This window comes from Scyliorhinus torazame, chromosome 1 (genome assembly GCF_047496885.1).
Source record: "Scyliorhinus torazame isolate Kashiwa2021f chromosome 1, sScyTor2.1, whole genome shotgun sequence".
NCBI lineage: Eukaryota > Metazoa > Chordata > Chondrichthyes > Carcharhiniformes > Scyliorhinidae > Scyliorhinus > Scyliorhinus torazame.
The window spans coordinates 5,889,313-5,959,808 of record NC_092707.1 but is presented as its reverse complement, the minus strand read 5'-3'; the positions used below and the strand labels follow the sequence as shown (position 1 = coordinate 5,959,808).

General features: G+C 53.3%; 1 protein-coding gene across 2 annotated transcripts; it reads right to left on the bottom strand.

The window, feature by feature from the left end:
- Positions 1 to 21,840: 21,840 nt before the first annotated feature.
- Positions 21,841 to 52,192, bottom strand: LOC140429408 (gypsy retrotransposon integrase-like protein 1). 2 transcript variants are annotated; one of them, XM_072516390.1, is made up of 8 exons: positions 51,822 to 52,192; positions 42,924 to 43,117; positions 41,980 to 42,091; positions 41,765 to 41,903; positions 27,921 to 27,975; positions 25,979 to 26,170; positions 23,544 to 23,660; positions 21,841 to 22,439 (listed from the first exon to the last, which is right to left on the bottom strand). In XM_072516390.1, exons 1-8 carry the CDS (start codon positions 51,946 to 51,948, stop codon positions 22,230 to 22,232), a joined length of 1,146 nt encoding a protein of 381 aa, XP_072372491.1. In that variant the 5' UTR covers positions 51,949 to 52,192; the 3' UTR covers positions 21,841 to 22,229. The 2 variants fall into 2 exon arrangements, with proteins under 2 accessions (XP_072372491.1, XP_072372577.1); XM_072516476.1 differs by having other exon boundaries at positions 25,979 to 26,236; positions 51,822 to 52,189.
- Between the last annotated feature and the right edge of the window lie 18,304 nt (positions 52,193 to 70,496).

Here is a 70,496-nt window from a genome sequence, read left to right as displayed (position 1 = left end):
GCCATGGCGGACTCGGACAGCAGCGGGGAGCGCCATGGCGGACTCAGACAGCAGCGGCGAGCGCCATGGCGGACTCGGACAGCAGCGGGGAGCGCCATGGCGGACTCAGACAGCAGCGGCGAGCGCCATGGCGGACCCGGACGGCAGCGGGGAGCGCCATGGCGGACTCAGACTGCAGCGGCGAGCGCCATGGCGGACTCGGACAGCAGCGGGGAGCGCCATGGCGGACTCGGACAGCAGCGGCGAGCGTCATGGCGGACCCGGAAACCAGCGGCGAGCGTCATGGCGGACCCGGACAGCAGCGGGGAGCGAGCGCCATGGCGGACTCGGACAGCAGCGGCGAGCGTCATGGCGGACTCGGACAGCAGCGGGGAGCGCCATGGCGGACTCGGACAGCAGCGGCGAGCGCCATGGCGGACCCGGACAGCAGCGGCGAGCGAGCGCCATGGCGGACTCGGACAGCAGCGGCGAGCGCCATGGCAGACCCGGACAGCAGCGGCGAGCGTCATGGCGGACTCGGACAGCAGCGGGGAGCGCCATGGCGGACTCAGACTGCAGCGGCGAGCGCCATGCGGACCCGGACAGCAGCGGCGAGCGTCATGGCGGACTCGGACAGCAGCGGCGAGCGCCATGGCGGACCCGGACAGCAGCGGCGAGCGTCATGGCGGACTCGGACAGCAGCGGCGAGCGCCATGGCGGACACGGACAGCAGCGGCGAGCGTCATGGCGGACTCAGACTGCAGCGGCGAGCGCCATGGCGGACTCGGACAGCAGCGGCGAGCGTCATGGCGAACTCGGACAGCAGCGGGGAGCGCCATGGCGGACTCAGACTGCAGCGGCGAGCGTCATGGCGGACTCGGACAGCAGCGGGGAGCGTCATGGCGGACTCAGACTGCAGCGGCGAGCGCCATGGCGGACTCGGACAGCAGCGGCGAGCGTCATGGCGGACTCGGACAGCAGCGGGGAGCGCCATGGCGGACTCGGACAGCAGCGGCGAGCGTCATGGCGGACACGGACAGCAGCGGCGAGCGTCATGGCGGACTCAGACTGCAGCGGCGAGCGCCATGGCGGACTCGGACAGCAGCGGGGAGCGCCATGGCGGACTCGGACAGCAGCGGCGAGCGTCATGGCGGACCCGGACAGCAGCGGGGAGCGAGCGCCATGGCGGACTCGGACAGCAGCGGCGAGCGTCATGGCGGACTCGGACAGCAGCGGGGAGCGCCATGGCGGACTCGGACAGCAGCGGCGAGCGTCATGGCGGACCCGGACAGCAGCGGGGAGCGAGCGCCATGGCGGACTCGGACAGCAGCGGCGAGCGTCATGGCGGACTCGGACAGCAGCGGGGAGCGCCATGGCGGACTCGGACAGCAGCGGCGAGCGCCATGGCGGACCCGGACAGCAGCGGCGAGCGAGCGCCATGGCGGACTCGGACAGCAGCGGCGAGCGCCATGGCAGACCCGGACAGCAGCGGCGAGCGTCATGGCGGACTCGGACAGCAGCGGGGAGCGCCATGGCGGACTCAGACTGCAGCGGCGAGCGCCATGCGGACCCGGACAGCAGCGGCGAGCGTCATGGCGGACTCGGACAGCAGCGGCGAGCGCCATGGCGGACCCGGACAGCAGCGGCGAGCGTCATGGCGGACTCGGACAGCAGCGGCGAGCGCCATGGCGGACACGGACAGCAGCGGCGAGCGTCATGGCGGACTCAGACTGCAGCGGCGAGCGCCATGGCGGACTCGGACAGCAGCGGCGAGCGTCATGGCGAACTCGGACAGCAGCGGGGAGCGCCATGGCGGACTCAGACTGCAGCGGCGAGCGTCATGGCGGACTCGGACAGCAGCAGGGAGCGTCATGGCGGACTCAGACTGCAGCGGCGAGCGCCATGGCGGACTCGGACAGCAGCGGCGAGCGTCATGGCGGACTCGGACAGCAGCGGGGAGCGCCATGGCGGACTCGGACAGCAGCGGCGAGCGTCATGGCGGACACGGACAGCAGCGGCGAGCGTCATGGCGGACTTAGACTGCAGCGGCGAGCGCCATGGCGGACTCGGACAGCAGCGGGGAGCGCCATGGCTGACTCGGACAGCAGCGGCGAGCGTCATGGCGGACCCGGACAGCAGCGGGGAGCGAGCGCCATGGCGGACTCGGACAGCAGCGGCGAGCGTCATGGCGGACTCGGACAGCAGCGGCGAGCGTCATGGCGGACTCAGACAGCAGCGGGGAGCGAGCGCCATGGTGGACTCAGACAGCAGCGGGGAGCGCCATGGCGGACTCGGACAGCAGCGGCGAGCGCCATGGCGGACTCGGACAGCAGCGGCGAGCGTCATGGCGGACTCGGACAGCAGCGGCGAGCGTCATGGCGGACTCGGACAGCAGCGGGGAGTGAGCGTCATGGCGGACTCGGACAGCAGCGGCGAGCGCCATGGCGGACTCGGACAGCAGCGGCGAGCGTCATGGCGGACTCGGACATCAGCGGCGAGCGCCATGGCGGACTCGGACAGCAGCGGGGAGCGCCATGGCGGACTCGGACAGCAGCGGGGAGCGCCATGGCGGACTCAGACTGCAGCGGCGAGCGCCATGGCGGACCCGGACAGCAGCGGCGAGCGTCATGGCGGACTCGGACAGCAGCGGGGAGCGCCATGGCGGACTCGGACAGCAAGCGGGAGCGCCATGGCGGCCTCGGACAGCAGCGGCGAGCGTCATGGCGGACTCGGACAGCAGCGGCGAGCGCCATGGCGGACTCGGACAGCAGCGGGGAGCGCCATGGCGGACTCGGACAGCATCGGCGAGCGTCATGGCGGACTCGGACAGCAGCGGCGAGCGTCATGGCGGACTCGGACAGCAGCGGGGAGCGCCATGGCGGACTCGGACAGCAGCGGCGAGCGCCATGGCGGACCCGGACAGCAGCGGCGAGCGTCATGGCGGACTCGGACAGCAGCGGGGAGCGCCATGGCGGACTCGGACAGCAGCGGGGAGCGCCATGGCGGACTCGGACAGCAGCGGCGAGCGCCATGGCGGACTCAGACTGCAGCGGCGAGCGCCATGGCGGACTCGGACAGCAGCGGGGAGCGCCATGGCGGACTCGGACAGCAGCGGCGAGCGTCATGGCGGACCCGTACAGCAGCGGGGAGCGAGCGCCATGGCGGACTCGGACAGCAGCGGCGAGCGTCATGGCGGACTCGGACAGCAGCGGGGAGCGCCATGGCGGACTCGGACAGCAGCGGCGAGCGCCATGGCGGACTCAGACTGCAGCGGCGAGCGTCATGGCGGACTCAGACAGCAGCGGCGAGCGTCATGGCGGACTCAGACTGCAGCGGCGAGCGCCATGGCGGACCCGGACAGCAGCGGCGAGCGCCATGACGGACTCGGACAGCAGCGGCGAGCGCCATGGCGGACTCGGACAGCAGCGGCAAGCGTCATGGCGGACTCGGACAGCAGCGGCGAGCGTCATGGCGGACTCAGACAGCAGCGGGGAGCGAGCGCCATGGTGGACTCAGACAGCAGCGGGGAGCGCCATGGCGGACTCGGACAGCAGCGGCGAGCGCCATGGCGGACTCGGACAGCAGCGGCGAGCGTCATGGCGGACTCGGACAGCAGCGGCGAGCGTCATGGCGGACTCGGACAGCAGCGGGGAGTGAGCGTCATGGCGGACTCGGACAGCAGCGGCGAGCGCCATGGCGGACTCGGACAGCAGCGGCGAGCGTCATGGCGGACTCGGACAGCAGCGGCGAGCGCCATGGCGGACTCGGACAGCAGCGGGGAGCGCCATGGCGGACTCGGACAGCAGCGGGGAGCGCCATGGCGGACTCAGACTGCAGCGGCGAGCGCCATGGCGGACCCGGACAGCAGCGGCGAGCGTCATGGCGGACTCGGACAGCAGCGGGGAGCGCCATGGCGGACTCGGACAGCAAGCGGGAGCGCCATGGCGGCCTCGGACAGCAGCGGCGAGCGCATGGCGGACTCGGACAGCAGCGGCGAGCGCCATGGCGGACTCGGACAGCAGCGGGGAGCGCCATGGCGGACTCGGACAGCAGCGGCGAGCGTCATGGCGGACTCGGACAGCAGCGGCGAGCGTCATGGCGGACTCGGACAGCAGCGGGGAGCGCCATGGCGGACTCGGACAGCAGCGGGGAGCGCCATGGCGGACTCGGACAGCAGCGGCGAGCGCCATGGCGGACCCGGAGAGCAGCGGCGAGCGTCATGGCGGACTCGGACAGCAGCGGGGAGCGCCATGGCGGACTCGGACAGCAGCGGGGAGCGCCATGGCGGACTCGGACAGCAGCGGCGAGCGCCATGGCGGACTCAGACTGCAGCGGCGAGCGCCATGGCGGACCCGGACAGCAGCGGCGAGCGTCATGGCGGACTCGGACAGCAGCGGGGAGTGCCATGGCGGACTCGGACAGCAGCGGGGAGCGCCATGGCGGACTCGGACAGCAGCGGCGAGCGCCATGGCGGACTCAGACTGCAGCGGCGAGCGCCATGGCGGACCCGGACAGCAGCGGCGAGCGTCATGGCGGACTCGGACAGCAGCGGGGAGCGCCATGGCGGACTCGGACAGCAGCGTGGAGCGCCATGGCGGACTCGGACAGCAGCGGCGAGCGTCATGGCGGACTCAGACTGCAGCGGCGAGCGCCATGGCGGACCCGGACAGCAGCGGCGAGCGTCATGGCCGACTCGGACAGCAGCGGCGAGCGCCATGGCGGACTCGGACAGCAGCGGGGAGCGCCATGGCGGACTCGGACAGCAGCGGGGAGCGCCATGGCGGACTCGGACAGCAGCGGGGAGCGCCATGGCGGACTCGGACAGCAGCGGGGAGCGCCATGGCGGACTCGGACAGCAGCGGGGAGCGCCATGGCGGACTCGGACAGCAGCGGCGAGCGCCATGGCGGACTCGGACAGCAGCGGCGAGCTCCATGGCGGACTCCGACTGCAGCGGCGAGCGCCATGGCGGACTCGGACAGCAGTGGGGAGCGCCATGGCGGACTCGGACAGCAGCGGCGAGCGCCATGGCGGACTCGGACAGCAGTGGGGAGCGCCATGGCGGATTCGGCAGCAGCGGGGAGCGAGCGCCATGACGGACTCGGACAGCAGCGGCGAGCGCCATGGCGGATTCGGACAGCAGCGGCGAGCGCCATGGCGGACTCGGACAGCAGCGGCGAGCGCCATGGCGGACTCGGACACCAGCGGGGAGCGTCATGGCGGACTCAGACAGCAGCGGCGAGCGCCATGGCGGACTCGGACAGCAGCGGCGAGCGCCATGGCGGACTCGGACAGCAGCGGCGAGCGCCATGGCGGACTCGGACAGCAGCGGGGAGCGAGCGCCATGGCGGACTCGGACAGCAGCGGGGAGCGCCATGGCCGACTCGGACAGCAGCGGCGAGCGCCATGGCGGACTCGGACAGCAGCGGCGAGCGCCATGGCGGACCCGGACAGCAGCTGGGAGCGAGCGCCATGGCGGACTCGGACAGCAGCGGGGAGCACCATGGCGGACTCGGACAGCAGCGGGGAGCGCCATGGCGGACTCGGACAGCAGCGGTGAGCGCCATGGTGGACCCGGACAGCAGCGGCGAGCGCCATGGCGGACTCGGACAGCATCTGAGATTAAGCTGCATCTTTCCAAATGGTCATTAATCCTATCCTTCAGGACCCTTCCCATTAACTTACCAACCACCAAAGTAAGACTAACCGGCCTATAATTACCAGGATCATTCCTATTCCCTTTCTTGAACAGAGGAACAACATTCGCCACTCTCCAGTCCTCGGGCAGTATCCCCGTGGACAGTGAGGACCCAAAGATCAAAGCCAAAGGCTCTGCAATCTCATCCCTCGCCTTCCAAAGAATCCTTGGATATATCCCATCTGACCCTTTTTTTAGCTCATTCCTTGCTACCTTGTAACCCTCAAGCGACCCAACTGAACCTTGTTTTCTCATCCTTACATACGCTTCCTTTTTCCTCTTGACAAGACATTCAACCTCTTTTGTGAACCATGGTTCCCTCACACGACCATTTCCTCCCTGCCTGACAGGGACATACCTATCAAGGACACGCAGTATTTGTTCCTTGAACAAGCTCCACTTTTCATTTGTGCCTTTCCCTGACAGTTTCTGTTCCCATCTTATGCTCCCTAATTCTTGCCTAATCGCATCATAATTACCCCTCCCCCAATTATAAACCTTGCCCTTCCGTATGGCCCTATCCCTCTCCATTGCAATAGTGAAAGACATCGAATTGTGGTCACTATCTCCAAAGTGCTCTCCCACAAACAAATCTAATACTTGGCCCGGTTCATTACCCAGTACCAAATCCAATGTGGCCCCCCTCTTGTCGGTCTATCCACATATTGTGTCAGGAAACCCTCCTGCACACACTGTACAAAAACTGCCCCATCCGAACTGTTCGATCTATAGAGGTTCCAATCAATATTTGGAAAGTTAAAGTCACCCATGACAACTACCCTGAGACCTCGACAACTATCCATAATCTGTTTTGCAATTTCTTCCTCCACATCTCTATTACTATTTGGGGGCCTATAGAAAACTCCTAACAATGTGACCGCTCCTTTCCTATTTCTAACTTCAGCCCATATTGCCTCAGTAGGCAGATCCCCCTCTGCAGCCGTTAAACTATCTTTGATTAACAATGCTACTCCTCCACCTCTTTTACCACCTTCCCTACTCTTACTGAAACATCTACACCCCGGAACTTCCAACAACCATTCCTGTCCCTGTTCTAACCATGTCTCCGTAATGCCCACAACATCGTAGTCCCAAGTACCAATCCACGCTCCAAGTTCACCTACCTTATTCCGGATGCTCCTTGCATTGAAGTAGACACACTTCAACCCACCTTTCTGTCTGCCGGTACACTCCTGAGACCTTGATACCCTCCTCAGTACCTCACTACTCTCAACACTGGCTTCTGGACTACAGCTCGTTTTCCCATCCCCCTGACAAATTAGTTTAGATTTAATGAATACAGTTTCACATTCACTCTTAATGTGCCGGGCGATTACTATTGGGCCGCCAATGTGGCAATGATACATAAATGGATGATGGAGGGTGAGGGAGCTGCGTGGAAAAGACTGGAGAGAAAGTCCTGTAAAGGGACGAGTTTAGAGGCGCTGGTGACGGCGCCGCTACCGATCTCACCGAAAAGGTTTACCATGAACCCGGTGGTGGCAGCAACATTGAATATCTGGGGACAGTGGAGGCGACAGAGAGGGGTGCGGGGCGCCCTGGTGGGGTCCCCAATCAGGAACAACCATAGGTTCGCCCCAGGAAGAATGGATGGAGGATTTCAGAGCTGGTACCAGTTGGGAATTAGGAGGGTGGGAGATTTATTTATAGATGGGACTTTTGCGAGCTTGGGAGCATTGGAGGAAAAGTATAAGTTGCCCCGGGGAAATTTCTTGAGATATATGCAGGTGAGGGCGTTTACTAGACAACAGGTGAGGGAATTTCCGTTGCTCCCGACACAGGGGATACAGGACAGGGTGCTTTCAGGGGTGTGGGTCGGAGAGGGCAAGGTGTCAGAGATTTACCGAGAGATGAGGGAAGAGGGGGAGGAGTCGGTGGGCGAACTAAAAGGAAAGTGGGAAGAAGAACTAGGGGAGGAGATAGAGGAGGGTATGTGGGCTGATGCCCTAAGCAGGGTAAATTCCTCTTCCTCATGCGCCAGGCTGAGCCTGATTCAATTTAAGGTACTACATAGAGCACACATAACGGGAGCAAGATTGAGCAGGTTCTTTGGAGTGGAGGACAAATGTGGGAGGTGTGGCGGGAGCCCGGCAAACCACGCACATATGTTTTGGGCGTGTCCGGCACTGAAAGGGTATTGGAAGGGAGTGACGGGAGTGATTTCGCGAGTGGTGAAGGCCCGGGTCAAACCAGGCTGGGGGTTAGCTCTATTTGGAGTTGCGGAAGAGCCGGGAGTGCAGGAGGCGAAAGAGGCCGACGTTGTGGCCTTTGCGTCCATAGTAGCCCGGCGCAGGATCCTACTCATGTGGAAGGAGGCGAAACCCCCCGGACTGGAGGCCTGGGTAAACGACATGGCGGGGTTCATTAAACTGGAGCAGATAAAGTTTGCCCTGAGAGGATCGGCTCAAGGGTTCACCAGGCGGTGGCAGCCATTTCTCGACTACCATGGGGAACGTGAGAGGGAAGACAGATGACCAGCAGCAGCAACCCAGGGGGAAGGGGGGGGGTTTAGTTTAGTTTAGTTTAGGTCAAAGATAAAGGGGTTTTGTTACTTGTGTATTGTTAAAAATTTCTGTATTGTTATTGTTGCGTTTGCTTTGTAAGAGGGGAAAAATTGTTGTTGGGGAAAAAAATTTCAATAAAACATATTTTTTTTAAAAAAACTCTTAATGTGCCAGACATTACACATAATGTCACAATATTGAATGGTGGAGCAGGGTCCAAGGGCCTCATGGCCTGCTCCTGCTTTTATATTCCACAGTCCTATGAAAGGCGCTATATAAATATAGGTCTACTGTCATTATTATCAGTGTGAGTTCAACTTAGAAACTGATCTGCAATCTTCAACGTCCAAAAACGACTTTAATTTGTATTTGTGTAAATTGTATTTTGTGTGGAATACATTGAGTCTTACAGCATATCTCAGCTTCATGTGTCTGCTTATATTACATTTCATCATCCAGTGCACTCACTAGCTGGCTTTTAAAGCAGGCCAGCAGCGCGGGTTCAATTCCCGTACCAGCCTCCCCGAACAGGCGCCAGAATGTGGCGACTAGGGACTTTTCACAGTAACTTCATTGAAGCCTACTTGTGACAATACCTCTGACAGCTGTGCACCTTGCTTTCCAGCTTTGATAAGTTTGATAATTCACTGTATTACACGGGCAATGCAGTACGGCACAAAATAGAGAACTGATTATACTCCTGAGGTGGAGCTCCAGCCACAAGTCTATTTGTTGCAAAATAAACACAACCTGAATAGTCATTCGGAGTTTAATTGACAGCGAATTCTGAGATTATGGGCAGCACGGTGGTTAGCACTGCTGCCTCACAGCGCCAGGGACCTGGTTCAATTCCACCCTCGGGTGACTGCGGAGTCTGTACGTTTTCCCCGTGTCTGCGTGGGTTTCCTCCGGGTGCTCCGGTTTGCTCCAGCAGTCCAAAGACGTGCAGGTTAGGTGGATTGGCCATGCTAAATTGCTCCAAAAGTTAGGTTAGGTGGTGTTATAGGGTGGGGATTGGGCCTGGGCGGTGTACTCTTTCGGAGGGTCGGTGCAGACTTGATGGGCCGAATGACTTCCTTTTGCACTCGAGGGATTCTAGGATTAGACTTACTGAATAGTTTTAGTTTTGGCTCAGGTTCCACCCAACATTTTAAGATAATTTGCTCTCCAGGTTGTAGGTCAGAGCCCAGGTTGTAATTTCTAAATTGCTTAGTTTTTTTAAAGCAGTGTGATTGTTAAGATTATTTTTAAAGTTGTGGAGTACAGGCACCGAATAGAAACTACGCTATTAATAGTATTTGTGTTGATGGGGAACTTACTTTGTTCATTTCAAATGATTGCCCTTCTTTCCCTGTCTTGTAAGAAATGTTGGAAGAAATTTGAACAAGGAAGTCAATTGTTGCAGTCTGCCTGTGTTTGTGTGGCAGAACGCCTTTTTAAAATGTATTTACGGGATGTGGGCATCGCTGTTTAGACCAGCATTTATTGCCCATCAGAAGGTGCGTTGCCTTCTTGAACCGCTGCAGTCCTTGAGGTGTAGGTACACCCATTCTGCTGTTAGGGACGGAGTTCCAGGATGTTGCCCCAGCGACAATGAAGGAACAGCGATATATGTCCAAGTCGGGATGGTGAGTAACTTGGAGGGGAACCTCCAGGTGGTGGGGTTCCCAGGTATCTGCTGCTCTTGTCCTTCTAGATGGTAATGGTTGTTGGTTTGGAAGGTGCTGTCAAAGGAACCGTGGCGAGTTGCTGCAGTGCATCTTGTAGATGGTGCACACGACTGCCGCTGTGCGTCGGTGGTGGAGGGATTGAATGTTTGTGGAAGGGGGAGCAATCAAGCGGGGCTGCTTTGTCCTGGATGGTGTTGAGCTTCTTGAGTGTTGTGGGAGCTGCGCTCATCCAGGCAAGTGGAGAGTATTCCATCACATTCCTGACTTGTGTCTTATGGGTGGTGCAGGCTTTGGGGGATCAGGAGGTGAGTTACTCGCCGTACGATTCCTAGCCTTTGACCTGCTCTGGTAGCCACAATATTAATGTGGCTAGTCCAGTTCAGTTTCTGATCAGGATGTTGATTGTGGGGGATTCAGCGATGGTAATTGAATGTCAAGGGGCGGTGATTAGATCCTTTCTTGGAGGAGATGGTCATTGCCTGGCACTTGCGTGGTGCGAATATAACTTGCCACTTTTCAGCCCAAGCCTGGATATTGTCTATTGTCCAGGTCTTGCTTCATTTGGACACGGACTGCTTCATTATCTGAGGAGTCGCGAATGGTGCTGAACATTGTGCAGTCATCAGCGAACACTCCCAATTTTGACTTTATGCTGGAAGGGAGGTCATTGATGAAGCAGCTGAAGATAGTTGGGCCGAGGACACCTTCCTGAGGAACTCCTGCAGTGATGTCCTGGAGCTGAGATGATTGACCTCCAACCACCACAACCATCTTCCTTTGTGCCGGGTCTGACTCCAACCAGCGGAGAGTTTTCTCCCCAATTCATTGACTCCAGTTTAGCTCGGGCTCCTTGATGAAATACTCGGTCAAATGCTGCCTTGATGACAAGGGCAGTCACTCTCACCTCTGGCATTCAGCTCTTTTGTCCATGTTTGAACCAAGGCTGTAATGAGGTCAGGAGCTGAGTGACCCTGACAGAACCCAAACTGAACGTCCGTGAGCAGGTTATTGCTGAGTAAGTGTCGCTTGATAGCACTGTTGAGGACTCCTTCCATCACTTTGCTGATGATGGAGTAGTCTGATAGGGCGGTAATTGGCCCAGTTGGATTTGTCCTGTTTCTTGTGTACAGGACACACCTGGACAATTTGCCACATTTCTGGGTAGATGCCAGTGTTGTAGCTGTACCGGAACAGTTTGGCTAGGGGTGCAGCCAGTTCTGGAGCACATCTTCAGTACTATTGCCGGAATATTGTCAGGGCCCATAGCCTTTGCAGTATCCAGTGCCTTTCCAAATAATGTGTGTCGTGTTGGGTGCTCTGCTACACAGACAAACAAACACGGTTGCGGATGGTACAACTCAGTTTTTACGAACAATATTTACAATGGTAAACTGGTTACTGTGGTTCGTTCATTACCCTTGAATCTGTGGACCTATCCCTAACACGGTCTTGGAGTGGCACTTCGCACATGGTGGATGTCTGAGTGGCTTGCTGTGAGCTCTGTGCCCTGAGCTGCCTCCTGCTGGAATCAGCAGGAAGTGTTGTGTTCCCAGTTTTATAATGTGTATGCTCTTGCCTGTGGTGTTGTGTGTGTATTGATTGGTCCGTTGATCTGTCCATCAGTATGTATGTATGTTTGCACCATGATGTTTACCTGAATATCATGACATCCCCCTTTTTTTTTTTACAAGAACATGTGACTATGTGGTTATAAATAGAGATGTGTACTGAGTGCAGCTGAATGTGTGTGTGTGCAATATCAACAGCATGTACATGAGGCTAAACTATATACATGGGGTGATGTCAGGTGCAACATAGCAATGAGGTTGTACCATAAACAAAACACGTGGAAATGTTAAACGTCAAAACGAACTCCTGCAGCGACAAGGTAAAAGAGAAACATATTAACACTGTGGTGTGATACATCAGTGAGTTCAATGTTCAAACAGGCTCATAAGTCCAGCTTAGTAGGTGGGCGATGAATTCGGGTTGACCGTAAGGGTGGCACACCATTCATCACCCGGATTGACGCTGTTCACTAGAATCGGCTGGTGGGTCCTGCCTGGAGACATCCGGTTCCTATCAATGACCGCAACACGGAAGGCGTCCCGGTCGTCTGTGTCACTGGTTTGGATATCGTCTGGGCACGACTCGTAGTACGGAGGCTGAATGGTCCGCACGTCCCTGCGAGGTTGTCGGAATTGGGGAGCATTGGCAGGTTGAGCTACTCGACAGCAGGCAGCGTAGTGGCCACATCTTGCCACAGCGGAGGCATTGTTGTTTTTGTTTTTTTGATGGTACAATTCAGTTTTACTAACAATATTTACAATGGTAAACTGGTTACTGCGGTTCGTTCATTACCCTTGAATCTGCGGACCTATCCCTAACACTACCTTGGAGTGGCACTTCGCACATGGTGGATGTCTGAGTGGCTTGCTGTGAGCTCTGTGCCCTGAGCGGTGTCCTGCTGGAATCAGTGGGAAGTGTCGTGTTCCCCGTTTTATAGTGTGTATGCTCTTGCCTGTGATTGGCTGTGGTGTTGTGTGTGTATTGATTGGTCCATTGATCTGTCCATCAGTATGTATGTATGTTTGCACCATGATGTTTACTTGAATATCATGACAATGTGAGTGAATCGTATTGGCTAAAGACTGACATCTGTGATGCTGGGACTTCCGGAGGAGACCGAAATGGATCATCCACTCGGCACTTCTGGCTGAAGATTGTTGCGAATGCCTCAGCCTTTTGCACAGATGTGCTGGGCTCCTCCATCATTGAGGTTGGGGATATTTGTGGAGCCTCCTCCTCCAGCGAGTTGTTTAATTGTCCACCGCCATTCACGGCTGGATGTGGCAGGGCTGCAGAGCTTAGATCTGATCCATTGGTTGTGGAATTGCTTAGCTCTGTCTAATACTTGCTGCTTATCCTGTTTGGCATGCAAGTAGACTTGAAATCCAATGGGGTTTCCCCATGCAGGTACAGGCCCTGCTCACAGCAACGGTGATTCGAAATGTTTGCTCAGCTGCCCAGAGAGGCCGCAGACTGGAGAACTAATAGCATTTGCTTTTAATAATCTTTATTAATAATCTTTATTAGAGTCACAAGTAGGCTTACATTAACACTGCAATGAAGTTACTGTGAAAATCCCCTCGTCGCCACATTCCGGCGCCTGTTCGGGTACACAGAGGGACAATTCAGAATGTCCAATTCACCTAACAGCACATCTTTCGGGACTTGTGGGAGGAAACCGGAGCACCCGGAGGAAACCCACGCAGACATAGGGAGAACGTGCAGACTCTGCACAGACAGTGACTCAAGCCAGGAATCGAATCTGGGACCCTGGAGCTGTGAAGTAACAATGCTAACTACTACTGTGCTACCGGCTTTTATGGGCAGCATGGTATAAAAGTTATGGGTCTCTACAGGAGTCATAGCAGAATCCCATTGAAAAATGAATTGAATAAATCATTTGCAAAGGAGAAATTTAAAAGTGTACAGGGCTGGAGGGAGGAATGGGATTAGTGTGGAGACAATAGCACTCACAGGATGGGCTGATTGGCCGTCCTCTGTGCTGCGATATGATTCTAGAATGATTGGATTAGAGCAGCTCCAGTGTCACACGAGTATTTTGTTTTGGAAAGCGGTTTTATCTCACACACTCCAAGAGTAAAAGTTCTCATAGGTGAAACAGCGCTCCAAACAGCAGTCCAATCTCGGTGAAGCATTTGTGATCTGGAGAAGCACAGCTGTGTGAGCCTAACACAGCAATTCACCAAGCAAATAGCCTGCGTCTCCATCCATCTTACTGCTGCAATTGAAAGGGTTACCGTGGGAACAATAGACACATCTTCAAACTCTATCTGTCTCTCGGGTCTAACAATTTTTCTTTTACACTAACTGTAATTTGTTGCGTTAGACTCACGGCGGCACAGTGGTTAGCACTGTTGCCTCACAGTGCCAGGGACCTGGGTTCAAATCCAGCCTCGGGTGACTGTCAGTACAAAGAAGAACAAAGAACAAAGAAAAGTACAGCACAGGAACAGGCCCTACGGCCCTCCATGCCCGTGCCGACCATGCTGCCCTAAACTACAATCTTCTACACTTCCTGGGTCCGTATCCCTCTATTCCCATCCTATTCATGTATTTGTCAAGATGCCCCTTAAATGTCACTATCGTCCCTGCTTCCACCACCTCCTCCGGTAGTGAGTTCCAGGCACCCACTACCCTCTGCGTAAAAAACTTGCCTCGTACATCTACTCTAAACCTTGCCCCTCTCACCTTAAACCTATGCCCCCTAGTAATTGACCGTTCACCCCGTGCCTGCGTGGGTTTCCTCCGGGTGCTCCGGTTTCCTCCCACAGTCCAAAGATGGGTAGGTTAGGTGGATTGGCCATGCTAAATTGCCCCTTAGTGCCCAAAGTTTACGTGTGGTTATGGGGATAGGGTCGGTGCTTTGGTCTGGGTAGGGTGCTCTTTCCGTGGGGTCTGTGCAGTCACGACTGGCCGAATGGCCTCCTTCTGCATCTCTGTAGATTCTTCTGTGAACATACTCAAATGATATTTTCTGTGTACTTAACATTTTATTTGTTGTTTCATTTTAAATCAATAAAATGCTATGCATAGATATTAATTAATAATTGTATTAAAGAACAAAGAAGAAAAGTACAGCACAGAAACAGGCCCTTCGGCCCTCCAAGCCTGTGCCGACCATGCTGCCCGACTAAACTACAAACTTCTACACTCCCGGGTTCAGTATCCCTCTATTCCCATCCTATTCATGTATTTGTCAAGATGCCCCTTAAATGTCACTATCGTCCCTGCTTCCACCACCTCCTCCGGTAGCGAGTTCCAGGCACCCACTACCCTCTGTGGAAAAAACACTTGCCTCGTACATCTACTCTAAACCTTGCCCCTCTCACCTTAAACCTATGCCCCCTAGTAATTGACCCCTCTACCCTGGGGAAAAGCCTCTGACTATCCACTCTGTCTATGCCCCTCATAATTTTGTAGACCTCTATCAGGTCGCCCCTCAACCTCCGTCGTTCCAGTGAGAACAAACCGAGTTTATTCAACCGCTCCTCATAGCTAATGCCCTCCATACCAGGCAACATTCTGGTAAATCTCTTCTGCACCCTCTCTAAAGCCTCCACATCCTTCTGGTAGTGTGGCGACCAGAATTGAACACTATACTCCAAGTGTGGCCTAACTAAGGTTCTATACAGCTGCAACATGACTTGCCAATTCTTATACTCAATGCCCCGGCCAATGAAGGCAAGCATGCCGTATGCCTTCTTGACTACCTTCCCCACCTGTGTTGCCCCTTTCAGTGACCTGTGGACCTGTACTCCTAGATCTCTCTGACTGTCAATACTCTTGAGGGTTGTTTTTTAAAAATATATCTTTATTCAAATTTAACAGATTTTCACCAAACCACCCCCCCTACAGAAAAGAGAAACAAGAACATAAGAACACAACCCGCAAGAATTATACATAGAATTTCCCCAAACTACCATAACCCCCCATGTAACAATAAAAACACAATAGGGAAACACCCCACCCTAACCCAAACGTCACCCCAAAAGAGCCCCCCCCCGGGTTGCTGCTGCTGACCTCCTCCTAACGCTCCACGAGAAAGTCTCGGAACGGTTGCCACCGCCTGAAGAACCCTTGCACAGACCCTCGCAAGGCAAACTTTATCCTCTCTAGCTTGATGAACCCTGCCATGTCATTAATCCAGGCTTCCACCCTGGGGGGCTTCGCAACCTTCCACAGTAACAAAATCCTCCGCCGGGCTACCAGGGACGCAAAGGCCAGAATAACGGCCTCTTTCACCTCCTGCACTCCCGGCTCGTCCGATACCCCAAACTCTTGAGGGTTCTACCATTCACTGTATAGTCCCCACCTGTACTAGACCTTCCAAAATGCATTACCTCTTTGTCCGGATTAGACTCCATCTGCCACCTCTCCGCCCAAGTCTCCAAACGATCTAAATCCTGCTGTATCCTCTGACAGTCCTCATCGCTATCTGCAATTCCACCAACTTTTGTGCCGTCTGCAAACTTACTAATCAGACCAGTTACATTTTCCTCCAAGTCATTTATATATACTACAAACAGCAAAGGTCCCAGCACTGATCCCTGCGGAACACCACTAGTCACAGCCCTCCAATCAGGAAAGCACCCTCCCATTGCTACTCTCTGCCTTCTATGACCTAGCCAGTTCTGTATCCATCTTGCCAGCTCACCCTGATCCCGTGTGACTTCACTTTTTATACCAGTCTGCCATGAGGGACCTTGTCAAAGGCCTTACTGAAGTCCATATTGACAACATCCACTGCCCGACCTGCATCAATCATCTTTGTGACCTCCTCAAAAAACTCTATCAAGTTAGTGAGACATGACCTCCCCTTCACAAAACCGTGCTGCCTCTTGCTAATACGTCCATTTGCTTCCAAATGGGAGTAGATTCTGTCTCGAAGAATTCTCTCTGGTAATTCCTACCACTGACATAAGGCTCACCGGCCTGTAGTTCCCTGGATTATTCTTGCTACCCTTCTTAAACAAAGGAACAACATTGGCTATTCTTCAGTCCGCCGGGACATCACCTGAAGACAGTGAGGATCTAAAGATTTCTGTCAAGGCCTCAGCAATTTCCTCTCTAGCCTCCTTCAGTATTCTGGGGTAGATCCCATCAGCCCCTGGGGACTTATCTACCTTAATATTTTTTAAGACGCCCAACACCTCGTCTTTTTGGATCTCAATGTGACCCAGGCTATCTACACACCCTTGCTCAACATCTACCAATTCCTTCTCTTTGGTGAATACTGATGCAAAGTATTCATTTAGTACCTCGCCCATTTCCTCTGGCTCCACACATAGATTCCCTAGTTCTCCCTCAATTTTTTCACCTTCTGGCCTATTGCTCCGGTACCCACCCCCCTGCCATACTAGTTGAAACCCTCTTGTGTGGCACTAGCAAACCTCACGGCCAGGATATTTATGCCTCTCCAGTTTAGATGCAACTAAACTTCTTATACAGGTCACACTTGCCCCGGAAGAGCTCCCAGTGGTCCAGATAACTGAAACCATCCCTCCTACACCAGCTGTTTAGCCACTTGTTTAGCTGCTCTATCTTCCTATTTCTAGCCTCATTGGCACGTGCCACAGGGAGTAATCCCGAGATTACAACCCTAGAGGTCTTGTCTTTTAACTTTCTGCCTAGCTCCCTGCACTCCTGCTGCAGGACCTCATCCCCCTTCTTGCCTATGTCGTTAGTACCTAGATGTACCAGGACCTCTGCCTGTTTGCCCTCCCCCTTCAGGATTCCCGCTACCCGTTCTGAGATATCCTGGACCTTGACACCAGGGAGGCAACATACCATCCTGGAGTCTCTTTCACATCCACAGAAGCACCTATCTGTGCCCCTGACTATAGAGTCCCCTATGACTTTTGCTCTTCTGCGCTTTGACCCTTCCTGCTGAACATCAGAGCCAGCCGTGGTGCCACTGCTCTGACTGCTGCTGTTTTCCCAATAGGCTATTCCCCCCAACAGTATCCAAGGCAGTATACCTGTTCGAGAGGGGGACGACCACAGGGGATTCCTGCACTGACTGCCTGCCCCTTCTGGTGGTCACCCATCTCTCTGCGTGCACCTTGGGTGTGACCACATCTCTATAACTCCTATCTATGATGCTTTCCGTCACCTGCATGCTCCTCAGTGCATCCAATTGTTGCTCCAACCGAACCACGCAGTCTGTGAGGAGCTGTCACTGGTTACACTTGCTGCAGAGGTAGTCGACTGGAACGCTGGAAGCGTCGCAGATCTGCCACATCTCACAGTTGGAGCACTGCACCCCGCTGAGTGACAGTTAAGCACTAATTAATTAATTTAAAATATTGTTAGATTGAGTTACAATTAACTATACGGCCCTGACGCTAGATTTTTAGTGTAAAATTAAATGCTAAATGCCAATCTCTGCCCTCCGATTTAGTTACTCCACTATCTAGTTAATCAATTAGATTTTTTTTGCAATATTATTTTATTTTCTAAATTTAACAGATTCCCAACCAGCCAATCAGGTCACAGCTTTACTGTGAACACACAATTTGAAAAGGTAATAAAAATCACTTACCTTCCCAGGTAGCTCTCTGGTTCTCTCCCTGCAGATTAACAGTTACAGGCCAGAAGAAAGAGAACAAAACGGTAGGGACAAAACACCTTCTCCCACTCTGCACCGAATTACCTCACTGCACCAAATTACCAATACTATATTATTTTATGCAGATCCACCCCCTGGGGCAGCTCTGCACCCCCCACCCCCCCAAATCTACCACCTGGGGCAGCTCTGCACCCCTCACACCCCCAAATCCACCCCCTGGGCAGCTCTGCACCCCCCACACTGCCAAATCCACTGCCTGGGGCAGCTCTGCACCCCTCACCCCCCCAAATCCACCCCCTGAGCAGCTCTGCACCCCCCCCCCATTCACTCCCTGGAGCGGCTCTGCACCCCACCACCCCCAAATCCACCCCCTGGGCTTTTCCACTCCCCAGTGACAGATCTATCCCCTAACTCTAAGGCTAATCAATTAGCAAGTGGTGTGTAGTGCTAGGAACCTGCCGATAACAGTACCCCACCCCCCCCCCAAATGAGGACGCCCCGCTATTAATTCCCCCCTCTTCAGGCACCCCCCCCTAAGCTCCTATACAGCACACCCTCCCTTCTAGCACTCCCACCCATCACTCCCCTCAACCTCCTGGAGGCCCCTATTTACCTGCCCAGCACTCCCCCACCCTTCAAACCCCCCCACCCTTGTTTCATGGGCATGGCCCCCTCACCCTTGCACTGCCACCCTGGCAAAGCCCGGGTGCCCACATTCCAGGGGGAGGGCTAGGGTGCCATTCTGCTCTTACTCTGACCACCCAGGTGTCTCCGATGGCCCGGGAGACCCCCCGGGTGCCGTTCCACCTGCTCCATGTTTGTGTGGATCAGCACTGAACGGTGCCAGGCTGCACCATCCCTGGGGAGGCCAGTGGATCCTGGGCAGGTAGATTGTAAGTAGGTTTATGACCTACTTCTGATAGGGTTATTCAGTCCCACCCATTTGGAGCTGTGATCTGACTCTGACGTTTCGAGTGACTTCGGAAAATCCCGGGAGGCGTGGAGGCTGTCGGGAGGCTCGCTGCAGACCACTCCCGGGATTCTGCGGCCCTGATGTGCTCTCGCTGGAGGGAAAGGAGGGGGCAGGGCAGGACTGATGAAAGGATTTTCCTAGTTTGGTATTTTGCTTCTCCCTGCTGATTGGATGACTATGGGATGGGTGGGGTGGGGAGGTATGCTATGCCACGATGGGACAGGCTTCATGGACTTTGTCTTTCTCAGTCGTAGCTACAACTATGTAAAATATCCCGTCACAGAGGAACTGAATGGTGAAGCTGTTCAGAATACCGGCCTTTCCCCTCGGAGACAGCTTTTGGGCCCCCCCCCCCACCTAAGTTGGATGTATGGGTTCAATGTGAAATACCTTTAGGCGGTTCCCAGTGGACATCAGTTAGAAGCAGTTGAATAGAAAATGCTGACTAACCACAGGTGTGTTTCAGGAGACAACCGTCTTAGCCGCATCTACTAAATATTGTACAAACACCTCAAACAAACCGCAGGCAACATGTATTCCACAGACTGGTATTTACTGAAGAAAATCATCTATCATTCAGGATCCACGGAAATAAGACACTCAGGATACAAAAATCTTCTCACTCTGCTTTTCATCTCATCATTTTACATACAAACACACTAACAGCTGAAGGTTCACATACACACGCATGTGAGCAACACTGAAATCACATGACTAAATGACAGTCTGTCACTGAATCAGAAATACAATTAACGTGTGGTTGGTGGCTAAGGAATTGCACAATTCTGATTAAAACCCAGAACTGCAGCAAATTCGATGGTAATTGTCAACCTTTATGCAGAGGGATATCAGGTAGCTGGTGTGGGAAATACACATCTTTAATTTAGTAAAAGGTCCCGAGGCGCTTAGCAAAGAAAATCTGACAGTGAGCCACGTGGAATATTAGAACAAATTACCAATATATTGGTCAAAGGAGTTGTAAAAAGGGAATAGAGGGGTGGGGGGGTTTGGAGAAGGAATTCTAGAGCCTACAGCTCAGCTTCCAATTAAAAATGGGAACACAAGAGGCCAGTACAGAGATCTCAGCGGGTTGTAGGAGGTTACAGAGGTAGGGAGGTGAGGCCACAGGGAGATCTGAAAACAAGGCTGAGAATTTTAAAATCAAGACCAAAAGCCGATGGAGGTTAGTGAGCGCAGGAGAGAAAGGAGAACAGAGCATGCTGAGAGTTAGGAGCAGAGTTGTGGATGGGGTTCCTGGAGGGTGGAAGATCAGAGTTTAATCTGGAGTGTCAAGAATAGAGATGACACAAGTGGCAAAAGCAGCAAATGAACAGAGGCAGAGGCAGCATTAGGTGATGTTACAGAGGTGGAAATAGTCTTAGTGATGGTACGGATATGTGGTCGGAGTCAAATATGATACCGAGGTTACCGGCAGTCTGCATTAATCTATACAGGTGCCATGGATGAAAACAAAGAACAAAGAAAAGTACAGCACAGGAACAGGCCCTTCGGCCCTCCAAGCCCGTGCCGACCATACTGCCCGACTAAACTACAATCTTCTACACTTCCTGGGTCCGTATCCCTCTATTCCCATCCAATTAATGTATTTGTCAAGATGCCCCTTAAATGTCACTATCGTCCCTGCTTCCACCACCTCCTCCGGCAGCGAGTTCCAGGCACCCACTACCCTCTGTGTAAAAAAACTTGCCTCGTACATCTACTCTAAACCTTGCCCCTCTCACCTTAAACCTATGCCCCCTAGTAATTGACCCCTCTACCCTGGGGAAAAGCCTCTGACTATCCACTCTGTCTATGCCCCTCATCATTTTGTAGACCTCTATCAGGTCGCCCCTCAACCTCCGTCGTTCCAGTGAGAACAAACCGAGTTTATTCAACCGCTCCTCATAGCTAATGCCCTCCATACCAGGCAACATCCTGGTAAATCTCTTCTGCACCCTCTCTAAAGCCTCCACGTCCTTCTGGTAGTGTGGCGACCAGAATTGAACACTATACTCCAAGTGTGGCCTAACTAAGGTTCTAATAACAACAATAACCTTTTATTGTCACAAGTATGAAGTTACTGTGAAAAGCCTCTAGTCGCCACATTCCGCCGCCTGTTCGGGGAGGCTGGTACGGGATTTGAACCTACGCTGCTGGCCTTGTTCTGCATCGCAAACCAGCTACCTAGCCCACTGAGCTAAACCAGCTCATCTCATGGGGAGTTAGGTTTGTGGTAGGGATCAACAATGATAGTTTTACTCTTCCCAATATTTAGTTGTGGGGGGGGGGGGATTTCTGCTCCTCAGTACTGGATGTCAGATAAGCAGTCTGATAGAGGCAATGGAGGGTTCAGGGGAGGGTGTGGGGAGGTAGAGCTGGGTGTCATCGGTGTCCATGTGGGAACTGACCCTGTGCTTTCAGAGAATTTCAATAGGGGGACAGTTGGTGGTTGAGAAATGAGAGGGTGACTAGGATAGATCCTGGGTGCGGACAGGCACCAAGCTCCTACCCAGCGCAATAGCAACATCTTTCTGAGGTTAGGACTGTATTCAGGAACCTTCACTCCCTCCTGAACGGGAGTGTTTGATGTCAAAAGTTCAATTAACAGCACCATTATTCCTCAGTGAGGATGATTAAATAAATACTCCTTACAACCCGAGCAGCCTGTTCTCCGTGTCTTTGTCATCTTTTAACCACAGCAGATTAAAATGAGATGGGTTTACAATGGTTGACGTGGATTCGGTCCATTCAGGAGTCACGTAGGAGGGTTTCAGTGACATTTTTAAGCCAAGTTGGGGATCATTTCAGATCCTGAAGCAATTACGGGTAATTCTGCAAATTTACTGAACCACTTTTTAATCACACACCTCATAATTGTACAATGGTGGATTTGAACAGCTGTTAGATATTTACAAGGTGCAAGTTGTAAAGCAAATTCAGCACAAACAATGAACGTTAAATGAACAGCGCCCTCGGGGTTTTGCACCTGACGGTTAATGCGGTGTGTGTATAAAGTACTTTCGACGCGGGTTGATTTGATTGGATTCAGTCAACTTCACAGCTGGCATTTTGACCGCTCTGTGCCGGACACACAGCGCTGGGGCGCAGTGCTGTGATTTCCTCGCTGTCATCTACATCGTTGATGAGATGACATTCCAAGGAGGATTCATTTGAATAATTTCTCTCCTTCAGTTCCTTGGCATTATTATACTTGGCAGAAAGGCCATTTCACACCATCCCACTGTTCACAGTGTGCTCAGAGGACAAAGTTGTTTCAATTTGGAAAGAAAGAAAGTGGCTTTTCTTGGGCTTTTTAGTTGTGGGGTCGATGTTGCTGGGAAATACCTCCTCTCCCGCAGAGAGCTCCATTCCTTTCCTGGCTTTCCTCTTTGCGTTCTTCTTTTCCCGTTTATGAGCGGCAGCTATGTTGGCGATCACCTGCAGAGACAAAACACAACTATTCACCGGGCTCAGATTTCATTTCCCCCTTTTGATATCTCCAACATTAAACCGCCTCAAGAGACAATAATGAAACACAATTTTAAAAAAACCTTCGAAACTCATGTCAAAATAAAAGACAAGTTTTTGTCCCCGAACAGGCGCCGGAATGTGGCGACTAGGGGCCTTTCACAGTAACTTCATTTGAAGCCCACTTGTGATAATAAGCGATTTTCATTTCATTTTCATTCATGTGTCAATGTTCAGCAAATAGCTAACGTGCAAATTTGGTGAATATTCTTTGAATCAGATATGTTTTGTAAGCTGTGCGTTGAAACGGTTTGGAGAGCAGTGGGAGGAAGGATGCATTAAATCAGAGTTTCAATCAGTCTCCGACACACAGAACCTTCAACCTGTTTTAAAGTCTTCAAATCCAAGTCATTAGGAAATCCACAGGAGTAGAAGTTATTTACCCTGAAGAGATGCTGATCCACACATAGCCCCACCAAACAGGAAGATTTTCTTATCTATTACTTCACATAATCTCATACGCTAGTTGTTGAAGCAGTTATTTATAATAATCTTTATTATTGTCACAAGTAGGCTTATATTAACACTGCAATGAAGTTACTGTGAAAATCCCCTAGTCGCCACACTCCGGTGCCTGTTCGGGTACACGGAGGGAGAATTCAGAATGTCCAAATTACCTAACAAGCACGTCTTTTGGGACTTGTGGGAGGAAACCGGAGCACCCGGAGGAAACCCACGCAGACACAGGGAGAACGTGCAGACTCCGCACAGACAGTGACCCAAGCCGGGAATCGAACCTGGGACCCTGGAGCTGTGAAGCAACAGTGCTAACCACTGTGCTACCATGCTGCCTATCGGAAGTAACTTCCACTCGGCTCACTAACATAACAAATGATCAGCACTAACCCCTGGGTAGAGCTACCACCAACGCTGGACGCAAAATTCAGGCTTTTCCAGCGTCCAGTTCTATAAACTGATACCTATGATCAAATCTGACAAATCCCCGATTAGAAGGACATGAGGTTAGCCGTGCCTCACAGAGGGGAGCCATTTGTCAAGCTCCCTCACACTTACCATTTCTTGAACTGCATTTTGCTGCTCACTCACAGAATTGGTGAACTCGTCTATGCTTTCAGTTTTGATGCCACAGCTTTCTGGTGATCTGTACTCATGTGCAATTTCAAACTTTCCCTGGAATCACATGAATATTAACATTTCAACTGAATTCAATTTCACTTAATTATTCATACGGAAATTAATTGCGGGTAACAGTGCTCGTTTAATAGAGTCTCTCTCTCTCTCTGGTCAGCTGAAAATATTCAAGGTGTTCAGTCACTATTCTTAATTATAAACTCTAGTAAATTCTCAACAACAGGTAGTAAGCTAATAAGCTGTAGATGGGAGCTAAAGGTACTTTATTGTCATATTTGTTTTGGATTTGAGCGAGAAATTTGAACTACACCAAAAGTAGAAACATTGTGCTCTCAAAGAATTTTTACTAGAGTAAAGAGTATCATGAACAATGAGAATCGCCCCGTCTGTACTTTGCATCAGTATCCACCAAAGAGAAGAAATTGGTGGATGTTGAGTCTGGAGAAGGGTGTGTAGATAGCCTGGGTCACATTGAGATCCAAAAAGACGAGGTGTTGGGTGTCTTAAAAAATATTAAGGTAGATAAGTCCCCAGGGCCTGATGGGATTTACCCCAGAATACTGAAGGAGGCTGGAGAGGAAATTGCTGAGGCCTTGACAGAAATCTTTGGATCCTCACTGTCTTCAGGTGATGTCCCGGAGGACTGGAGAATAGCCAATGTTGTTCCTCTGTTTAAGAAGGGTAGCAAGGATAATCCAGGGAACTACAGGCCGGTGAGCCTTACTTCAGTGGTAGGGAAATTACTGGAGAGAATTCTTCGAGACAGGATCTACTCCCATTTGGAAGCAAATGGACGTATTAGTGAGAGGCAGCATGGTTTTGTGAAGGGGAGGTCGTGTTTCACTAACTTGATAGAGTTTTTCGAGGAGGTCACTAAGATGATTGATGCAGGTAGGGCAGTGGATGTTGTCTATATGGACTTCAGTAAGGCCTTTGACAAGGTCCCTCATGGTAGACAAGTACAAAAGGTGAAGTCACACGGGATCCGGGGTGAGCTGGCAAGGTGGATACAGAACTGGCTAGGTCATAGAAGGCAGAGAGTAGCAATGCAAGGATGCTTTTCTAATTGGAGGGCTGTGACCAGTGGTGTTCCACAGGGATCAGTGCTGGGACCTTTGCTGTTTGTAGTATACATAAATGATTTGGAGGAAAATGTAACTGGTCTGATTAGTAAGTTTATGGACGACACAAAGGTTGGTGGAATTGCGGATAGCGATGAGGACTGTCAGAGGATACAGCAGGATTTAGATTGTTTGGAGACTTGGGCGGAGAGATGGCAGATGGAGTTTAATCCGGACAAATGTGAGGTAATGCATTTTGGAAGGTCTAATGCAGGTAGAGAATATACAGTGAATGGTAGAACCCTCAAGAGTATTGAAAGTCAAAGAGATCTAGGAGTACAGGTCCACAGGTCACTGAAAGGGGCAACACAGGTGGAGAAGGTAGTCAAGAAGGCATACGGCATGCTTGCCTTCATTGGCCGGGGCATTGAGTATAAGAATTGGCAAGTCATGTCGCAGCTGTATATAACCTTACTTAGGCCACACTTGGAGTATAGTGTTCAATTCTGGTCGCCACACTACCAGAAGGATGTGGAGGCTTTAGAGAGGGTGCAGAAGAGATTTACCAGAATGTTGCCTGGTATGGAGGGCATTAGCTATGAGGAGAGGTTGAATAAACTCGGTTTGTTCTCACTGGAACGAAGGAGGTTGAGGGGCGACCTGATAGAGGTCTACAAAATTATGAGGGGCATAGACAGAGTGGATAGTCAGAGGCTTTTCCCCGGGGTAGAGGGGTCAATTACTAGGGGGCATAGGTTTAAGGTGAGAGGGGCAAGGTTTAGAGTAGATGTACGAGGCAAGTTTTTTTACACAGAGGGCAGAGGGTGCCTGGAACTCGCTACCGGAGGAGGTGGTGGAAGCAGGGACGATAATTACGTTCCCGATGGTGGGTGTGTCCAGAACCAGGGGGTCACAGTCTGAGGATACGAGGTAGACCATTTAGGACAGAGATGAGGAGGCATTTCTTCAGACAGAGAGTGGTGAGATTGTGGAATTCGTTAACACAGGAAGTAGTTGAGGGCAAAACATTGTCTATTTTCAAGAAGCAGTTAGATATAGCACTTAGGGCGATGGGGTTCAAAGGCTCTGGGGGAAAGCAGGATTAGGCTATTGAGTTGGATGATCAGCCATGATCATAATGAATGGCGGAGTAGACTCGACGAAGGGCTGAATCCTCCTGCTTCTATTTTCTATGTTTCTTAGCAACACTATACACAACACGATACATAAATAATTGATCAACAATCCGTATTTATTTCATAGGAACCACAGGACAACAGCAGACTGTAATCCTACCTCAGACGACAGCCGAGCTTCTCGATTATACAACAGGAAGAAGGGTGTAAACTTTGTGCTCGAATTTACTGACGTCCGAAATTCAAACAAGATGGGATCCAAGCAGTCGTCCCATTCTCTGTGTTTGCAGTTCACTGCGTTCCTAATTGCTGTTTTCAATATTTCATTGGTCCTGTCATCGAGTCCTGTGTGCTGCAAGTGTTCAGCAGGAGTTACTTTGTGATTAATATTCCATCTTTCAAACAGGTTTTTGCTCACCTAACGAAAAGTAAAAGCAGAACAGGAGCTTAGGATGTAAAGTTAGAGAAACACAAATTCCACCCCTGGCACAACATCAAACATTTCAGACACTGAAAAAGGGTCAAGGGTGAAATCAGAATATTTCAACTAAAAAAGAAATTGGTCCATGAAAATCTGCACAAAAACTGCCTGACCAGAAAGAAGGGAGTTTTTGTCACTCTCTTCTCGGATTGGGAAACTAGGCTAGAAACCGGAGGACACCAGTTAATGAAACTGATTTGTGATCACAAATCTATGATCCGTGGTATGTGCAACAAATGTCAGGGGCCAAGATTCCACAAGGGGACAGGATAAGGGGAGAAAGAATAAAATACCAATATGATGTATAGGGATATCTTACAATTATTAAATTGCAAAGTCCCAAAGGACATTGGAACAGGAGGCGGCCATTCAGCCCCTCGAGCCTGTGTGACTATTCAATGTGATCATGGCTGATCTTCAACCCAATTCCATATACCTGCCCCATAACCCTTAATGCCTTAGTTAAATCTACCAATCACAATTTTAAAATTAACAATTAATCGAGCATCAATTGGCATTTGAGGAAGACTTTGAAATTTCCCCAACCTTTTGTATCAATAAGTGTTGTCTAATTTTAACTCCTGAAAGTTTGAGACAATGCCCCCCCCCCGCAATCCTGGAATTCCCAATCAGCTGAAATTGTTTCTCTCTCTCTTTACCCAACCCTCTCTCATAATAAATTGAAAACTTGCATCAAATCGCTGTTAAACCGTCTAAATTCCAGGCAGCACAATCCTAGTCCGTGGAATCTCTCTCCATAATTTACACTTGGGAGTCCAGGTCTCAGGATACAATAATCATCTTCATAGTCACAAGTAGGCTTACATTAACATTGCAATGACGTTACTGTGAAAATCCCCTAGTCGCCACACTCCGGCGCCTGTTCGGGTACACAGAGGGAGAATTCAGAATGTCCAATCCACCTAACCTGTACGTCTTTGGAATGCGCGAGGAAACTGGAGCACCCGGAGGAAACCCACGCAGACACGGGGAGGATGTGCAGACTCCGCACAGACAGTGACCCAAGCCGGGAATCGAACCTGGGACCCTGGTGATGTGAAGCAACAGTGCTAACCACTGTGATACCGTGCTGCCCGTGGTAAATCTACACTGCACTCCCTCTATGACTAATAGAACCTACCGTGGGCAGCACGGTAGCATTGTGGATAGCACAATTGCTTCACAGCTCCATGGTCCCAGGTTCGATTCCGGCTTGGGTCACTGTCTGTGCGGAGTCTGAACATCCTCCCCGTGTCTGCGTGGGTTTCCTCCGGGTGCTCCGGTTTCCTCCCACAGTCCAAAGATGTGCAGGTTAGGTGGATTGGCCATGAAAAATTGCCCTTCGTGTCCAAAATTGCCCTTAAGTGTTGGGTGGGGTTACTGGGGATAGGGTGGAGGTGTTGACCTTGTGTAGGATGCTCTTTCCAAGAGCCGGTGCAGACTCGATGGGCCGAATGGCCTCCTTCTGCACTGTAAATTCTATGTAAAATCCGTCCTAGCGTGCTGTTCCCAGAACTGAATACAGGGGTGGTCTAATCGGACTTTGCATAGCTCAAGACGCACGCACACACGCATGCACTCCCATACAATATCCATTCAAAAGTCTGAAATTACCCATTACCTCATCACAGAATATTCTGCTTTCATTGGAGAATATGTCTTTTGACGCCCCAAACCTGTGTCAAATAAATAACATTCATGAGGCTAACAACGGAGTGATGTAGGGATAAGAGAACGCTCCGAGCAAACAACACCGCTTCAGCAACACAAGTCCGAAGTGGATAAAAGCAAATTACTGTGGATGCTGAAATCTGAAACCAAAAGAGAAAATGCTGGAAAATCTCAGCAGGTCTGGCAGCATCTGAAAGGAGAGAAAGGAGCTTTGAGTCCAGATGAAGCTTTGACAAAGGGTCACCTGGACTCGAAATGTTAGCTCTTTTCTCTCCCTACAGATGCTGCCAGACCTGCTGAGATTTTCCAGCATTTCCTCTTCTGTCTTCGATTTCGAAGCACGTATTGCAGAATGGACAAATGTTGCCATTATTAGTTATGGCCCGTCAACACAAACCATCTCCAATCACGGCCACAAGGAGGGTGTGGGTTTACAGGACACAGTTTAAAAGCAAAGTCTCCATTGAAGATGGAGCCGAGCTGATGCTTCTCAGAGGGTTAAGCAGTGGAATTATTTCCCCCAGAAGGTATTGGCGACAAGGGCCGGGATTCTCCGATCCCGCGCCGGGTTGGAGAATCGGCAAGGGGGGGGGGCCGAGAATCGCGCACTCCACCGATGCTCCGGTGATCGGAGAATCTGCGCCCCCGCGGCCACGCCGGTCGGGAGCAGTTGGAAGCGCCCCCCCCCCGGCAATTCTCCGAACCTCGACAGGCCGAGTGCCCGCCGAGCACTGCCGGCGTGGGTTACGTATGGTCCTACCCGACGGTACCTCGGAGTTCTGGCTGTGGGGGCCGTCGGCGTGAGGATCCGATTCCGGGGGAGCCTCCACGGTGGATAGATTATTTTTAAAAAATATTTTTTTATTAAGGTATTTGAAAGATTTTATAATAATAACAATAACAATGACATAAACATGGTATATTAAACATTTCACCCCCATCGCAATCTTCACACACCCCAACCATAAAACAACAATCCAGCCCTCTCCCCCTCCTCGGAATACTGCATCTGCTGACATGTTAATTTTCCCCGAGAAAGTTGACGAACGGCTGCCACCTCCGGGTGAACCCTAACATTGACCCTCTTCGGGCGAACTTTATCTTCTCGAGACTGAGAAACCCAGCCATGTCACTAACCCAGGTCTCTACACTCGGGGCTTCGAGTCCCTCCACATTAACAAGATCCGTCTCTGGGCTACCAGGGAGGCAAAGGCCAAGACGTCGGCCTCTTTCGCCCCCTGAACTCCCGGATCTTCCGACACTCCAAAGATCGCCACCTCCGGACTCGGCACCGCCCGTGTTTTTAGCACCGTGGACATTGCCTTAGCAAAACCCGGTCAAAACCCTCTAAGCTTCGGGCATGCCCAAAACATGTGGACCTGATTTGCTGGGCTTCCCGCGCACCTGTCCTCTACCCCGAAAAACTTGCTCATCCAGGCCACTGTCATGTGGGCCCGGGGGACTACCTTAAATTGTATCGGGCTAAGCCTGGCACATGATGAGGATGTATTAACCCTGCTTAGGGCATCTGCCCACAGACCCGCCTCTATCTCTCCTCCTAGCTCGTCCTCCCACTTGCCCTTAAGCTCCTCCACCGGAGTTTCCTCCGCCTCCGAAAGCTCCTGGCAGCCCTCCTGGCAGGGGCTGTTTAGCACAGGGCTAAATCGCTGGCTTTGAAAGCAGACCAAGGCAGGCCAGCAGCACGGTTCAATTCCCGTAACAGCCTCCCCGAACAGAAGCCGGAATGTGGCGACTAGGGGCTTTTCACAGTAACTTCATTGAAGCCTACTTGTGACAATAAGCGATTTTCATTTCATTTCCGATACCTTCCCCTCTCCCACAGGCACTGGAGACTACCCTGTCCTGTATCTCCCGTGGCGGCAGAAAGGCCGGAACCTGCTTTCTCAGGAAGTCCCTGCTGACAATTCAAATTTATCCTCCAAGGTTTTCAAGCTGGGGAAGCTCCAGTCTGTAAATAGATCCCCCATCCGACTAATTCCTGCCCTTTGCCATCTCCGGAACCCACCATCCAGCCTGCCTGGTACAAACAGATGATTATAAATCGGGGTCCAAACCGATGCCCCCTCCACTCTTATATCTCTTCCATTGCCCCCAGATTCTCAGAGCCGCCAACACCACCGGACGTGTGGAGTATCGGGCCGGCGAGAATGGAAGATCAGTGCTCCCAAACTTGTGACTTTGCATGATGCCGCCTCCATCCGCTCCCACACCGACCCCTCCCCCACTACCTAATCATGGCTATATTAGCAGCCCAGTAGTAATTGCAGAAGTTCGGCAGCGCCAACCCACCCTGCGCTCCAGCAACACTTTCTTCACTCGCGGGGTTTTACCCGCCCACACAAAGCCCGGAATAACCTTATTCACCTGTTTAAAAAAGCCTTTGGGATGAAGATGGGGAGGCACTGATAGACAAACAGAAATCTGGGAAGGACCGTCATTTTCACGGTCTGTACCCTCCCCGCCAGTGATAGCGGGAGCACGTCCCATCTCTTAAAGTCCCTTTTAATTTGTTCTACCAGCCAGGATAGGTTTAAGTTGTACAGTGTCTCCCATTCCCGGGCCACCTGGATTCCCAGATACCGAAAGCTTTCCTACCATTCTAAGCGGCAGCTCTCCCAGTCTCTTCTCCTGCCCTCTTGCCTGGATCGCGAACATCTCGCTTTTCCCCATGTTCAACTTATACCCCGAAAAATTGCCAAATTCCCCAAGGATTCGCATTACTTCCCCCATCCCCTCCAACGGGTCCGAAATGTCCAAGAGCAGGTCATCTGCGTAAAGCGAAACCCGGTGCTCCAACCCCCCCCCCCCCCAAAACCAGCCCTTTCCAGTTCCTAGAGGCTCATAACACCATGGCCAGTGGCTCTATGGCCAGAGCAAACAGTAACGGGGAGAGGGGGCACCCTTGCCTCGTCCCTCGGTGTCGTTTAAAATACCCCAACCTCAGCCGGTCCGTACGCACACCGGCTACTGGTGCCTGATAGAGCAACCGCACCCAGTCAATAAAGCCCTCACCAAACCAAAACCTTCCCAGCGCCTCCCACAGGTAATTCCACTCCACCCGATCAAAAGCCTTCGCCACATCCATCGCTACCACCACCTCCGCCTCCTCTCCTTCCGAGGGCATCATAATAACATTCAAAAGCCTTTGAACATTGGCCTTGAGCTGCCTGCCCTTTACAAATCCCATATGGTCTTCCCCCATCACCCCCGGGACACAGTCCTCTATCCTTGTGGCCAGTATCTTAGCCAGCAGTTTGGCGTCCACATTCAGTAGAGATATTGGCCTGTATGACCCGCGTTGCTCCGGATCCGTCTCTCGTTTCAGGATCAATGAAATAGAGCCCTGCGACATTGTTGGGGGGAGGACTCCCTTCTCTCTTGCTTCATTAAATGTCCTCACCAGCAGTGGGCTCAATATACAAAGAACAAAGAAAAGTACAGCACAGGAACAGACCCTTCGGCCCTCCAAGCCTGCACCGACCATGCTGCCCGTCTGAACTAAAATCTCTACGCTTCCGGGGTCCGTAGCCCTCTATTCCCATCCTAGTCATGTATTTGTCAAGATGCCCCTTAAACGTAATTATCGTCCCTGCTTCCACCACCTCCTCCGGCAGCGAGTTCCAGGCACCCACTACCATCTGTGTAAAAAAACCTGCCTCGTACATCTCCTTTAAACCTTGCCCCTTAAACCTATGCCTGTCAATAATTGATCCCTTTACCCTGGGAAAAAGTCTCTGACTATCCACTCTGTCTATGCCCCTCATAATTTTGTAGACCTCTATCAGGTCGCCCCTCAACCTCCTTCGTTCCAGTGAGAACAAACCGAGTTTATTCAACCGCTCCTCATAGCTAATGCTCTCCATACCAGGCAACATCCTGGTAAATCTCTTCTGCACCCGCTCTAAAGCCTCCACATCCTTCTGGTAGTGTGGCGACCAGAATTGAACACTATACTCCCAAGTGTGGCCTAACTAAGGTCCTATACAGCTGCAACATGACTTGCCAATTCTTATACTCAATGCCCCGGCCAATGAAGGCAAGCATGCCGTATGCCTTCTTGACTACCTTCTCCACCTGTGTTGCCCCTTTCAGTGACCTGTGGACCTGTACAGCAAGATCTCTCTGACTGTCAATACTCTTTGGGTTCTACCATTCACTGTATATTCCCTACCTGTATTAGACCTTCCAAAATGCATTACCTCACATTTGTCCAGATTAAACCCCATCTGCCAGCTCACCACCCAAGTCTCCAAACAATCTAAATCCTGCTGTATCCTCTGACAGTCGTCATCGCTATCCGCAATTCAAATATCTCTGAACACTTCTTGTAGAATTCCACCGGATAGCCGTCAGTCCCCGGGGCCTTGCCTGACTGCATGCCCTTCAGCCCCTCAATTATTTCCTCAATCTCAATTGGGGCTCCCAACCCTTCCACCAGATCCTCATCTACATCTAGGTTTGCACCGAGTGCTGAATTTGGTGCATTTGAGTGCTATAGTGAGAGTTTGGTGACTGAGGGAGTTTAAGGCTTCATTTTTATCTAAAGTCTAGTCTTTCTTTTATTCAGTTAATTAACTTAAAAGTTGTTGTTTGGTTTAGAAGAAGGTGAATTTTCAATCAGCTTTAAACAAAGGTTCTACTTGTAGGTACTTGCAGCTGGAGCTTGTTAATTAGTTAATTGGATTAGGCCAGTTTACAGAGACTAGATTCACAGTATAAAAGTGATCCCATACAGTGCAGACTTTGTTTGCACCGAGTGCTGAATTTGGTGCATTTGAGTGCTATAGTAAGAGTTTGGTGACTGAGGGAGTGCTGAATTTGGTGCATTTGAGTGCAATAGTGAGAGTTTGGTGACTGAGGGAGTGCTGAATTTGGTGCATTTGAGTGCTATAGTGAGAGTTTGGTGACTGAGGGAGTTGGGTGAGGAGGGAGTAAGGTGCTCATTTCATTTCCTACATTTCCGCAAAGAGCGAGAAGGGAGCCAGGAGTTTACAGAGAGTGCAGCTGACTGGGAGCAGAGTCGGAGGGCGGAGATCCAGTTGGTCCACAGGGCAGCTATATTCTGTAAGGTAAGAGGGGATGGAGGCTCGGCCAGTTGCATGCTCCTTCTGTAGGATGTGGGTGGTGAGGGATACCACCAGTGTCCCTGCTGACTACACCTGCGGGAAGTGCATCCAACTTCAGCTCCTCAAAGACCGTGTTAGGGAACTGGAGCTGAAGCTGGATGAACTTCGGATCATCCGGGAGGCAGAGGGGGTGATAGAGAAGAGTTACAGGGAGGTAACCACACCCAAGGTACAGGACAAGAGTAGCTGGGTTACAGTCAGGGGAAAGAAAACGAACAGGCAGACAGTGCAGGGATCCCTCGTGGCCGTTCCCCTTCAAAACAAGTATACCGTTTTGGATGCTGTTGGGGGGGGCGAGGGGGGTGACCTACCGGGGGAAGGCCCTAGTGGCCAGGTCTCTGGTACTGAGTCTGGCTCTGGGGCTCAGAAGGGAAGGGGGGAGAATAGAAAAGCAATAGTAGTAGGAGATTCAATGGTTAGGGGAATAGATAAAAGATTCTGTGGTTGCGAGCGAGACTCCCGGAAGGTATGTTGCCTCCCGGGTGCCAGGGATGTCTCGGATCGTGTCTTCAGGATCCTTAAGGGGGAGGGGGAGCAGCCAGAAGTCGTGGTGCACATTGGTACCAACGACGTAGGTAGGAAAAGGGGTGTGGAGGTAATAAACGAGTTTAGGGAGTTAGGCTGGAAGTTAAAAGCCAGGACAGACAGAGTTGTCATCTCTGGTTTGTTACCGGTGCCACGTGATAGCGAGGCTAGGAATAGGGAGAGTGCAGGAATGGTGTAGGAGGGAGGGCTTCAGGTATTTGAATAATTGGAGCGCATTCTGGGGAAGGTGGGACCTGTACAAGCAGGACGGGTTGCATCTGAACCAGAGGGGCACCAATATCCTGGGAGGGAGGTTTTCTAGTACTCTTTGGGAGGGTTTAAACTAATTTGGCTGGGGAATGGGAACCGCATTTGTAGTCCAGCAACTAAGGTAGCCGATATTCAGGACGCCAAAGCGTGTAGTGAGGCAGTGGGGAAGGGAACACTGACAAAGGAGAGTACTTGCAGGCACGGAGATGGGTTGAAGTGTGTATACTTCAACGCAAGAAGCATCAGGAATAATGTTTCAATAAGATTAGGGAGGGTGGTAAAAGAGGTGGGGGTGTGGCATTGTTAATTCGAGATAGTATAACAGCTGTAGAAAGGCAGTTCGAGGAGTATCTGCCTACTGAGGTAGTATGGGTTGAAGTCAGAAATAGGAAAGGAGCAGTCACCTTGTTAGGAGTTTTCTATAGGCCCCCCCAATAGTAGCAGAGATGTGGAGGAACAGATTGGGAAACCGATTTTGGAAAGGTGCAGAAGTCACAGGGTAGTAGTCATGGGTGACTTTAACTTCCCAAACATTGAGTGGAAACTCTTTAGATCAAATAGTTTGGATGGGGTGGTGTTTGTGCAGTGTGTCCAGGAAGCTTTTCTAACACAGTATGTAGATTGCCCGACCAGAGGGGAGGCAATATTGGATTTGGTACTTGGTAATGAACCAGGGCAAGTGATAGATTTGTTAGTGGGGGAGCATTTTGGAGATAGTGACCACAATTCTGTGACTTTCACTTTAGTAATGGAGAGGGATAGGTGCATGCAACAGGGCAAGGTTTACAATTGGAGGAAGGGTAAATACGATGTTGTCAGACAAGAATTGAAGTGCATAAGTTGGGAACATAGGCTGTCAGGGAAGGACACAAGTGAAATGTGGAACTTGTTCAAGGAACAGGTACTACGTGTCCTTGATATGTATGTCCCTGTCAGGCAGGGAAGAGATGGTCGAGTGGGGGAACCATGGTTGACAAGAGAGGTTGAATGTCTTGTTAAGAGGAAAAAGGAGACTTATGTAAGGCTGAGGAAACAAGGTTCAGACAGGGCGCTGGAAGGATACAAGATAGCCAGGACGGAACTGAAGAAAGGGATTAGGAGAGCTAAGAGAGGGCATGAACAATCTTTGGCGGGTAGGATCAAGGAAAACCCCAAGGCCTTTTACACATATGTGAGAACTATGAGAATGACTAGAGCGAGGGTAGGTCCGATCAAGGACAGTAGCGGGAGATTGTGTATTGAGTATGAAGAGATAGGAGAGGTCTTGAACGAGTACTTTTCTTCTGTATTTACAAATGAGAGGGGCCATATTGTTGGAGAGGACGGTGTGAAACAGACTGGTAAGCTCGAGGAAATACTTGTTAGGAAGGAAGATGTGTTGGGCATTTTGAAAAACTTGAGGATAGACAAGTCCCCCGGGCCTGACGGGATATATCCAAGGATTCTATGGGAAGCAAGAGATGAAATTGCAGAGCCGTTGGCAATGATCTTTTCGTCCTCACTGTCAACAGGGGTGGTACCAGGGGATTGGAGAGTGGCAAATGTCGTGCCCCTGTTCAAAAAAGGAACTAGGGATAACCCTGGGAATTACAGGCCAGTTAGTCTTACTTCGGTGGTAGGCAAAGTAATGGAAAGGTTACTGAAGGATAGGATTTCTGAGCATCTGGAAAGACACTGCTTGATTAGGGATAGTCAGCACGGATTTGTGAGGGGTAGGTCTTGCCTTACAAGTTTTATTGAATTCTTTGAGGAGGTGACCAAGCATGTGGATGAAGGTAAAGCAGTGGATGTAGTGTGCATGGATTTTAGTAAAGCATTTGATAAGGTTCCCCATGGTAGGCTTATGCAGAAAGTAAGGAGGCATGGGATAGTGGGAAATTTGGCCAGTTGGATAACAAACTCGCTAACCGATAGAAGTCAGAGAGTGGTGGTGGATGGCAAATATTCACCCTGGATCCCAGTTACCAGTGGCGTACCGCAGGGATCAGTTCTGGGTCCTCTGCTGTTTGTGATTTTCATTAATGACTTGGATGAGGGAGTTGAAGGGTGGGTCAGTAAATTTGCAGACGATACGAAGATTAGTGGAGTTGTGGATAGTGAGGAGGGCTGTTGTCGGCTGCAAAGAGACATAGATAGGACGCAGAGCTGGGCTGAGAAGTGGCAGATGGAGTTTAACCCTGTAAAGTGTGAGGTTGTCCATTTTGGAAGGACAAATATGAATGCGGAATACAGGATTAACGGTAGAGTTCTTGGCAATGTGAAGGAGCAGAGAGATCTTGGGGTCTATGTTCATACATCTTTGAAAGTTGCCACTCAAGTGGATAGAGCTGTGAAGAAGGCCTATGGTGTGCTCGCGTTCATTAACAGAGGGATTGAATTTAAGAGCCGTGAGGTGATGATGCAGCTGTACAAAGCTTTGGTAAGGCCACATTTGGAGTACTGTGTACAGTTCTGGTCGCCTCATTTTAGGAAGGATGTGGAAGCTTTGGAAAAGGTGCAAAGGATGTTGCCTGGAATGGCGAGTAGGTCTTACGAGGAAAGGTTGAGGGTGCTAGGCCTTTTCTCATTAGACCGGAGAAGGATGAGGGGCGACTTGATAGAGGTTTATAAGATGATCAGGGGAATAGATAGAGTAGACAGTGAGAGACTTTTTCCCCGGGTGGAACAAACCATTACAAGGGGACATAAATTTAAGGTGAATGGTGGAAGATATAGGGGGGATGTCAGAGGTAGGTTCTTTACCCAGAGAGTAGTGGGGGCATGGAATGCACTGCCTGTGGAAGTAGTTGAGTCGGAAACATTAGGGACCTTCAAGCAGCTATTGGATAGGTACATGGATTACGGTAGAATGATATAGTGTAGATTAATTTGTTCGTAAGGGCAGCACGGTAGCATTGTGGATAGCACAATTGCTTCACAGCTCCAGGGTCCCAGGTTCAATTCCGGCTTGGGTCACTGCCTGTGCGGAGTCTGCATGTTCTCCCCATGTGCGTGGGTTTCCTCCGGGTGCTCCGGTTTCCTCCCACAGTCCAAAGATGTGCAGGTTAGGTGTGTGAAAGTGTACAAACTCAGCAATAGCATGTTGGGAAAAATAGCCAACTTATGTAACCAAGTGTAGGACAGCTGTGTCAGCTAAGTGCCAAGATCAGACCCTGACAAACTAGACAAAGCTAAGAATCCACATAATTGTATCATACAAGGCCAGAAGAGGGAAGATAGTGCCTGACCTTGTTAAAACCTGATAACAAAGCCACGATCTAGGAATGTCCTAATAACACAACTTCCTCATGACCTAAGTCCATCTGCGTCAAGGCATCATGAGGGCAGAGGTGAAAAACAAAATAGGACCACGTCTTATTTCCTCTAAAAACAAACTACTGCAAATAAGCCGAGTCAGGGTCTTTCCATGACAACATGTTTGATCAGAAGTTATGACTGTATTGACATTTTTGAACAAGGTCTGTTTTTGTAAAATGATACAGCTTGTGTATAAATATTGAACGTTTTCTCCATGTCTTTGCGAGCTTGAGAAAGAATGAGTAGGTTTACCTTAACAGCTCTCTCTCTCTCTAACCTGTAGCCATCTGCATGCAGACTTTGGTCAATAAAGACAAAGTTATTTATTTCGAAACAGAGTTGTAAAGTTGTTTTTTCTCAGTCTTGAAGTAGGAAAAATTTTAAAAGACGACAGTGTTTTTTTTTCACTTTACCTATCTCCCTGGCCGCCTCCCTTTTCCTGAGCTGGTGCGCTAACATTCTGCTTCCCTTTTCCCCATACACATAAATCCCTTGCCCCCCCTTGCCTTCCTCAACTGTTCCACCGCTTTCCCTGTGGTCAACAGTCCAAACTCCGCCTGTAACCTCCGCCGCTATCTCAGTAGCCCCGCGTCCGGGGCCTCCGAGTATCTCCTGTCCACCTGGAGTATCTCCTCCACTAACCTATCCCTCTCAGCCCGTTCCACCTTTTCTCTGTGGGCCCGTATCGAGATTAATTCCCCTCTGACCACTGCCTTCAACGCTTCCCAAACCGCCGCTGCGGAGACCTCAACAAAGAACAAAGAACAAAGAAATGTACAGCACAGGAACAGGCCCTTCGGCCCTCCAAGCCCGTGCCGACCATACTGCCCGACTAAACTACAATCTTCTACACTTCCTGGGTCCGTATCCTTCTATTCCCATCCTATTCATATATTTGTCAAGATGCCCCTTAAATGTCCCTATCGTCCCTGCCTCCACTACCTCCTCCGGTAGTGAGTTTCAGGCACCCACTACCCTCTGCGTAAAAAACTTGCCTCGTACATCTACTCTAAACTTTGCCCCTCTCACCTTAAACCTATGCCCCCTAGTAATTGACCCCTCTACCCTGGGGAAAAGCCTCTGACTATCCACTCTGTCTATGCCCCTCATAATTTTGTATACCTCTATCAGGTCGCCCCTCAACCTCCTTCGTTCCAGTGGGAACAAACCGAGTTTATTCAATCGCTCCTCATAGCTTATGCCCTCCATACCAGGCAACATTCTGGTAAATCTCTTCTGCACCCTCTCTAAAGCCTCCACATCCTTCTGGTAGTGTGGCGACCAGAATTGAACACTATACTCCAAGTGTGGCCTAACTAAGGTTCTATACAGCTGCAACATGACTTGCCAATTCTTATACCTCCTCCGTATCATTTGTTTCCAGGTAGCTCTGGATGGACTTGTTAACCTGTCCACAGATCGCTTTGTCCGTCAGCAACCCCACATCCAGTCTCCACAACGGGCATTGCCCTCTCTCCACACTAACCCATAGATCCACCCAATGTGGGGCATGATCCGACACTGCGATTGCCGAGTACTCAGTATCCACCACCCCCGGTATTAGCGCCCTGCTCAGAACAAAGAAGTCGATGCGAGAGTTACCTTGTGGACATGTGAGAAAAAGAAAACTCCTTGGCCCTTGGCCGTGCAAACCTCCATGGGTCTACTCCCCCCATCTGTTCTGTAAAACCCCTCAATTCCTTTGCTGTGGCCGGCCTCCTCCCTGTCCTGGATTTTGACCGGTCCAATTCCGGATCAATGACTGTGTTGAAATCCCCTCCCAAAATCAGGTTATGTGAAAGTCTGGGATCTTACCTAACACCCGCCTCGTAAATTCCACATCGTCCCAATTTAATTCGCACCCTCCGCCTCCTCGAGCAACCCCTCGGGCATTCGCCGTTCCCGACCTTTCATTTGTCCCCTCGTAACAGTTCCTCCCGTCAGCAAAGCAGCTCCCCCCCCCCGAGCAACAGCACTAGAAACCCAACCCCCCAAGTCAAGCTCCAGCTTAACATCTGCCCGCCCCCCCCCCCCCCCACTGGGCTTCTATGAGTCAGCTGACCCATGCTGATTTGATCGCGCCCGCCCCTGGCACCAAGCAGTCTGTCTCCCCATTGTTCTCTCCCCTCTTCCTCCACTTGGACAAACATATTAAAAGCATCACATTCTCCAGTAAACATCAGAAAAAATAGCGAAGAAACAGCTACTTTAGAAAAAAAAACACCCAAAATCAAAACCAGCCCCAAAGATCACCCCCCCCCTCCCCCCTCTAACCAGCTCCCTGCAAGACAAAGTTAACTTTAGCCATCAAAACAGCCCCTTATTACACATCGCACTACTTATACTTATACAGCCCAGCACAACACATCGCCACCACAGTCCTCTCCAAGGCTCCAGTGTCTTTTAATTCACCTCCAGCCTCTTCTTTTAAAGTCCATACTTGGTCTGGTGTTTCGAAGTAGAATTCCCATTCCTCATGTGTGACCCACAGACGGGCCGGGTACAACATCCCGAACTTCATCCCCTTCTTAAAGAGGGCCGTTTTTGCCCGATTGAACCCAGCTCGCCTCTTGGCCAGATCCGCGCCCAGGTCCTGATAAATGCACAGCTCACAATTCTCCCACTTGCTGCTCCGTGCCTTCTTGCCCCACCGCAGAACGTGCGGCTCGTTCGCTCGGGGCTTCTTCGCGAGGGCTCTGTGCGCTCTATCCACTTCCAGGGGCCGAGGGAACGCCTCAGCCCCCATCAACTTCTCCAACATGTCCGTCACATAAGCCCTCGCATCCGATCCCTCACTGCCTTCAGGGAGGCCGACAATTCTAAGATTCTGCCTCCTGGATCGGTTCTCCAGGTCCTCCAGCTTCTGTATTCTTTTCTGGCGGTCGTTCATCATCTCCACCTTGGTCTCCAGCACGGTTATGTACTCCTCGTGCTCGGACACCTTTTTCTCCACCTCCTGGATCGCTCTTCTGTGGGCCTCTTGGTTCTGCACCACTTGATCAATCAAAGCCTTAATCGGGTCCAGCGTGTCCTTCTTCAGCTCGGCGAAGCAATCCTCGAAAAACTTCACCAGTGCCATCTCCCCGCGGCCCTTGCTCTCCGCCATGCTTTCCAGCTCTGCTTGCGTCTTCCTTATAGGACTTTGTCTTCTCACACCGCCACTTATGGTCCAATTCGCCATACACTGGAGGGGGATTTCTCCTCACGGTCTTACTCTTCACCGATTTATCCCATAAAATCCAGGAAAAAAACGGGGGGAAAAGGTTCAAAATTCCATCACAGACAGGAGCTATCAAATGTGCGACCTACTCCTCCATGGCCGCCACCAGAAGTCGTTGGATAGATTCTTGATTAACAGGAAAGTAGAGTTGAGGCCACAATCAGATCAGTCATGATACAGAGCAGGCTGGAGGAGCCGGACGGCCTCTATTCCTGCTCTTAACTCGTATGTTTTAAAGGAATATGAGTGATTACAAGGCAGTCACTGATGTCAGTGTTAATATTATGCATTTTAAAATATTTTATGGAAAATCTGAACTGCAAGTAAAACAAATTAGAAAAAACATCTTTTAAGGAGCGGTACGCAATGGGCTTTAAAAAACCCAAGCCAGCATTCAGCCTGCTAAAGGTTGATTTTACAATGTGTGAAAGAGCCCACACCTCCAACCCATCCCCGTAACCCCACCTAACCTTTTTGGACACTAAGGGCAATTATCATGACCAATCCACCCAAACCGCACGTCTTTGGACTGTGGGAGGAAACCGGAGCACCCGGAGGAAACACACGCAGACACGGGGAGAAGGTGCAGACTCTGCACAGACAGTGACCCAGCGGGGTATCGAACCCGGGACCCTGGAGCTGTGAAGCAACAGGTCTACCCACTGTGCTACCGTGCGACTCCACTGTGCTACTGTGCCGTCCTGAATATATTCAACGATGGGATATCCACAGTGTCTGTTTATGGAATTCTTACAGTACAGAAGGAGGCCATTCGGTCGAGAATTCCTACGGTACACAATCCTCGGAGAAATGTTCTCTTCACCTCTGTCCGAAATGGCTGACCCCTTATCTCGAGATTGTGTTCCTGCCAGGGGAAATGGACTTTCAGCGCCTACCACATCAGGCTCCTTTTAAGAATTTTATATGTTTTAATTAGATCGCCTTTCATTCCTCAAAACTCTTGGGAATATAAATAGGTCCAGTGTACTCAATCTTTCCGCATACAACAACCTGACGATCTGGGATTTTGCGGGTCTGGAGGTTTGGAAATGGCTTCTGCCCCAAAGCTGGATAAATTCTAAAATCAGAACTTCAGGATCTGTATATTTGCCAGCTCGTGATATGTAAAACGCAACGGGTGCATTGAATGAAACTTTATACCTAACTCTGAGTTTCCAGATGAGCCACACATCTTGGACACTGCTTTAAGAGTAAATTTTCATCATTCCTAGTTACAACAAGGAATTTACCCCATAAAAAGGAACAAATCACTGATGTCTAGAACATGAGAAACGGCATGTACATGAACATGGCGATACATTTTACAGGGTGTACCTATAAAAGGTGGCAGCCAATCCCTTGGCTACTGACAAAGCATCTTTCTTCATTATTGGAATGGCTTCAACCCACTTCGTAAAATAGTCAGTGACCGTCAGTACATAGGTATTTCCACAGGTTGTTTCCGGAAAAGGGCCTGAGAAGACACAAATACATCAGATTTTCTAGAAACTAAATATTAGATAACAACCCCCACTGAAAAGCTGCCTCACCGATTAGATCGAAGCCGAGAATTTCCCACGGTCTGGTCACTTTCAAGGGTGGGAACTTGCGCGACATATTCTTGTAGTGTTCTGCATGCTGGCAGGTGTCACACATTTTAATCTGCAGTGTCAACGCAAATATAAGAAACGGTCCTTTAGAAAATCACTTTTCAACCAACCAGCATTTAAACGTCACCACTTCAGGCAAATATTCTCCAAATGATAAAGCTTGATTCAGAAAGTAATGTCAAGGGACTTCAGAAGGTAGGTCTCCAACTAACACGGGACAAGCCTTAGAGCAGCGAGGCTTCAGGTGAGATTTAGGAACACATGAATTAGAAGCAGAAGTCGGCAATTCAGCCCTTCAAGCTTGCCCCGCCATCCAATCAGATCATGGCTGATCTCTTCCTGATCTCGAATCCACCTCCCCATCTGTTCCCCATGTCCCTTTAATCCATTTTATCAGAAATGTATCTACCTGCTTCTTGAAACCATTTAATGACTCAGACTCCACCGCACTGTGGGGCAGCGAGTTCCACAAATTCAACCCCTCTGCGAGAAGTAGTTCCTCCTCATCTCAGTTCTAAATCGACCGCCTCTCAGCCTCTATCCGTGACCTCTCGTTCCAGATTGCCCCACAAGGGGGAGCATTTGGTCTACGTTTACTTTATCAATCCCTTTTAGTATTTTATACACCTCGATCAGATCCCCTCTCATCCTTCTAAACTCCAGCGAGTATAAATCCAAACTGTTTAATCGCTCCTCGTGCGTTAACCCCTTCATCCCCGGAATCAATTTAAATTCATGTGTTCAAATTCATGAAGGGTTTAGGTGGGGTAAATAAGGAAAAACTGTTTTTTTTTTGAGCTGAAAGATTTTATGGAGTTAACTTGATTTAAAAAAAACTTGTCAGTTGTTATTTGATGATTTTTTTTGTGTGGTTTCTTTCTTACCCAATCAACTACATCCTTCACAATTCCCAGCCAATAGTATCGGTTTTGGATCCTGTGCACAGTTTTTTTCTGTCCCAGGTGGCTACCGATGTCAGAGAAGTGACACTCCAGGAATATCTGTCGTCGCTTCTCTCGATCTGCCACCACTTCTCTCTTCTCGTCCTTCTTTGGACCCACATAGTACAAACAACCACCTTAAAATAACACAATTCGTATCAAACCAACACGAGAGCCGCAAGATTGCTAATCAAAAAATAACATTGATATCCTGCTGGGGCAGTAACCTGCAATAGGTCTTGTCAGAATATCAGTGAAAATTCTGAACTTCTACCACAAATATTTATAGAAGTGTTACAGTAAAATGTTAAAACATTCATCTCCCTAAATGGTTTGGTAAATACATGCGCCATATAGCCAGTGAAGTGACAGGTTTACTCAATGGTCTGTGCCGAGCTCGCGATCGAGGGCAAGCAACCAAAATTATCTGTATCAGCGAAAAAGGAAAATACTGCAGATGTTGGAACTCAAATTACAACAGAAAATGTTGGAAATAGTCGGATAGGGAAAGGTTACAAATCCTAAACATTTACTCTAATTCTCTCTCCACAGATGCTGTCAGAATTGTCATGGTCCCTGGCAACACAGCAGGATTGTTGGTTAAACTAGAAACTGAACCCACTGCTCAGAGTGATTAAGGTGAATAATATAGATGGATTGAAGGGGAAGCTGGATAAACATTTCAAGGAGAAAGGAATTGAAGGATATCCTGATCACGTGAGATAAGGAGTGGGAGGAGCTGCGTGCAGCATAAACACCAGCATGGATCACTCGGGCCGAAAGGCCAGTTTCAAGAACAAAGAACAATACAGCACAGGAATAGGCCCTTCGGCCCTCCAAGCCTGTGCTGATCACAAGTCCCATCGAGACTGTGCAGTAAATAATAAGGATGCCCTGGTGTTTTTAATTTAACATGGGGAGAGAGGGTGTTCAACATGCAGGCTGCTCGCTCATCAAATCTCGAAATGGAAGTTGGGAAATACTGAGTCTGCATTAACAGGGCTAGACCCATTGATCGGTAAATTAGTTCAGTTAAAAGGTGCCGTGATCTGGGCAGCACGGTGGCGCAGTGGTTAGCACAGCTGCCTCGCGCCACCGAGGTCCCAGGTGCGATCCCAGCTCTGGGTCACTGTCCATGTGGAGTTTGCACATTCTCCCCGTGTTTGTGTGGGTTTCGCCCCCACAATGCAAAAGTTGTGCAGGGTAGGTGGATTGGCCACGCCAAACTACCCCTTAATTGGAAAAAATGAACTGGGTACTCTAAAAAAAATTTTAAAGGTGCCGCGATCCAAGAATGAATTGAATTATACATTCAGAGAATTGGAACCCAGGCAATGTTTGTTTAACTTCACTGACAACAGGTCAGAGGAAGATAGGACTTCGGAGCCATAGTCAGCTGTTCAGTCCTTCAAGCCTGTTCCGCCAATCAAACGATCGCCGCTAATCTGGTTGTCTCAATTTGTCATCTGCTGCCCAAAACCCTCGACCCCATTGGTCTGTCAAAAATCTGGCTAACTCTGCGTGGAATAAATTCAATCAGTCTCCGCTGTTTTCTGGGCATAAGAATTCCACAGACTAAACACCCTTCGCGAGAATTTTTTTTTTCATCTCCGACTAAACGGCTGACCTATTTCCAGTCTCTCCCTCAAGTGGAAACATCTTATTGGTATCTAACTCTATCAAATCCCCTCAGGATCTTGTATGTTTAAATAAGATCATCTCTCATTCTTCTAAACTACAATGGGTATCGGCCAACCTTCCTCCGTGAACCTTGTCTGATCTGTTTCTAGTGCAATTATATATCTATTCAAAGAAGGAGACCAAATCTGTACACAGTATTACAGATATGATCTCAGCAAGGCTCCTGTATAGCTGCAGTAAAACTTTCTTATTTCATTCCTCTTGCAACTGCACGGGGTGGCACTGCTGCCTCACGCTGCCATCGTCCGGGTTCAATTCTGGCCTTGGGTGACTATGAGTGGCTGGTTTAGCACAGTGGGCAAAATGGCTGGCTTGTGAAACAGACCAAGGCCAGCAGCGCGGGTTCAATTCCCGTACCAGCCTCCCTGAACAGGTGCCGGACTGTGGCGACTAGGGCTTTTAACAGTAACTTCACTTGAAGCCTACTTGTGACAATAAGCGATTTTCATTCATCTGTCTGGAGTTTGCACTTCTCCCAATGTATGCCTAGGCTTCCTCCCACAGACCAAAGATGGGCAGGTTAGGTGGATTGGCCATGCTAAATTGCCCCTTAGTGTCCAAAAGGTTAGGTGGGGTTACGGGGATAGGGACTGGGAGGGTGCTTTTCCGATGGTCGGTGCAGACTCGATGCGCCGAATGGCCTCCTTCTCTACTATAGATATTCTACGGGCATGATTTAATTACATGGGAACAAAGTCCCATAGCGGGCAGGTTTAGCTGCGGTTTCCTGGCGCTCGCAGCGCGACTCAGGTTTGACAAGGGGCCTCAACAGGGAACCCGCGGACAAGGCCGCACAGAGCCCCGTTTTGTACACAGGAGCTCCACTCACCGGAACTCCTCAGTGCAGCGAGAGGTCGGGACGCCATTCCGATCTCTGAGGCCCCCGAAACGATCCCTGATCCCCCCTCCCCCCCAAAGGGAGGGTCCCTGCCCCCCTCCCCCCAAAGGGAGGGTCCCTGCCCCCTCCCCCCAAAGGGAGGGTCCCTGCCCCCTCCCTCCCCCCCCAACAACCCGCACTAAAAAAAGCACGATGGCAGTGCCAACCTGACAGAACCCCTACCAGCTGGCAGTGCCTGGGCACCCACCCTGCCAACCGGCAAGGAGCTGGAGGCCCCAATACCCTGGGGTGCAGGGGCGAGGTTTCTAGGGTTCGGCCCTCTGTGTCTCCCCCCCCCCCCCCCGGGGTGGACCTGCCCTCTGTCTCATGTCTCTCCCCCCCCCGCCCGGGGTGGACCTGCCCTCTGTGTCTCCCCCCCCCCCCCCCCGCCCGGGGTGGACCTGCCCTCTGTGTCCCCCCCCCCCCCCCCCCCCCGGGGTGGACCCTGCCCTCTGTGTCTCTCCCCCTCCCCCCCCCCCCCCCGGGGTGGACATGGGCCTGTGTGTGTCTCCCCCCCCCCCCCCCGGGGTGGACATGGCCTGTTCCCCCCCCCCCCCCCCCCCGGGGTGGACATGGCCTGTGTGTGTGCCCCCCCCCCCCCCTTGGGGTGGACATGGCCTGTGTGTCCCCCCCCCCCCCCCCCGGGGTGGACATGGCCTGCCCCCCCCCCCCCCCGGGGTGGACATGGCCTGTGTGTGTGCCCCCCCCCCCCCCCCTGGGGTGGACATGGCCTGTGTTCCCCCCCCCCCCCCCCCCCGGGGTGGACATGGCCTGTGTCCTGTGTGTGTGTCCCCCCCCCCCCCCCCAGGTGGACCTGCCCTGTGTGTCTCCGCCCCCCCCCCCCCCCCCCCGGGGTGGACCTGCCCTCTGTGTCTCCCCCCCCCCCCCGGGGTGGACATGGCCTGTGTCGTCGTCCCCCCCGGGGTGGCCCTGCCCTGTGTGTCGTGTCCCCCCCCCCGGGGTGGACATGGCCTGTGTCTCCTCCCCCCCCCCCCCCCCCCCACCCCCCCCGGGGTGGACCTGCCCTCTGAGTCCCCCCTCCCCCCCCCCCGGGGTGGACCTGCCCTCTGAGTCCCCCCTCCCCCCCCCCCCCGGGGTGGACCTGCCCTGTGTGTCTCTCCCCCCACCCCCCCCCCCCGGGGTGGACATGGCCTGTGTCTCCCCCCCCCCCCGGGGTGGACCTGCCCTGTGTGTCTCCCCTCCCCCCCCCCCGGGGTGGACCTGCCCTCTGAGTCTCTCCCCCCCCCCCCCCCGGGGTGGACCTGCCCCTCTGAGTCCCCCCTCCCCCCCCCCCCCGGGGTGGACCTGCCCTGTGGTGTCTCTCCCCACCCCCCCCCCCCCGGGGTGGACATGGCCTGTGTCTCCCCCCCCCCCCGGGGTGGACCTGCCCTGTGTGTCTCCCCTCCCCCCCCCCCGGGGTGGACCTGCCCTCTGAGTCTCTCCTCCCCCCCCCCCCCCCCCCCCCCCCCCCCCCGGGGTGGACCTGCCCTGTGTGTCCCCCCCCCCCCCCCCCCGGGGTGGACATGGCCTGTCCCCCCCCCCCCCCCCCCCGGGGTGGACATGGCCTGTCGTCCCCCCCCCCCCCCCCCCCCCCGGGGTGGACATGGCCTGTGTGTGTGCCCCCCCCCCCCCCCTGGGGTGGACATGGCCTGTGTGTGTGCCCCCCCCCCCCCCTGGGGTGGACATGGCCTGTGTTCCCCCCCCCCCCCCCGGGGTGGACATGGCCTGTGTCCTGTGTGTCCCCCCCCCCCCCCCCAGGTGGACCTGCCCTGTGTGTCTCTCCCCTCCCCCCCCCCCCCCCCGGGGTGGACATGGCCTGTGTCCTGTGTGTGCCCCCCTCCCAGGTGGACCTGCCCTGTGTCCCCCCCCCCCGGGGTGGACATGGCCTGTGTCCTCCCCCCCCCCCCCCCCCCGGGGTGGACCTGCCCTCTGTGTCTCCCCCCCCGGGGTGGACATGGCCTGTGTCCCCCCCGGGGTGGACCTGCCCTGTGTGTCTCTCTCTCTCCCCCCCCCACCCGGGGTGGACATGGCCTGTGTCTCCGCCCCCCCCCCCCCCCCGGGGTGGACCTGCCCTCTGTGTCTCCCCCCCCCCCCCCCGGGGTGGACATGGCCTGTGTCGTCGTCCCCCCGGGGTGGCCCTGCCCTGTGTGTCGTGTCCCCCCCCGGGGTGGACATGGCCTGTGTCCCCCCCCCCCCCCCCCGGGGTGGACCTGCCCTCTGAGTCCCCCCCCCCCCCCCCCCGGGGTGGACCTGCCCTGTGTGTCTCCCCCCCCCCCCCCGGGGTGGACATGGCCTGTGTCTCCCCCCCCCCCCCCGGGGTGGACCTGCCCTGTGTGTCTCCCCCCCCCCCCCCCCCCCGGGGTGGACCTGCCCTCTGAGTCTCCCCCCCCCCCCCCCCCCCCCCCCGGGGTGGACCTGCCCTGTGTGTCTCCCCCCCCCCCCCCCCGGGGTGGACATGGCCTGTGTCTCCCCCCCCCCCGGGGTGGACCTGCCCTGTGTGTCGTGTCCCCCCCCCGGGGTGGACATGGCCTGTGTCTCCTCCCCCCACCCCCCCCCCCACCCCCCCCCGGGGTGGACCTGCCCTCTGTGTCCCCCCTCCCCCCCCCCCCGGGGTGGACCTGCCCTCTGAGTCCCCCTCCCCCCCCCCCCCCCGGGGTGGACCTGCCCTGTGTGTCTCTCCCCCCCCCCCCCCCCCCCGGGGTGGACATGGCCTGTGTCTCCCCCCCCCCCGGGGTGGAACCTGCCCTGTGTGTCGTGTCCCCCCCCCGGGGTGGACATGGCCTGTGTCTCCTCCCCCCACCCCCCCCCCACCCCCCCCCGGGGTGGACCTGCCCTCTGAGTCCCCCCTCCCCCCCCCCCGGGGTGGACCTGCCCTCTGAGTCCCCCCTCCCCCCCACCCCGGGGTGGACCTGCCCTGTGTGTCTCTCCCCCCCCCCCCCCCCCCGGGGTGGACATGGCCTGTGTCTCCCCCCCCCCCCCGGGGTGGACCTGCCCTCTGAGTCTCTCCCCCCCCCCCCCCCGGGGTGGACCTGCCCTGTGTGTCCCCCCCCCCCCCCCCCCCCCCCGGGGTGGACATGGCCTGTGTGTGTGCCCCCCCCCCCCCCCCTGGGGTGGACATGGCCTGTGTTCCCCCCCCCCCGGGGTGGACATGGCCTGTGTCCTGTGTGTCCCCCCCCCCCCCCCCAGGTGGACCTGCCCTGTGTGTCTCTCCCCCTCCCCCCCCCCCCCCCCCCGGGGTGGACATGGCCTGTGTCCTGTGTGTGCCCCCTCCCAGGTGGACCTGCCCTGTGTCGTCCCCCCCCGGGGTGGACATGGCCTGTGTCTCCCCCCCCCCCCGGGGTGGACCTGCCCTCTGTGTCTCCCCCCCCGGGGTGGACATGGCCTGTGTCCCCCCGGGGTGGACCTGCCCTGTGTGTCTCTCTCTCTCCCCCCCCCCCCCCCCCCCCCCGGGGTGGACATGGCCTGTGTCCCCCCCCCCCCCCCCCCCCCCGGGGTGGACCTGCCCTCTGAGTCCCCCCCTCCCCCCCCCCCCCCGGGGTGGACCTGCCCTCTGAGCCCCCCCCCCCCCCCCCCCCCCCCCCCGGGGTGGACCTGCCCTCTGAGTCTCTCCCCCCCCCCCCCCCCCCCCCGGGGTGGACCTGCCCTGTGTGTCTCCCCCCCCCCCCCCCCCCCGGGGTGGACATGGCCTGTGTCTCCCCCCCCCCCGGGGTGGACCTGCCCTGTGTGTCTCCCCCCCCCCCCCCCCCCCCCCCCCCCGGGGTGGACCTGCCCTCTGAGTCTCCCCCCCCCCCCGGGGTGGACCTGCCCTGTGTGTCTCCCCCCCCCCCCCCCCCCCGGGGTGGACATGGCCTGTGTCTCCCCCCCCCCCCCGGGGTGGACCTGCCCTGTGTGTCTCCCCCCACCCCCCGGGGTGGACATGGCCTGTGTCTCCCCCCCCCCCCCCCCCCCCCCCGGGGTGGACCTGCCCTCTGAGTCTCTCTCCCCCCCCCCCCCCCCCCCCCCCCGGGGTGGACCTGCCCTCTGAGTCTCCCCCCCCCCCCCCCCCCCCCGGGGTGGACCTGCCCTCTGAGTCTCCCTCCCCCGCCCCCGGGGTGGACCTGCCCTGTGTGTCTCCCCCCCCCCCCCCGGGGTGGACATGGCCTGTGTCTCCCCCCCCCGGGGTGGACCTGCCCTCTGAGTCTCCCCCCCCCGGGGTGGACCTGCCCTCTGAGTCTCCCCCCCCCCCCCCCCGGGTGGACCTGCCCTCTGAGTCTCCCCCCCCCCCCCCCGGGGTGGACCTGCCCTGTGTGTCTCCCCCCCCCCCCCCCCCCCGGGGTGGACATGGCCTGTGTCTCCCCCCCCCGGGGTGGACCTGCCCTCTGAGTCTCCCCCCCCCCCCCCCCCCAGGGTGGACCTGCGCTGTGTGTCTCCCCGCCCCCCCGGGGTGGACATGGCCTGTGTCCCCCCCCCCCCCCCCCCCCCCCCGGGGTGGACCTGCCCTCTGAGTCTCTCTCCCCCCCCCCCCCCCCCGGGGTGGACCTGCCCTCTGAGTCTCCCCCGCCCCCCCGGGGTGGACCTGCCCTCTGAGTCTCCCCCCACCCCCCCCGGGGTGGACCTGCCCTGTGTGTCTCCCCCCCCCCCCGGGGTGGACATGGCCTGTGTCTCCCCCCCCCCGGGGTGAACCTGCCCTCTGAGTCTCCCCCCCCCCCCCCCCCCCAGGGTGGACCTGCGCTGTGTGTCTCCCCGCCCCCCCGGGGTGGACATGGCCTGTGTCTCCCCCCCCCCCCCCCCGGGGTGGACCTGTCCTCTGTGTCCCCCCCCCCCCCCCCGGGGTGGACATGGCCTGTGTCTCCCCCCCCCCCGGGGTGGACCTGCCCTGTGTGTCCCCCCCCCCCCGGGGTGGACCTGCCCTCTGTGTCTCCCCCCCCCCCCGGGGTGGACATGGCCTGTGTCTCCCACCCCCCCCCCCCCCCGGGGTGGACCTGTCCTCTGTGTCCCCCCCCCCCCCCCCCCCCCGGGGTGGACATGGCCTGTGTCTCCCCCCCCCACCCCCCCGGGGTGGACCTGCCCTGTGTGTGTCCCCCCCCCCCCCCCCCGGGGTGGACATGGCCTGTGTCTCCCCCCCCCCGGGGTGGACCTGCCCTGTGTGTCCCCCCCCCCCCCGGGGTGGACCTGCCCTCTGTGTCTCCCCCCCCCCCCCGGGGTGGACATGGCCTGTGTCTCTCCCCCCCCCCCCCCCCCGGGGTGGACATGGCCTGTGTCTCTCCCCCCCCCCCCCCCCCCGGGGTGGACATGGCCTGTGTCTCTCCCCCCCCCCCCCCCCCCCCGGGGTGGACATGGCCTGTGTCTCTCCCCCCCCCCCTGGGGTGGACATGGCCTGTGTGTCCCCCCCCCCCCCCCCGGGGTGGTCCTGCCCTCTGTGTCTCCCCCCCCCCCGGGGTGGACATGGCCTGTGTCTCTCCCCCCCCCCCCCCCCCCCCCCGGGGTGGACATGGCCTGTGTCTCTCTCCCCCCCCCCCCCCCCGGGGTGGACATGGCCTGTGTCTCTCCCCCCCCCCCCCCCCCCCCCGGGGTGGACATGGCCTGTGTCTCTCCCCCCCCGGGGTGGACATGGCCTGTGTCTCTCCCCCCCCCCCCCCCCGGGGTGGACATGGCCTGTGTCTCCCCCCCCCCCGGGGTGGACCTGCCCTCTGAGTCTCCCCCCCCCCCCCCCCCAGGGTGGACCTGCGCTGTGTGTCTCCCCCCCCCCCCCCCCCCCCGGGGTGGACCTGTCCTCTGTGTCCCCCCCCCCCGGGGTGGACCTGTCCTCTGTGTCCCCCCCCCCCCCGGGGTGGACATGGCCTGTGTCTCCCCCCCCCCCCCCCCCCCGGGGTGGACATGGCCTGTGTCTCCCCCCCCCCCCCCCCCGGGGTGGACATGGCCTGTGTCCCCCCCCCCCCCGGGGTGGACATGGCCTGTGTCCCCCCCCCCCCGGGGTGGACATGGCCTGTGTCTCCCCCCCCCCCCCCCCCCGGGGTGGACATGGCCTGTGTCTCCCCCCCCCCCCCCCCCCGGGGTGGACATGGCCTGTGTCCCCCCCCCCCCCCCGGGGTGGACATGGCCTGTGTCCCCCCCCCCCCGGGGTGGACATGGCCTGTGTCTCCCCCCCCCCCCCCCCCCCCCGGGGTGGACATGGCCTGTGTCTCCCCCCCCCCGGGGTGGACCTGCCCTCTGAGTCTCCCCCCCCCCCCCCCGGGGTGGACCTGCCCTCTGTGTCTCCCCCCCCCCCCCCTTTCCCGTCTCACCTTCCAGCTGGAATTTCTGCGCGTACCGCTTCAGGTTTTTCTTTCGGGCCGGGCAGAAGGTGGCGGGGAAGCGGCCGTCGGCCAAGTACCGCTGGATGTCGCTGAATTTATCCCCAGGCTCGGCCATGGCGGCGGGCGGGGACTCCCGGCTCCGGGGCCTGGCGGGCGGGGACTCCCGGCTCCGGGGCCTGGCGGGCGGGGACTCCCGGCTCCGGGGCCTGGCGGGCGGGGACTCCCGGCTCCGGGGCCTGGCGGGCGGGGACTCCCGGCTCCGGGGCCTGGCGGGCGGGGACTCCCGGCTCCGGGGCCTGGCGGGCGGGGACTCCCGGCTCCGGGGCCTGGCGGGCGGGATTCTCCTCCCTGGGACGGACCGGAAGTACCCGGATGGTTTCACGGTGGCACAGACCGGAAACGGGGGGAGGAGGCGTCACAATGGTGACGGGGAGGAGCTCCCGGAGAATGGAGAGAGTGTGAGAATGGAGAGAGTGCGAGAATGGAGAGAGAGTGAGAATGGAGAGAGTGCGAGAATGGAGAGAGAGTGAGAATGGAGAGAGAGTGAGAATGGAGAGAGAGTGAGAATGGAGAGAGAGCGAGAATGGAGAGAGAGTGAGAATGGAGAGAGTGCGAGAATGGAGAGAGTGCGAGAATGAGAATGGAGAGAGAGTGAGAATGGAGAGAGAGTGAGAATGGAGAGAGAGCGAGAATGAGAATGGAGAGAGTGCGAGAATGAGAATGGAGAGAGAGTGAGAATGGAGAGAGAGTGAGAATGGAGAGAGAGCGAGAATGAGAATGGAGAGAGTGCGAGAATGAGAATGGAGAGAGAGCGAGAATGGAGAGAGAGCGAGAATGGAGAGAGAGCGAGAATGGAGAGAGTGCGAGAATGGAGAGAGTGCGAGAATGAGAATGGAGAGAGAGTGAGAATGGAGAGAGTGCGAGAATGAGAATGGAGAGAGAGTGAGAATGAGAATGGAGAGAGAGTGAGAATGGAGAGAGAGTGAGAATGGAGAGAGAGCGAGAATGAGAATGGAGAGAGTGCGAGAATGAGAATGGAGAGAGTGCGAGAATGAGAATGGAGAGAGAGCGAGAATGAGAATGGAGAGAGTGCGAGAATGAGAATGGAGAGAGTGCGAGAATGGAGAGAGTGCGAGAATGAGAATGGAGCGAGAGTGAGAATGGAGAGAGAGCGAGAATGGAGAGAGTGCGAGAATGAGAATGGAGAGAGTGCGAGAATGAGAATGGAGAGAGTGCGAGAATGAGAATGGAGAGAGAGTGAGAATGGAGAGAGAGTGAGAATGGAGAGAGAGTGAGAATGGAGAGAGTGCGAGAATGAGAATGGAGAGAGAGTGAGAATGGAGAGAGAGCGAGAATGGAGAGAGAGCGAGAATGGAGAGAGAGCGAGAATGGAGAGAGAGCGAGAATGAGAATGGAGAGAGTGCGAGAATGAGAATGGAGAGAGAGTGAGAATGGAGAGAGAGTGAGAATGGAGAGAGAGTGAGAATGGAGAGAGAGTGAGAATGGAGAGAGAGCGAGAATGGAGAGAGAGCGAGAATGGAGAGAGAGCGAGAATGGAGAGAGAGCGAGAATGGAGAGAGAGCGAGAATGGAGAGAGTGCGAGAATGGAGAGAGTGCGAGAATGGAGAGAGTGCGAGAATGGAGAGAGTGCGAGAATGAGAATGGAGAGAGAGTGAGAATGGAGAGAGAGTGAGAATGGAGAGAGAGCAAGAATGAGAATGGAGAGAGTGCGAGAATGAGAATGGAGAGAGTGCGAGAATGGAGAGAGTGCGAGAATGGAGAGAGTGCGAGAATGGAGAGAGTGCGAGAATGAGAATGGAGAGAGAGTGAGAATGGAGAGAGAGTGAGAATGGAGAGAGAGCGAGAATGAGAATGGAGAGAGTGCGAGAATGAGAATGGAGAGAGAGTGAGAATGGAGAGAGAGTGAGAATGGAGAGAGAGCGAGAATGAGAATGGAGAGAGTGCGAGAATGAGAATGGAGAGAGTGCGAGAATGAGAATGGAGAGAGAGCGAGAATGAGAATGGAGAGAGTGTGTGAATGGAGAGAATGTGTGAATGGAGAGAGTGCGAGCATGGAGAGAGAGCGAGAATGGAGAGAGAGCGAGAATGGAGAGAGAGCGAGAATGGAGAGAGTGCGAGAATGGAGAGAGTGCGAGAATGGAGAGAGTGCGAGAATGGAGAGAGTGCGAGAATGGAGAGAGTGCGAGAATGGAGAGAGTGCGAGAATGGAGAGAGTGCGAGAATGGAGAGAGTGCGAGAATGAGAATGGAGCGAGAGTGAGAATGGAGAGAGAGTGAGAATGGAGAGAGAGCGAGAATGGAGAGAGTGCGAGAATGAGAATGGAGAGAGTGCGAGAATGAGAATGGAGAGAGTGCGAGAATGAGAATGGAGAGAGAGTGAGAATGGAGAGAGAGTGAGAATGGAGAGAGTGCGAGAATGAGAATGGAGAGAGAGTGAGAATGGAGAGAGAGTGAGAATGGAGAGAGAGTGAGAATGGAGAGAGAGCGAGAATGGAGAGAGAGCGAGAATGGAGAGAGAGCGAGAATAGAGAGAGAGCGAGAATGGAGAGAGAGCGAGAATGAGAATGGAGAGAGTGCGAGAATGAGAATGGAGAGAGAGTGAGAATGGAGAGAGAGTGAGAATGGAGAGAGAGCGAGAATGGAGAGAGAGCGAGAATGGAGAGAGAGCGAGAATGGAGAGAGAGCGAGAATGGAGAGAGAGCGAGAATGGAGAGAGAGCGAGAATGGAGAGAGAGCGAGAATGGAGAGAGAGCGAGAATGGAGAGAGAGCGAGAATGGAGAGAGTGCGAGAATGGAGAGAGTGCGAGAATGGAGAGAGTGCGAGAATGGAGAGAGTGCGAGAATGGAGAGAGTGCGAGAATGGAGAGAGTGCGAGAATGAGAATGGAGAGAGAGTGAGAATGGAGAGAGAGTGAGAATGGAGAGAGAGCGAGAATGAGAATGGAGAGAGTGCGAGAATGAGAATGGAGAGAGTGCGAGAATGGAGAGAGTGCGAGAATGAGAATGGAGAGAGAGTGAGAATGGAGAGAGAGTGAGAATGGAGAGAGAGCGAGAATGAGAATGGAGAGAGTGCGAGAATGAGAATGGAGAGAGAGTGAGAATGGAGAGAGAGTGAGAATGGAGAGAGAGTGAGAATGGAGAGAGTGCGAGAATGGAGAGAGAGTGAGAATGGAGAGAGTGCGAGAATGGAGAGAGAGTGAGAATGGAGAGAGAGTGAGAATGGAGAGAGTGCGAGAATGGAGAGAGAGTGAGAATGGAGAGAGAGTGAGAATGGAGAGAGTGCGAGAATGGAGAGAGTGCGAGAATGGAGAGAGTGCGAGAATGGAGAGAGAGTGAGAATGGAGAGAGTGCGAGAATGGAGAGAGAGTGAGAATGGAGAGAGAGTGAGAATGGAGAGAGTGCGAGAATGGAGAGAGAGTGAGAATGGAGAGAGAGTGAGAATGGAGAGAGAGTGAGAATGGAGAGAGTGCGAGAATGGAGAGAGTGCGAGAATGGAGAGAGTGCGAGAATGGAGAGAGTGCGAGAATGGAGAGAGTGCGAGAATGGAGAGAGTGCGAGAATGGAGAGAGTGCGAGAATGGAGAGAGTGCGAGAATGGAGAGAGTGCGAGAATGGAGAGAGTGCGAGAATGGAGAGAGTGCGAGAATGGAGAGAGTGCGAGAATGAGAATGGAGAGAGTGCGAGAATGAGAATGGAGAGAGTGCGAGAGTGAGAATGGAGAGAGAGTGAGAATGGAGAGAGAGTGAGAATGGAGAGAGAGTGAGAATGGAGAGAGAGCGAGAATGGAGAGAGAGTGAGAATGGAGAGAGAGCGAGAATGAGAATGGAGAGAGTGCGAGAATGGAGAGAGTGCGAGAATGAGAATGGAGAGAGAGTGAGAATGGAGAGAGAGTGAGAATGGAGAGAGAGCGAGAATGAGAATGGAGAGAGTGCGAGAATGAGAATGGAGAGAGAGTGAGAATGGAGAGAGAGTGAGAATGGAGAGAGAGCGAGAATGAGAATGGAGAGAGTGCGAGAATGAGAATGGAGAGAGAGCGAGAATGGAGAGAGAGCGAGAATGGAGAGAGTGCGAGAATGGAGAGAGTGCGAGAATGAGAATGGAGAGAGAGTGAGAATGGAGAGAGTGCGAGAATGAGAATGGAGAGAGAGTGAGAATGGAGAGAGAGCGAGAATGAGAATGGAGAGAGTGCGAGAATGAGAATGGAGAGAGAGCGAGAATGAGAATGGAGAGAGTGCGAGAATGAGAATGGAGAGAGTGCGAGAATGAGAATGGAGAGAGAGCGAGAATGAGAATGGAGAGAGTGCGAGAATGAGAATGGAGAGAGTGCGATAATGGAGAGAGTGCGAGAATGAGAATGGAGCGAGAGTGAGAATGAAGAGAGAGCGAGAATGGAGAGAGTGCGAGAATGAGAATGGAGAGAGTGCGAGAATGAGAATGGAGAGAGAGTGAGAATGGAGAGAGAGTGAGAATGGAGAGAGAGTGAGAATGGAGAGAGAGTGAGAATGGAGAGAGAGTGAGAATGAGAATGGAGAGAGAGTGAGAATGGAGAGAGAGTGAGAATGGAGAGAGAGCGAGAATGGAGAGAGAGCGAGAATGGAGAGAGAGCGAGAATGGAGAGAGAGCGAGAATGGAGAGAGAGCGAGAATGGAGAGAGAGCGAGAATGGAGAGAGAGCGAGAATGAGAATGGAGAGAGTGCGAGAATGAGAATGGAGAGAGAGTGAGAATGGAGAGAGAGTGAGAATGGAGAGAGAGTGAGAATGGAGAGAGAGCGAGAATGGAGAGAGAGCGAGAATGGAGAGAGAGCGAGAATGGAGAGAGAGCGAGAATGGAGAGAGAGCGAGAATGGAGAGAGAGCGAGAATGGAGAGAGTGCGAGAATGGAGAGAGTGCGAGAATGGAGAGAGTGCGAGAATGGAGAGAGTGCGAGAATGGAGAGAGTGCGAGAATGGAGAGAGTGCGAGAATGAGAATGGAGAGAGAGTGAGAATGGAGAGAGAGTGAGAATGGAGAGAGAGCAAGAATGAGAATGGAGAGAGTGCGAGAATGAGAATGGAGAGAGTGCGAGAATGGAGAGAGTGCGAGAATGGAGAGAGTGCGAGAATGGAGAGAGTGCGAGAATGGAGAGAGTGCGAGAATGAGAATGGAGAGAGAGTGAGAATGGAGAGAGAGTGAGAATGGAGAGAGAGCGAGAATGAGAATGGAGAGAGTGCGAGAATGAGAATGGAGAGAGAGTGAGAATGGAGAGAGAGTGAGAATGGAGAGAGAGTGAGAATGGAGAGAGAGCGAGAATGAGAATGGAGAGAGTGCGAGAATGAGAATGGAGAGAGTGCGAGAATGAGAATGGAGAGAGAGCGAGAATGAGAATGGAGAGAGTGTGTGAATGGAGAGAATGTGTGAATGGAGAGAGTGCGAGAATGGAGAGAGAGCGAGAATGGAGAGAGAGCGAGAATGGAGAGAGAGCGAGAATGGAGAGAGTGCGAGAATGGAGAGAGTGCGAGAATGGAGAGAGTGCGAGAATGGAGAGAGTGCGAGAATGGAGAGAGTGCGAGAATGGAGAGAGTGCGAGAATGGAGAGAGTGCGAGAATGGAGAGAGTGCGAGAATGGAGAGAGTGCGAGAATGGAGAGAGTGCGAGAATGGAGAGAGTGCGAGAATGGAGAGAGTGCGAGAATGGAGAGAGTGCGAGAATGAGAATGGAGCGAGAGTGAGAATGGAGAGAGAGTGAGAATGGAGAGAGAGCGAGAATGGAGAGAGTGCGAGAATGAGAATGGAGAGAGTGCGAGAATGAGAATGGAGAGAGTGCGAGAATGAGAATGGAGAGAGAGTGAGAATGGAGAGAGAGTGAGAATGGAGAGAGAGTGAGAATGGAGAGAGAGTGAGAATGGAGAGAGAGTGAGAATGGAGAGAGAGCGAGAATGGAGAGAGCGAGAATAGAGAGAGAGCGAGAATGGAGAGAGAGCGAGAATGAGAATGGAGAGAGTGCGAGAATGAGAATGGAGAGAGAGTGAGAATGGAGAGAGAGTGAGAATGGAGAGAGAGTGAGAATGGAGAGAGAGCGAGAATGGAGAGAGAGCGAGAATGGAGAGAGAGCGAGAATGGAGAGAGAGCGAGAATGGAGAGAGAGCGAGAATGGAGAGAGAGCGAGAATGGAGAGAGAGCGAGAATGGAGAGAGAGCGAGAATGGAGAGAGAGCGAGAATGGAGAGAGTGCGAGAATGGAGAGAGTGCGAGAATGGAGAGAGTGCGAGAATGGAGAGAGTGCGAGAATGGAGAGAGTGCGAGAATGGAGAGAGTGCGAGAATGGAGAGAGTGCGAGAATGGAGAGAGTGCGAGAATGGAGAGAGTGCGAGAATGGAGAGAGTGCGAGAATGGAGAGAGTGCGAGAATGGAGAGAGTGCGAGAATGGAGAGAGTGCGAGAATGGAGAGAGTGCGAGAATGGAGAGAGTGCGAGAATGGAGAGAGTGCGAGAATGAGAATGGAGAGAGAGTGAGAATGGAGAGAGAGCGAGAATGAGAATGGAGAGAGTGCGAGAATGAGAATGGAGAGAGTGCGAGAATGGAGAGAGTGCGAGAATGAGAATGGAGAGAGAGTGAGAATGGAGAGAGAGTGAGAATGGAGAGAGAGCGAGAATGAGAATGGAGAGAGTGCGAGAATGAGAATGGAGAGAGAGTGAGAATGGAGAGAGAGTGAGAATGGAGAGAGAGCGAGAATGGAGAGAGTGCGAGAATGGAGAGAGTGCGAGAATGAGAATGGAGAGAGTGTGTGAATGGAGAGAGTGTGTGAATGGAGAGAGTGCGAGAATGGAGAGAGAGCGAGAATGGAGAGAGAGCGAGAATGGAGAGAGAGCGAGAATGGAGAGAGAGCGAGAATGGAGAGAGTGCGAGAATGGCGAGAGTGCGAGAATGGCGAGAGTGCGAGAATGGAGAGAGTGCGAGAATGGAGAGAGTGCGAGAATGAGAATGGAGAGAGAGTGAGAATGGAGAGAGAGTGAGAATGGAGAGAGAGCGAGAATGAGAATGGAGAGAGTGCGAGAATCAGAATGGAGAGAGAGTGAGAATGGAGAGAGAGTGAGAATGGAGAGAGAGCGAGAATGAGAATGGAGAGAGTGCGAGAATGGAGAGAGAGCGAGAATGGAGAGAGAGCGAGAATGGAGAGAGTGCGAGAATGAGAATGGAGAGAGAGCGAGAATGGAGAGAGAGCGGGAATGGAGAGAGAGCGAGAATGGAGAGAGTGCGAGAATGGAGAGAGTGCGAGAATGAGAATGGAGAGAGAGTGAGAATGGAGAGAGAGTGAGAATGGAGAGAGAGCGAGAATGAGAATGGAGAGAGTGCGAGAATGAGAATGGAGAGAGAGTGAGAATGGAGAGAGAGTGAGAATGGAGAGAGAGCGAGAATGAGAATGGAGAGAGTGCGAGAATGGAGAGAGTGCGAGAATGAGAATGGAGAGAGAGTGAGAATGGAGAGAGAGTGAGAATGGAGAGAGAGTGAGAATGGAGAGAGAGCGAGAATGGAGAGAGAGCGAGAATGGAGAGAGAGCGAGAATGGAGAGAGAGCGAGAATGGAGAGAGAGCGAGAATGGAGAGAGAGCGAGAATGGAGAGAGAGCGAGAATGGAGAGAGTGCGAGAATGGAGAGAGTGCGAGAATGAGAATGGAGAGAGAGTGAGAAATGAGAGAGAGGGAGAATGAGAATGGAGAGAGTGCGAGAATGAGAATGGAGAGAGAGTGAGAATGGAGAGAGAGCGAGAATGAGAATGGAGAGAGTGCGAGAATGGAGAGAGTGCGAGAATGGAGAGAGTGCGAGAATGAGAATGGAGAGAGTGTGTGAATGGAGAGAATGTGTGAATGGAGAGAGAGCGAGAATGGAGAGAGAGCGAGAATGGAGAGAGAGCGAGAATGGAGAGAGAGCGAGAATGGAGAGAGAGCGAGAATGGAGAGAGTGCGAGAATGGAGAGAGTGCGAGAATGGAGAGAGTGCGAGAATGAGAATGGAGAGAGAGTGAGAATGGAGAGAGAGTGAGAATGGAGAGAGAGCGAGAATGAGAATGGAGAGAGTGCGAGAATGAGAATGGAGAGAGAGTGAGAATGGAGAGAGAGTGAGAATGGAGAGAGAGTGAGAATGGAGAGAGAGCGAGAATGAGAATGGAGAGAGTGCGAGAATGGAGAGAGAGCGAGAATGGAGAGAGAGCGAGAATGAGAATGGAGAGAGAGTGAGAATGGAGAGAGAGCGAGAATGGAGAGAGAGCGAGAATGGAGAGAGAGCGAGAATGGAGAGAGAGCGAGAATGGAGAGAGTGCGAGAATGGAGAGTGCGAGAATGAGAATGGAGAGAGAGTGAGAATGGAGAGAGAGTGAGAATGGAGAGAGAGCGAGAATGAGAATGGAGAGAGTGCGAGAATGAGAATGGAGCGAGAGTGAGAATGGAGAGAGAGTGAGAATGGAGAGAGAGCGAGAATGAGAATGGAGAGAGTGCGAGAATGGAGAGAGTGCGAGAATGGAGAGAGTGCGAGAATGAGAATGGAGAGAGTGCGAGAATGGAGAGAGAGCGAGAATGGAGAGAGAGCGAGAATGGAGAGAGTGCGAGAATGGAGAGAGTGCGAGAATGGAGAGAGTGCGAGAATGGAGAGAGTGCGAGAATGGAGAGAGTGCGAGAATGGAGAGAGTGCGAGAATGGAGAGAGTGCGAGAATGGAGAGAGTGCGAGAATGGAGAGAGTGCGAGAATGGAGAGAGTGCGAGAATGGAGAGAGTGCGAGAATGGAGAGAGTGCGAGAATGGAGAGAGTGCGAGAATGGAGAGAGTGCGAGAATGGAGAGAGTGCGAGAATGGAGAGAGTGCGAGAATGGAGAGAGTGCGAGAATGGAGAGAGTGCGAGAATGGAGAGAGTGCGAGAATGGAGAGAGTGCGAGAATGGAGAGAGTGCGAGAATGGAGAGAGTGCGAGAATGGAGAGAGTGCGAGAATGGAGAGAGTGCGAGAATGGAGAGAGTGCGAGAATGGAGAGAGTGCGAGAATGGAGAGAGTGCGAGAATGGAGAGAGTGCGAGAATGGAGAGAGTGCGAGAATGGAGAGAGAGTGAGAATGGAGAGAGAGTGAGAATGGAGAGAGAGTGAGAATGGAGAGAGAGCGAGAATGAGAATGGAGAGAGTGCGAGAGTGAGAATGGAGAGAGAGTGAGAATGGAGAGAGAGTGAGAATGGAGAGAGAGCGAGAATGAGAATGGAGAGAGTGCGAGAATGGAGAGAGTGCGAGAATGGAGAGAGTGCGAGAATGGAGAGAGTGCGAGAATGGAGAGAGTGCGAGAATGGAGAGAGAGCGAGAATGGAGAGAGAGCGAGAATGGAGAGAGTGCGAGAATGGAGAGAGTGCGAGAATGAGAATGGAGCGAGAGTGAGAATGGAGAGAGAGTGAGAATGGAGAGAGAGCGAGAATGGAGAGAGTGCGAGAATGAGAATGGAGAGAGAGTGAGAATGGAGAGAGAGCGGGAATGAGAATGGAGAGAGTGCGAGAATGGAGAGAGAGCGAGAATGGAGAGAGTGAGAATGGAGAGAGTGCGAGAATGAGAATGGAGAGAGAGTGAGAATGGAGAGAGAGTGAGAATGGAGAGAGTGTGAGAATGAGAATGGAGAGAGAGTGAGAATGGAGAGAGTGCGAGAATGAGAATGGAGAGAGAGTGAGAATGGAGAGAGAGTGAGAATGGAGAGAGAGCGAGAATGAGAATGGAGAGAGTGCGAGAATGGAGAGAGAGCGAGAATGGAGAGAGAGCGAGAATGGAGAGAGTGCGAGAGTGAGAATGGAGAGAGAGTGAGAATGGAGAGAGAGTGAGAATGGAGAGAGAGTGAGAATGGAGAGAGTGCGAGAATGAGAATGGAGAGAGAGTGAGAATGGAGAGAGAGTGAGAATGGAGAGAGTGCGAGAATGAGAATGGAGAGAGAGTGAGAATGGAGAGAGTGCGAGAATGAGAATGGAGAGAGAGTGAGAATGGAGAGAGTGCGAGAATGGAGAGAGTGCGAGAATGAGAATGGAGGGAGAGTGAGAATGGAGAGAGTGCGAGAATGAGAATGGAGAGAGTGCGAGAATGGAGAGTGAGAATGGAGAGAGAGTGAGAATGGAGAGAGAGTGAGAATGGAGAGAGTGCGTGAATGGAGAGAGTGCGAGAATGGAGAGAGAGCGAGAATGGAGAGAGAGTGAGAATGGAGAGAGTGCGAGAATGAGAATGGAGAGAGTGCGAGAATGAGAATGGAGAGAGAGTGAGAATGGAGAGAGTGCGAGAATGAGAATGGAGAGAGAGTGAGAATGGAGAGAGTGCGAGAGTGAGAATGGAGAGAGAGTGAGAATGGAGAGAGTGCGAGAATGAGAATGGAGAGAGAGTGAGAATGGAGAGAGTGCGAGAATGAGAATGGAGATAGTGCGAGAATGGAGAGAGAGTGAGAATGGAGAGAGAGTGAGAATGGAGAGAGAGTGAGAATGGAGAGAGTGCGTGAATGGAGAGAGTGCGAGAATGGAGAGAGAGCGAGAATGGAGAGAGAGTGAGAATGGAGAGAGAGTGAGAATGGAGAGAGAGTGAGAATGGAGAGAGTGCGAGAATGAGAATGGAGAGAGAGTGAGAATGGAGAGAGTGAGAATGGAGAGAGTGCGAGAATGAGAATGGAGAGAGAGTGAGAATGGAGAGAGAGTGAGAATGGAGAGAGTGCGAGAATGAGAATGGAGAGAGAGTGAGAATGGAGAGAGTGCAAGAATGAGAATGGAGAGAGAGTGAGAATGGAGAGAGAGTGAGAATGGAGAGAGTGCGAGAATGAGAATGGAGAGAGAGTGAGAATGGAGAGAGTGCGAGAGTGAGAATGGAGAGAGAGTGAGAATGGAGAGAGTGCGTGAATGGAGAGAGTGCGAGAATGGAGAGAGTGTGAGAATGAGAATGGAGAGAGTGCGAGAATGGAGAGAGTGCGAGAATGGAGAGAGTGCGAGAATGGAGAGAGTGCGAGAATGGAGAGAGTGCGAGAATGGAGAGAGTGCGAGAATGGAGAGAGTGCGAGAATGGAGAGAGTGCGAGAATGGAGAGAGTGCGAGAATGGAGAGAGTGCGAGAATGGAGAGAGTGCGAGAATGAGAATGGAGAGACTGCGAGAATGAGAATGGAGAGAGAGCGAGAATGGAGAGAGAGTGAGAATGGAGAGAGAGTGAGAATGGAGAGAGTGCGAGAATGAGAATGGAGAGAGAGTGAGAATGGAGAGAGAGTGAGAATGGAGAGAGTCCGAGAATGAGAATGGAGAGAGAGTGAGAATGGAGAGAGAGTGAGAATGGAGAGAGAGTGAGAATGGAGAGAGTGCGAGAATGAGAATGGAGAGAGAGTGAGAATGGAGAGAGAGTGAGAATGGAGAGAGTGCGTGAATGGAGAGAGTGCGTGAATGGAGAGAGTGCGAGAATGGAGAGAGTGCGAGAATGAGAATGGAGAGAGTGCGAGAATGGAGAGAGTGCGAGAATGGAGAGAGTGCGAGAATGGAGAGAGTGCGAGAATGGAGAGAGTGCGAGAATGGAGAGAGTGCGAGAATGGAGAGAGTGCGAGAATGGAGAGAGTGCGAGAATGGAGAGAGTGCGAGAATGGAGAGAGTGCGAGAATGGAGAGAGTGCGAGAATGGAGAGAGTGCGAGAATGGAGAGAGTGCGAGAATGGAGAGAGTGCGTGAATGGAGAGAGTGCGAGAATGAGAATGGAGAGACTGCGAGAATGAGAATGGAGAGACTGCGAGAATGAGAATGGAGAGAGAGCGAGAATGGAAAGAGTGCGAGAATGAGAATGGAGAGACTGCGAGAATGAGAATGGAGAGAGAGCGAGAATGGAGAGAGTGTTTGAATGGAGAGAGTGTGTGAATGGAGAGAGTGCGAGAATGAGAATGGAGAGAGTGCGAGAATGGAGAGAGTGTGTGAATGGAGAGAGTGCGAGAATGAGAATGGAGAGACTGCGAGAATGAGAATGGAGAGAGTGCGACTATGGAGAGAGTGTGTGAATGGAGAGAGTGCGAGAATGAGAATGGAGAGACTGCGAGAATGAGAATGGAGAGAGAGCGAGAATGGAGAGAGTGCGAGAATGGAGAGAGTGCGAAAATGGAGAGAGTGCGAGAATGGAGAGAGTGCGAGAATGAGAATGGAGAGACTGCGAGAATGAGAATGGAGAGAGAGCGAGAATGGAGAGAGTGTGAATGGAGAGAGTGCGTGAATGGAGAGAGTGCGAGAATGGAGAGAGTGCGAGAATGAGAATGGAGAGAGTGCGAGAATGGAGAGAGTGCGAGAATGGAGAGAGTGTGTGAATGGAGAGAGTGTGTGAATGGAGAGAGTGCGAGAATGGAGAGAGTGCGAGAATGGAGAGAGTGCGAGAATGGAGAGAGTGCGTGAATGGAGAGAGTGCGAGAATGGAGAGAGTGCGAGAATGAGAATGGAGAGAGTGCGAGAATGGAGAGAGTGCGAGAATGGAGAGAGTGCGAGAATGGAGAGAGTGCGAGAATGGAGAGAGTGCGAGAATGGAGAGAGTGCGAGAATGGAGAGAGTGCGAGAATGGAGAGAGTGCGAGAATGGAGAGAGTGCGAGAATGGAGAGAGTGCGAGAATGGAGAGAGTGCGAGAATGGAGAGAGTGCGAGAATGGAGAGAGTGCGAGAATGGAGAGAGTGCGAGAATGGAGAGAGTGCGAGAATGGAGAGAGTGCGAGAATGGAGAGAGTGCGAGAATGGAGAGAGTGCGAGAATGGAGAGAGTGCGAGAATGGAGAGAGTGCGAGAATGGAGAGAGTGCGAGAATGGAGAGAGTGCGTGAATGGAGAGAGTGCGTGAATGGAGAGAGTGCGTGAATGGAGAGAGTGCGTGAATGGAGAGAGTGCGTGAATGGAGAGAGTGCGTGAATGGAGAGAGTGCGTGAATGGAGAGAGTGCGAGAATGAGAATGGAGAGAGTGCGAGAATGGAGAGAGTGCGAGAATGGAGAGAGTGCGTGAATGGAGAGAGTGCGAGAATGAGAATGGAGAGAGTGCGAGAATGGAGAGAGTGCGAGAATGAGAATGGAGAGAGTGCGAGAATGGAGAGAGTGCGAGAATGGAGAGAGTGCGAGAATGGAGAGTGCGAGAATGAGAATGGAGAGAGTGCGAGAATGAGAATGGAGAGAGTGCGAGAATGGAGAGAGTGCGAGAATGGAGAGAGTGCGAGAATGAGAATTGAGAGACTGCGAGAATGGAGAGAGTGTGTGAATGGAGAGAGTGCGTGAATGGAGAGAGTGCGAGAATGGAGAGTGCGAGAATGAGAATGGAGAGAGTGCGAGAATGGAGAGAGTGTGTGAATGGAGAGAGTGTGTGAATGGAGAGAGTGCGAGAATGGAGAGAGTGCGTGAATGGAGAGAGTGCGAGAATGAGAATGGAGAGAGTGCGAGAATGGAGAGAGTGCGAGAATGAGAATGGAGAGAGTGCGAGAATGGAGAGAGTGCGAGAATGGAGAGAGTGCGAGAATGGAGAGAGTGCGAGAATGGAGAGAGTGCGAGAATGGAGAGAGTGCGAGAATGGAGAGAGTGCGAGAATGGAGAGAGTGCGAGAATGGAGAGAGTGCGAGAATGGAGAGAGTGCGAGAATGGAGAGAGTGCGAGAATGGAGAGAGTGCGAGAATGGAGAGAGTGCGAGAATGGAGAGAGTGCGAGAATGGAGAGAGTGCGAGAATGAGAATGGAGAGAGTGCGAGAATGGAGAGAGTGCGTGAATGGAGAGAGTGCGTGAATGGAGAGAGTGCGAGAATGAGAATGGAGAGAGTGCGAGAATGGAGAGAGTGCGAGAATGGAGAGAGTGCGATAATGGAGAGAGTGTGTGAATGGAGAGAGTGCGTGAATGGAGAGAGTGCGAGAATGGAGAGAGTGCGAGAATGGAGAGAGTGCGTGAATGGAGAGAGTGCGAGAATGGAGAGAGTGCGTGAATGGAGAGAGTGCGAGAATGGAGAGAGTGCGAGAATGGAGAGAGTGCGAGAATGGAGAGAGTGCGTGAATGGAGAGAGTGCGAGAATGAGAATGGAGAGTGCGAGAATGGAGAGAGTGCGAGAATGGAGAGAGAGCGAGAATGGAGAGAGTGCGTGAATGGAGAGAGTGCGTGAATGGAGAGAGTGCGTGAATGGAGAGAGTGCGTGAATGGAGAGAGTGCGAGAATGGAGAGAGTGCGAGAATGGAGAGAGTGCGAGAATGGAGAGAGTGTGTGAATGGAGAGAGTGTGTGAATGGAGAGAGTGCGAGAATGGAGAGAGTGCGTGAATGGAGAGAGTGCGAGAATGAGAATGGAGAGAGTGCGAGAATGGAGAGAGTGCGAGAATGAGAATGGAGAGAGTGCGAGAATGGAGAGAGTGCGAGAATGGAGAGAGTGCGAGAATGGAGAGAGTGCGAGAATGGAGAGAGTGCGAGAATGGAGAGAGTGCGAGAATGGAGAGAGTGCGAGAATGGAGAGAGTGCGAGAATGGAGAGAGTGCGAGAATGGAGAGAGTGCGAGAATGGAGAGAGTGCGAGAATGGAGAGAGTGCGAGAATGGAGAGAGTGCGAGAATGGAGAGAGTGCGAGAATGAGAATGGAGAGAGTGCGAGAATGGAGAGAGTGCGTGAATGGAGAGAGTGCGTGAATGGAGAGAGTGCGAGAATGAGAATGGAGAGAGTGCGAGAATGGAGAGAGTGCGAGAATGGAGAGAGTGCGATAATGGAGAGAGTGTGTGAATGGAGAGAGTGCGTGAATGGAGAGAGTGCGAGAATGGAGAGAGTGCGAGAATGGAGAGAGTGCGTGAATGGAGAGAGTGCGAGAATGGAGAGAGTGCGTGAATGGAGAGAGTGCGAGAATGGAGAGAGTGCGAGAATGGAGAGAGTGCGAGAATGGAGAGAGTGCGTGAATGGAGAGAGTGCGAGAATGAGAATGGAGAGTGCGAGAATGGAGAGAGTGCGAGAATGGAGAGAGAGCGAGAATGGAGAGAGTGCGTGAATGGAGAGAGTGCGTGAATGGAGAGAGTGCGTGAATGGAGAGAGTGCGTGAATGGAGAGAGTGCGAGAATGGAGAGAGTGCGAGAATGGAGAGAGTGCGAGAATGGAGAGAGTGCGAGAATGGTGAGAGTGCGAGAATGGAGAGAGTGCGAGAATGAGAATGGAGAGAGTGCGAGAATGGAGAGAGTGCGTGAATGGAGAGAGTGCGTGAATGGAGAGAGTGCGTGAATGGAGAGAGTGCGTGAATGGAGAGAGTGCGTGAATGGAGAGAGTGCGTGAATGGAGAGAGTGCGAGAATGGAGAGAGTGCGAGAATGGAGAGAGTGCGAGAATGGAGAGAGTGCGAGAATGAGAATGGAGAGAGTGAGAATGGAGAGAGTGCGAGAATGGAGAGACAGTCCTCCAAGCCCGTGCCGACCGTGCTGCCCGTCTAAACTAAAATCTTCTTCCACTTCCTGGGTCCGTATCCCTCTATTCCCATCCTATTCATGTATTTGTCAAGATGCCCCTTAAACGTCACTATCGTCCCAGCTTCCAAAAACTTGCCTCGTACATCTCCTCTAAACCCTGCCCCTCTCACCTTAAACCTATGCCCCCTAGTAATTGACCCCTCTACCCTGGGGAAAAGCCTCTGACTATCCACTCTGTCTATGCCCCTCATAATTTTGTAGACCTCTATCAGGTCTCCCCTCAACCTCCGCCGTTCCAGTGAGAACAAACCAAGTTTTTTCAACCGCTCCTCATAGCTAATGCCCTCCATACCAGGCAACATTCTGGTAAATCTCTTCTGCACCCTCTCTAAAGCCTCCACATCCTTCTGATAGTGTGGCGACTAGAATTGAACACTATACTCCAAGTGTGGCCTAACTAAGGTTCTATACAGCTGCAACATGACTTGCCAATTCTTATACTCAATGCTCCGGCCAATGAAGGCAAGCATGTCGTATGCCTTTTTTAAAAAATATATGATTATTCAAGTTTTCCAACAAAATTTTTGACAACCCCCCCCCCCCAATAACAGAAGATAAAAGAAACGCAAACACGACAATTAAACATTGTACATTGTACAAAACAGTCACATTGGGTTTCCCCATGTACAATAGCCCCCCCATATGACACTTAAAGGTACTCGTAGGGAAGCCCCCGCCCACCCCCATTCCCCCCTCAACAGAAACCCCCCCCCCCACCCTAGGGTTGCTGCTGCTGCTGACCTTCTAACGCTCCGCGAGATAGTCTAGGAACGGTTGCCACTGCCTGAAGAACCCCTGCGCAGACCCTCGTAAGGCAAACGTTATCCTCTCCAGCTTAATGAACTCTGCCATGTCATTTATCCAGGCTTCCACACTGGGGGGGCTTTGCGTCCTTCCATAATAGCAAGGTCCTCCGCCGGGCTACCAGGGACGCAAAGGCCAGGATACCGGCCTCTTTCGCCTCCTGCACTCCCGGCTCGTCCGTTACCCCAAATAATGCCAACCCCCAACTCGGCTTGACCTGGACTTTTACCACCTTGGACATAGTCCTCCCGAATGGCCTCCTTCTGCACTGTAAATTCAATGATAATCTATGATTAATCTAGGACAAAGGTTCGGCACAACATCGTGGGCCGAAGGGCCTGTTCTGTGCTGTATTTTTTATGTTCTATGAAACCCCTCCAGAACCCATCCAGTGCCGGGCACGACCAGAACATGTGGACGTGTTTTCCCGGACTCCCCGAGCACCTCCCACACCTGTCCTCCACCCCAAAGAACCTACTCATCCTCGCCTCTGTCATATGCGCTCTGTGAACAACCTTGAATTGTATTAGGCTGAGCCTGGCGCAAGAGGAGGAAGAATTAACCCTAGTCAGGGCATCAGCCCACAGACCCTCATCTATCTGCTCCCCAAACTCCTCCTCCCACTTGCCCTTTAACTCCTCTACCGAGGCCTCCTCCTCTTCTTTCAGCTCCTGGTAGATCGCCGAGACCCTGCCCTCTCCAACCCATACACCCGAAATCACCCTGTCCTGGATCCCTCATCTGCCGCCTCACAAACGCCCTCACTTGCATATACCTGAAAGCATTCCCCGGGGGTAACCCAAACTTCTCCTCCAGCGCCCCTAGGCTCGCAAACGTCCCATCTATGAACAGGTCCCCTATTCTCCTAATCCCTGCCCGATGCCAGTTCCGAAATCCCCCATCCAGCCTTCCCGGGACGAACCGATGATTCTACCGAATCGGGGACCCAAGCGAGGCTCCCACCTCTCCCCTGTGTCGCCTCCACTGCCCCCAGATCTTCAGCGTTGCCACCACCACGGGACTCGTGGTGTACCTTTTTTTTAATAAATGTTTTATTGAAAATTTTTTCCCAAACAACAATTTTTCCCCTCTTACAAAGCAAACGCAACAATAACAATACAGAAATTTTAAACAATACACAAGTAACAAAACCCCTTTATCTTTGACCTAAACTAAACCCCCCCCCCCTCCCCCTGGGTTGCTGCTGCTGGTCATCTGTCTTCCCTCTAACGTTCCCCTAGGTAGTCGAGAAATGGCTGCCACCGCCTGGTGAACCCTTGAGCCGATCCTCTCAGGGCAAACTTTATCTGCTCCAGTTTAATAAGCCCCGCCATATCGTTTACCCAGGCCTCCAGTCCGGGGGGTTTCGCCTCCTTCCACATGAGTAGGATCCTGCGCCGGGCTACTAGGGACGCAAAGGCCACAACGTCGGCCTCTTTCGCCTCCTGCACTCCCGGCTCTTCCGCAACTCCAAATAGAGCTAACCCCCAGCCTGGTTTGACCCGGGCCTTCACCACCCGCGAAATCACTCCCGTCACTCCCTTCCAATACCCTTCCAGTGCCGGGCATGCCCAAAACATATGTGCGTGGTTTGCCGGGCTCCCGCCACACCTCCCACATTTGTCCTCCACTCCAAAGAACCTGCTCAATCTTGCTCCCGTTATGTGTGCTCTATGTAGCACCTTAAATTGAATCAGGCTAAGCCTGGCGCATGAGGAAGAGGAATTTACCCTGCTTAGGGCATCAGCCCACATACCCTCCTCTATCTCCTCCCCTAGTTCTTCTTCCCACTTTCCTTCTGGTTCGCCCACCGATTCCTCCCCCTCTTCCCTCATCTCTCGGTAAATCTCTGACACCTTGCCCTCTCCGACCCACACCCCTGAAAGCACCCTGTCCTGTATCCCCTGTGTCGGGAGCAACGGAAATTCCCTCACCTGTTGTCTAGTAAATGCCCTCACCTGCATATATCTCAAGAAATTTCCCCGGGGCAACTTATACTTTTCCTCCAATGCTCCCAAGCTCGCAAAAGTCCCATCTATAAATAAATCTCCCACCCTCCTAATTCCCAACTGGAACCAGCTCTGAAATCCTCCATCCATTCTTCCTGGGGCGAACCTATGGTTGTTCCTGATTGGGGACCCCACCAGGGCTCCCCGCACCCCTCTCTGTCGCCTCCACTGTCCCCAGATATTCAATGTTGCCGCCACCACCGGGTTCGTGGTAAACTTTTTAGGTGAGATCGGTAGCGGCGCCGTCACCAGCGCCTCTAAACTCGTCCCTTTACAGGACTTTCTCTCCAATCTTTCCCACGCCGCTCCCTCACCCTCCATCATCCATTTACGTATCATTGCCACATTGGCGGCCCAATAGTAATCGCCCAAGTTCGGTAGTGCCAGTCCTCCTCTGTCCCTACTAC

What these genes read in the sequence shown, in the direction of transcription:
- LOC140429408 (XM_072516476.1), bottom strand. Translation starts at nt 51,948, where the DNA reads ATGGCCGAGCCTGGGGATAAATTCAGCGACATCCAGCGGTACTTGGCC. An exon ending in TTGGCTGCCACCTTTTATAG is followed by an intron (nt 27,976 to 41,764) that starts GTACACCCTGTA and finishes TATTTGACACAG; the next exon opens with GTTTGGGGCGTCAAAAGACA. An exon ending in GCAGAATATTCTGTGATGAG is followed by an intron (nt 26,237 to 27,920) that starts GTAATGGGTAAT and finishes ACTTTTCGTTAG; the next exon opens with GTGAGCAAAAACCTGTTTGA.